The 72,089-nt window shown below is 41.5% G+C and overlaps 2 protein-coding genes and 1 non-coding gene across 4 annotated transcripts; 1 reads left to right on the top strand and 2 right to left on the bottom strand.

Annotated features, from left to right (window-relative positions):
• Nucleotides 1-3,730: 3,730 nt before the first annotated feature.
• Nucleotides 3,731-4,180, bottom strand: LOC137963205 (uncharacterized). The gene has a single exon (XM_068810376.1). The coding sequence runs from the start codon at nt 4,178-4,180 to the stop codon at nt 3,731-3,733; it is 450 nt and encodes a 149-aa protein (XP_068666477.1).
• Nucleotides 4,181-31,031: 26,851 nt separating this feature from the next.
• On the top strand, nt 31,032-31,138 carry LOC137964325 (small nucleolar RNA R71). Its single transcript, XR_011115522.1, has one exon. It is a non-coding gene; the product is annotated as a small nucleolar RNA R71 (small nucleolar RNA).
• Nucleotides 31,139-40,954: 9,816 nt separating this feature from the next.
• On the bottom strand, nt 40,955-68,789 carry LOC137963658 (mitochondrial ATP-independent inner membrane protease subunit 2-like). Of its 2 annotated transcripts, none has more exons than XM_068810815.1 (5): nt 68,598-68,789; nt 42,564-42,736; nt 42,032-42,215; nt 41,685-41,794; nt 40,955-41,576 (listed from the first exon to the last, which is right to left on the bottom strand). In XM_068810815.1, exons 1-4 carry the CDS (start codon nt 68,667-68,669, stop codon nt 41,717-41,719), a joined length of 507 nt encoding a protein of 168 aa, XP_068666916.1. In that variant the 5' UTR covers nt 68,670-68,789; the 3' UTR covers nt 40,955-41,576; nt 41,685-41,716. The 2 variants fall into 2 exon arrangements, with proteins under 2 accessions (XP_068666916.1, XP_068666917.1); XM_068810816.1 differs by having other exon boundaries at nt 40,955-41,573.
• Nucleotides 68,790-72,089: the final 3,300 nt, after the last annotated feature.

The raw sequence follows: 72,089 nt of genomic DNA, 5'->3' as shown, positions 1-72,089 counted from the left end.
CTCTATATCTCATCCCATATGAAATTTTGTGTCTCGTCATCATCTATCCCCTGCATGTTTTCAATTTCTCTCTGCTATTTCCTCCATATCTGTACCATTGTCCTATCAGGAGGCCCTCAAACATCCAGGGTGGAAGGCAGCAATGGATCAAGAAATGTAGGCTTTTTATGAAAATCAAACATGGGCTCTAGTCCAACTTCCATCAGATAAGAAACACGTTGGTTGTAAATTGGTTTATATTGTGAAACACAATCCAAATGGGTTTGTGGCTCGGCTGAAGGCTTGCCTCATGGTTAAAGGATATATACAATGTTATAGAATTGATTATGAAGAAACCTTCTCTCTACTGGCCAAAATGAACTCGGTACGTGTGTTATTATCTCTGCCAGCTAACTTTTCCTAGCAGGTCTATCAATTTGATGTGAAAAATGTCTTTCTGAATGAGGACATCGAAGAAGAAATTTATATGCAACAACAACCTGGGTATGTGGTTGAGGGGAAGTTAGTATGTTGACTAAAAAAATCTTGGTAAGGTCTAAAATAGTCCCCTCGGGCATGGTTTGAGAAATTTAGTCAAGCCCTCATATGGGATAGATTTTATAGATGTTCTAGAGATCACTCAGTATTTATTTAAAAAAAACCTAGAGGCAAGGTAATTTTGGCATTATATGTTGATGATATCATTTTAACTGGTAGTGATTCAGAGGGCATCCAAAAAACAAAACAAAAACTATGTGCTGAATTCAAGACAAAGGATCTTGGACTACTCAAATATTTTATGGGTATTGAAGTACCACAATCCAGACATGGGATTGTGCTATCCCAAAGGAAGTATGCCCTTGATCTACTAGAGGAGACAGGAATGATGGGATGCAAACCAACAGAAACTCCTATGGACTCAAATACAAAATTATGTACTGGTACTGGAGAAGATGTAGATATTAAAAAATATCAAAGACTAGTGGGAAAACACATTTACCTGTGCGTAACAAGGCCAAATATATCATGTGCAGTAAGTGTGGTGAGTCAATAAATGCACAAACAACAACTTAGTCATTGGCAAGCACTAGAAAGGATATTATGATATCTTAAAGGGGCTCCAAGAAGAAGGCTTCTCTATAAAAATCATGGTCACTTCAACATCGAAGGATTCTCAAATGTGAACCGGGCCAGATCCCTAGATGACTGGAAATCTACTTCAGAATTTTGTACGATGGTTGGAAGGAATTTTTTTACATGGAGAAGCAAGAAGCAAAATATAGTAGCACAGTCTAGTGCAGAAGTACAATAAAGAGCCATGGCACCCATTGTTATTGAACTCCTATGGATCAAATCTCTTCATACTGAATTGGGATTCTAAAAAGAGCCGATCACTCACAAGATTATGTCTACCATATACAGCAAGCTAGGCATCTATGATGTTTTCTCACCCCCAGCTTGTGGGGGAGTGTTACAATGTGGGACCCACCATGAGGACATGGGATGCCAAGAAGAGTCCTCATCTAGGCTGGCACCAGTTAGGAGATAAGAAGCACGAACTAGAATAAGTTATAAGATTTGAATATCAAGTGGAACACACAAAGATACCACAAGCTGGTAACCTTATCAACATGAGCTAGAAGATAGTGTGGGACCCCTAAAGATCAAACCACGATCAAGCCTCCTCTCTTATGTCCATGTGATTAAAGAAGAGTTAGATTTCAAGTTATATTAGACCTCTAGTAGATTGTGTTTATCTTTTCATGATCGACTTATCTTAGAGAGTTATATTGGAATAAATTAGGAGACTTACAATTTAATTGAATAAGGACTCTATCACTTCCTCTACTATAAATAAAGGTGTTGTAACTCAGAATTAATTAAACTCCTACAATATTTCTTGAGTAAATCTCTCTCTTTTTGCTTGACTCACACCTTGTTTCTCTTCTCCTCTTCTCTCTACCCGAGAGCCTTCTTCCCCTTTTCTTCTTTTTCTTTCTCTCTTCCCTTGCATGGAATATTAGAAAAGGGGTCCTCAATTCAACATGTTTTGAGAGCATTAAATTTATGATCCCCACGTCAAAAGGAATGCTCTAAGAAGATATGATAAAAACCACTCATAGAAGGCTCCTTGTGAAGGAAGACAAAAAAGTGTAAGATAAGTTCCTTCATTATTTTTTTTCTTCATGTTACTGGTTTTAAAATTTAGAAGATGAGTATGTGAATGTTTTTCATCTTATGAGAATGTGGATATGAATGCCTCTCGATCTAGAAGAAGCTATCAAAGCAGTTTTGTCGATTTGGAATTTCAGTTAACCGAGACCAATCCATGATCAAATTGTTGAAATTTTTTTTTGTGGGAACATGATTCCCCTGATATAGAAGATTGATATTGAGTCTATTATGAGTGGTAATTTATTCAAAAAAAATAGAATAATGATTGTTTAGCGACAATGCTAAATTTCTCTATGCACTAGGTATTTTTGGCCCACAATATGACACTCGTCCTATTGCCATTAGAAAAGAACCCAGATCATGCACCATACCCTCTACTTCTCATCCTATATGAAATTATGTGTCTCATCATCGTCTATCCCCTACATGTTGTCAATTTCTCATCTATTTCCTCCATATCTGTACCATAGTCCTATTAGGAGGCTCTCAAGCATCCAGGGTGGAAGGCAGCAATGGATGAAGAAATGCAGGCATTTTATGAAAATATGACATGGGCTCTAGTCCTGCTTCCATCAAATAAGAAACACGTTGGTTGTAAATGGGTTTTTGCTGTTAAACACAATCTAGATGGTTTGTGGCTCGGCTGAAGGCTTACCTCGTGGTTAAAGGCTATATACCATGATATGGAATTGATTATGAGGAAACCTTCTCTCCAATGGCCAAAATGAACTTGGTACGTGTGTTATTATCTATGACAGCTAACTCTTTTGTTAGGGTTCCGAGACACGGCTCGCATAACATGGCAAGGGACGAATGGATCCATTGCTATGAAGGAGTGGGCCCACTGATCTGATGTGGTCCGGTTCAGGAAAAAGTGCCCTTCGATCTGGACAGGGCTGAACCCTTCCTAGTTCTCGGCCCTTGTATGGACAGCAGCTTACTGCTGCTCCTAATGAAATTTATTTATTTATCATTGTATGTTCCTCAATGGTGGAGGTGTGGTTAGCTGGAGGTTGGCCATATCAGACTGATTCCTTCATGTCGTTATCGGTGAACTGGAATCCACCCTGGTTGTGCTCGGTGGCTAGACTACATGGCACCGCTGGTGGCTCAATGTCTAAACAGTAGTGTTAGGTTCTTCCCTTGCCATGGATCAAGTCACCCTTCTTTCCTCACTTCCTTCCATGGATGCTCTTGACGCTAGAAGAGAATTCTTGTTTCTGGAATGTGGAATGATGGAAATCAAAGAGAATGAAGAAGCTTTGAAGGAAGCTCAACCTGGACCTCAGAGGGAGAATCCGACCTAGACCTCTGAGGGAGAATCTGACCTGTTTAATCTAATTTTCTCAATACTTGATTTCCTCTTCCCTTGACGTCCCCCTAAATAGGGTTGAGGACGGAATTACAAAGGTGACCCATAGGTCAAGTGTTTCACCCCACATTACAACTGCACCAACCCCAAGTAAACCAAACCAAACAAAGTTACCCAAACCAAATGAAATTACATGAAAAGTAAATTGACATAATTTAATTCCTATGCCTATGGATAACTCGTGATGCTATGGAGTCCATAACATCACCCCCCTTCCTGGAGAAAGAGCTTGTCCTCAAGCTCGAAGTATGGGTAGAGGGTACGAAACGCAGGTAATGGCTCCCATGTCGTGTCACTGGGGTCAGCATCTGCCCATTGCACTAGGATCTCACAAACACCCTGAATGAAGCGAGCCTGTAATACCTGTGCGGGAGTAGAAAGGACACATCCCTCATGTAGTGGGGGCAGCAGTGTGTGCAGCAAGGGTGAATCACCTTGGAAGGCCTTCAGTTGAAACCTGGTCTCTGGCAGAAGCTGCAAGAGGTAGGCAACTGTACCAATGCGGTCCATAACCTGAAAGGGACCATAATATTTCGGAGAGAGCTTGTGGAGTTTGGAGGCTATCAGCGACAGCTGCCTGTAGTGTTGGAGACGCAACCAAACATAATCTTCTGGAGAAAAGAAAACTTCCCAATGCTTCTTTTCATAATACATCTTCATAGAATGCTGGGCCTCCTGGAGATGAGTTCTCACCTCAGTGAGGAAGGTGTCTCTTTCGGCTAATGCTTGGTCCAAAGTGGCGTGTTATGCACGCAATAATATTAAATGTTATGCATGTAATAACATTATTATTTTAGTTTTTTCTTTAATTTACTTTACTTTATTTCAATTTTAGGTTACAGGGGTATTTTAAGAATATTTTATTTATAGGGGTATTTTTAGAATATTTTATTTTAAACCTTAACCGGGTGAACCCTATTTAAGGGGTAAGAGTAATGAGAAACACAAGCATTGAGTATTAAAGTTAATTTAGAGTAAGCTTAGAGTAAACAGGTTGGATTCTCCCTTTGAGATCCAGGTCAAGCTTCCTTCAAAGCTCAATCATCCCATTCCTATTCATCGTCATCGTCTTCCTCACGTGTCAGATCCAGGACTGTAACAACTGGTATCAGAGCAAGAACACGATGCCCATCGAAGGCCCATATTTGGCGATGCACAGACAAGTTCGTGAAATGGCTGAAGATGGTGACACGCCGAAAAGTATACAGATGTGGCGTGCTGGCTGGGTGCAATATTGGCTGACGACGGAGTACAGAGAGGCATTCCTTGGAGAAGATATCTTTGATGGAGTAAAATTATGGCGAATGAAGAGGTATAGAGAGGCATCGCATGGAAAAAGTGTCTCTGACGAGAAAAAGGGTAACGCCAAGGCTTCGGCTTCGTTCCGTCTACCGATCAAGACTCCGGCGGAGGATTTGGGGGAAACCTCAAATCCAGATTCATCCCAAATGCCGCAGCACCACCATCCACCCTCACCTCCACCAGCACCGACCACCGGCGTCGATTCCGCGATGACGACATCCGAAATTAGGGACTCAACATGTCCCAAATTGGAAGGATATCACTAAATCCTTTCGGTGACACCCATGAAAGACCGTTTCTAGGTCCCCCCTCAAGTTCGAAAGCTTGTCCTTTCAGAAGAGATTTTTGAAATCCCGAAATCAAACCTCCCCTGCTCACGGCAAACCACACTCCATTCTGAACGGGAGAGGGAAAATTTTCCAGCCATTCTGACCAGGAAATATTTCCACGAGCACCGGAGGGCTGTTCTTCACCGCCGGAGCAGCAGGAGACTCCGTCGGCAAAACTTCCGCACTGTACGGTGTCGTGAGGATGGCATACGACCGTCGCCTGCTTTTATCGGTGTCGTGAGGGAAGGAGCCGAGGTTCCCACAATGTTCGTCAGCCGCTCTGTTCGGGATCGGCATGAGGAAGAGGAAGATTTCCGATTTCCCTAGAAGACCCGTCGGCGAAATTTCCACCGAAGGAGGAAGATGACTCCCAATTCAAATTTTCCTAAGTTAGGAAAATTTGATCAGCGTAGGAACCTGAGTCGCGTGCGGCACCGGGTTTCCAGAACTGAGTCAACCCAGGCCAACTCAGACTGGGTCAACTCAGAAAAAAAAATCTTTCGCTGGCTTGAGGCTCTCCAATACCGCGGTTGACACTTGCGCAGACACTGCTTCCGAGCTTGAGGACAAGCTCGTCTTCCAAGGGGGGTGTAATATTATGCACGCAATAACATTAAATGTTATGCATGCAATAACATTATTATTTTAGTTGTTTTCTTTAATTTACTTTACTTTATTTCAGTTTTAGGTTACAGGGGTATTTTAAGAATATTTTATTTATAGGGGTATTTTTTAATATATTATTTATAGGGGTATTTTTAGAATATTTTATTGTAAACCCTAACCGGGTGAACCCTATTTAAGGGGTAAGAGTAATGAGAAATACAATCATTGAGTAATAAAGTTAATTTAGAGTAAGCTTAGAGTAAACAGTTCGGATTCTCCCTTTGAGATCCAGGTCAAGCTTCCTTCAAAGCTCAATGATCCCATTCCTATTCATTGTCATCGTCATCGTCTTCCTCACATCTGGGATCGTAATATGGCGACTTTAGAGGCCCCTAGTTCATATGATAAAAGGTTGGACGGGTCTCTACCATAGACCACCTTGAAAGGGGTTGGGCCAAGTGCGCTGTGGTAGGAGGTGTTGTAACAGAATTCAGCCCACGCGAGCCACTTAACCCACATTTTAGGTGAGTCTCCCATGAAACAGCGAAGATACATTTCAATTGTTCTATTGACGAGCTCTGTCTGACCATCAGTCTATGGATGGTAGGCTAAAGAGAAGGCTAACGTTGTGCCCTGCAACTTGAAGAGTTCTTTCCAGAAGGTACATGTAAAGATTGCATCCCTATCACTAGTAATGGAATTAGGCATCCCATGTAAGCGGACAATGTTATCCATAAAGAGCTGACCGACCTGAGCGGTAGTGTAAGGATGCGCCAGAAGGATGAAGTGCCCATACTTTGAGAAACGATTCACCACTACAAAGATAACGGATTTGCCTGACGAAGAGGGAACTCCATCTATGAATCCATAGAAATATCATACCAGACCTGTGACGGTAGCTGAAGTGGTTGGAGCAACCCACCTAGACTTAATATTTCAGCTTTATTCCGTTGACAAGTTTAATAAGCTGCCACATAATCGGCTATACTGCGCTTCATGCCCCTCCAATAAAATTCCCTACTGATCCGTAAATATGTTTTATTTCAGCCCTAATGTACTATCATGGAAGGAGGCTAAAATTCTGTGAATCAGGCGAGATGTGTGGTGGAGAAATTTTTTTTTTTGTAGACGACCAGATTGTCCTGAACCATCCAATGGTTTGCCGTTGTCCCCTTCTGGATGTCATGACATAAAGCTATAATTTTAGGGTATTGTTGTGCCACTTCCCATATAGAACCCAATAAGAGAGCTCTGGGCTGACTGATGGCATGTAATTGCGGCTCTGAAATGTCCCGGCGAGATAAAGCATCAGCCCCTACATTCAAACTCCCTAGTTTATACTCTACAGTAAAGTCAAACCCCATAAGTTTACTTAACCAATGCTGCTGCAGTGAGCTAGTGAGGCGTTGTTCAAGCAGATACTTGAGGCTGCAATGATCAGTGCGAATCAAAAATGAAAGTCCCCAGAGATAAGGGCGCCAATGTTGTATAGCTTTAGCCAATCCGATCAATTCCCACTCATAAGCTGCTAACTTGTGGTGGTAGTGTCCAACTTGGCGGCTAAAATAGGCAATCGGGTGGCCCTGTTGGTGTAACACTGCACCAATACCGCCCCCCAAAGCTTCACATTCCACTACAAAGGACTCATCTAAGTCAGGTAGCTACAAAACTGGGGTGGATGATAAGGCCTCTGTCAACTGCTAAAAGGAATGAGCCGCTGTCTTTGACCAGGTAAAGGCATTTTTCTTGAGGAGGTTGTTGAGCGAAGCTGCAATCTGGCCATAGCTACGAATAAATTTTCTATAATACCCAGCTAGGCCCGATAATCACCTTAAAGCTGTAATGGATGTAGGAAGAGGCCAATCTGTGACTGCCTGTATCTTACTCTGGTCTACTTTCACCCCCACTGTTGAAATAACATGGCCCAAGTATGCCACTTCTGAAGGTGCTGAAGATGCTCTTCCCAACTGTTGCTATAGACCAAAATATCGTCGAAAAATGCCAATACATATTTCCTCAAGAGAGAGGAAAATACCTCATTCATGAGGGACTGGAGGTGGAAGACGCATTTGAGAGACCAAATGGCATTACGAGGAACTCGAAATGGCCGTGATGCGTGCGGAACCCTGTTTTCTCCACATCTGATGGGTAAACTCGGATTTGATGATAGCCAGATTTCAAATCAAGTTTAGTAAAAATAGTAGCTCCATGTAGCTCATCTAGCAAATCGTCCACCACTAGGATGGGAAATTTATCTTTAATAGTATGGGCATTGAGTTGCTGGTAATCCACACTAAACCTCCATGACTTATCATGCTTCCAGACCAGTTATACCGATGAGGAAAAAGGAGACCTGCTGGGCTAACATCTTCTGGCACAACCTTTCAATCTCATGCTTCTATAAGTGGGGGTAACAATAAGGACGCACCAATACAGGTTCTGTGCCCGTTTTCAAATGGATACGGTGATCACAGTGCCTAATTGGCGGTAAAGACGTAGGGTCCTGAAAGATATCCTCAAATTCTGAAAGTAAGTGTGATAACTTACAGTTGGACGTGGACTGGACATGAACAATCTGTAGTGCGCAGGGCACTGGTGCTTCTGTGCCATGCAATATAATTTGACGTTGGTCCACTGTAAAAGACATGGTCAGAGCTTGGAAATCCCATAGTATTGGCCCCAATAGTTGTAGCCATTTAATTTCTAGTTCCAAATCAAATCCTGACAGTGTAATCACCAGGAAATCTGCAATAAATGCATGTCCCTCAATATCAAAGTGTGTGGCTGGAGATATGCCCACACAGTAATTTTAGCCCCATTGGCTACAGATACAAAAAGGTCAGTCTGTTGCTGGACTACTAACCCAAGTTGTTCTGCTGCCGGCTGACTGATGAAATTATGTGTACTGCCAAAGTCAACTAAAGCCAGTCACTGTAGATGATGTAACTGGGCTTTAACCTGCATTGTGCTAGAACTGCGTAGACCAGTCATGGCATGAAGGGAAATCTCTGGACCGTCTTGGTCTGTCTCCCCAATCTCCTCCTCAGGTAGTATGTCGTCACCATCCTCCCACAGACAAATACTGAATAATCTTTTGCAGTGGTGACCAATGAAATATTGTTCATCACAGTTAAAATAGAGGCCCTTGGCCTTTCTCTGATCCATTTCCTGTCTGTTGAGTTTTTTGAAGTAAGGAGCAGGTGGAGCCGAATTAGAGATGTCTGGGCATGGGGTTGCACTATCTCTAGAACGTGGAGGTCCATAATAAGGGGTTGGCGCTAAGGCATTGCGCCTTCCTGGCCAAGCTGGTTTTCTGACCAGTCAATCCTTTAGAACACGCTGTTGGTGCTCAATTGACCTGGCTAAATTCATAGTATGGTCCAAATCTATAGGACCATGTAATTCAACTTGCAGTCTCAGAGCTTCAGTCAAACCAGCAATAAAAAATATAAACATACTCTGTGTGACTGACAAACTGGTTTGATCGGGCTAACCTTTCCTGGAAGGTCTTTTGGTACACCTCTAGTGATCCAGTTTGGTTGTAATTGATTAATTCACCCAATGGATTGCTACTAGCTGGAGGACCAAATCTCATCATGCAAGACTGCCTAAAGGTTGCCCAATCCTGAACCAATTGGTCATTTCGGAATTGGTGGTACCATAGAAGCACTTCATCGAGCATGTGGTAGGCGGCCAAATAAACTTTCTCATCCGTAGGTGTTTTTTTATGATAAAAGAACTTATCACACTTGGCTAACCAAATCAAAGGGTCCTTAGACCCATCATATGTAGGAAAGTCAAGTTTTAAATACCTGGGAACAATATTTGGTCCTTGAACGATGGGCCCCAGATGGGGATGGTGTTGACGCATTGGTGGTTGTGGGGGAGGTGGTGGATGGAATTGATGGTGGTCGGCTGGTGGAGAGTAGGCAGGCGGTGGTTTTGCTCGTGTACCATTGTCTTCTTATCGCCGGAGGAGAGCTTGGATGGCAGCATCCATTGATTTTTTGGCTTCACGTAAGTCAGTGGTTGTCTGATGCACCTCTTCTAGGGATTGAGCATGGTGGTTTGTCCTCTGCCTATTATCTTCCAATAATTGCCTCAAATCCTCAGGGGAAGAGGAATCCCCAAGGGTGGACCTGTCTGATACCAAGATGTTAGGTTCTTCCCTTGCCATGGATCGAGTCACCCTTCTTTCCTCTCTTCCCTCCATGGATGCTCTTGTCGCTGGAAGAGAATTCTTGTTTCTGAAACGTGGAATGATGGAAATCAAAAAGAACGAAGAAGCTTTGAAGGAAGCTCAACCTAGACCTCAAAGGGAGAATCCGACCTAGACCTCTGAGGGAGAATCTGACCTGTTTAATCTAATTTTCTCAATACTTGATTTCTCCTTCCCTTGACGTCCCCCTAAATAGGGTTGAGGACGGAATACAAAGGTGACCCACAGGTCAAGTGGTTCACACCACATTACAACTGGACCAACCCAAAGTAAACCAAACCAAAAAAAGTTACCCAAACCAAATGAAATTACATGAAAAGTAAATTGACATAATTTAATTCCTATGCCTGTGGATAACTCATGATTGTATGGAGTCCATAACAAGTAGCCCCCTATTGTTCTGGTGGAAATTTTACTGCACCTCCCTGTTGTCGTCATGCTAAAGAATAATCCACAGCACTCACTGTTATGGACTCCATAGCATCTAGATTAACTAGTCGATGAAGAGGGTGGATTATGTAATTTGCACTTTTAATTCATTAGTGGGTTTTCTTGTAATTTTGTTGAAACTTATGGCCTCTTGCTTGGGCCCTTGTTGGTGTCATTCCCTAATTCCGTTTATAGGGATGTGTGATTAATGAAAGACCAAGCATTGATCATAGTTGTAAATGAGATCGGGTTCTCTCTCTCACGAGGCCTAAGGTGCAAGCTTCCTTTGAAAGCTTGGTTATCCTCACGTCTTCCAATTCGAAACCAGGAAGAGATCGTCTGGTGGAAGATCCATGGAAATGGGGCATATCAACTTGGTATTAGAGCTGACCACCGTCGATGATTAATCTTCTCTAAATGATTGCCGCACTCTAGTGAAGGAATTTCTGATCGAAACACAGAACCACAACGCCGCACTGCACACTGGTCTTAAGGAAACCCATGAGCTTATTCGTCAACTCACTCTTTGATTTGATGCAAATATTGCTCGGACTTCTGCTATTCCGGGTAGTGCCACAGAAACAAAATTAGATAAATCAACGACGCCAGAAATCAGAGTACCCTCTATTTCTCCAACGGCGGCGACGGCCGAAATTGGGAACTCCACATGTCCAAAATCGGAAGTATCCTCCCCACAAACTTCCTCATAAAAAATGGAAGGGGGTTTGTTGTCAAACCCTTTCTCCATGGACGCCATACGTCCTCCTAAACAGAAGACGCCAAAAATTCGAGAGCTCGTTGTCTTGGCCAAACTCCTCGAGAGTCCAAAATCAGATGGTGAGGTGACCTCCTAATCGAAGACCTGCTCTGCCGTTGCGGAACCTCAACACATGTTCGTCAAGAAGCAGAAATGTTCTCAATTTAGGCCACTCTTTCATCTTGTTCACCATCCACAACATCTTAAGCTCGATGGGCTAGCAGTTGGCACGGGGCTTGAAAATTATAGACAAGCACCATTGCCAGATTCTACGAACCAATGCCCACCAAAACCCAAAGATTTCAATTTAGAAGTTGAAATCATGGCCCTGGCGGAAGAAGAGAGGTCTAGCATAGAAGATTTTGAATTGAAATGGCTTCAACAAGATGAGGCCCCTATTCGGGGTGCTGTAAATTGCCTTCCATTCGTAGTTGCTAGGCACAAAATCAGGTCTGCAATTACCGTTCCACCCTTTCTTACAGTGGAGCATGCATCCCTCTCTTTCTATGTACCTATTTTTCCATGCTTCAATGAGACTCCTAATGCTGGGGAGCTATTTGAAGTAATGCCTCTACGTGATGTTGTTGGCTGGTTGGCAAAGCCAACGTGGTTAATTAATCCTTCTTGAATCATGCCCATCTTCCAATTCAAGCAACCGAGGGCCTTACCTATGTTTGCCCTCAAAAATATTTTTTTCACAATAGCAGGGGAGAGATTCTATTCTGATGAATGCCTACAGCAACCAGGTGGCTTTTTTGGGTCATTTCGCCAACGGTAATAGTTCATGTCAACATGTTGTGTTAATTTTTTTGGGTGATATGGATGCTACTCATTCTTTGAGTAGTGTTCTAGTGACAGCTTTGTTCTTTGACATCAGTTCTCGGGTTCTTGTTTCTAGAGATCAGCGTGGAATGATCCGCAATTTCACATTCAAACCTGAGCAAGAAAGTACAAAGCAAGGATGCAGCAGCAACATTCATGACATCAAGCTTCTAAAGGTTATAGGAGCTGTAATGTCCATCCACATGAACTCCATTTCAATAGGATCCAAATGGCATCAAGCTTGTATCAACTTGTCTCTGAAGTCCATTTCTTCCTAAGAGTCCTGAGAAACACAAAAATCGTTTAAGTGCCCCAACTCCTACTCAAAGTACTAATGTTGCTTCACTACCGACGTTGACGATGTTCCTTTGATAGCAAAATTAGAATCCAAGTCAACAACTTCATTTGCATCCTTAGCCAACTCGCCAATGAAGAAGCCAATACATGCTCCAAGCTCCAAAACAGATTTTAGTCTAGTATCAAGAAACCACTCTTAGTCATTCAGGGACAACGAACCAAGCAGATCAACAGAATCAGGGCTTGTGACCTGAAGTAAACGAAGAACTTTCATGGCTTTTGCAACTTTCTTCTTCAAAACATCAAGAGAAATAAGACCAGGTGAAGGATGCTTTGAATTTGTCATCTTTCTAAACCTCGAGCAAATTAGAAATACTCGAAAATGGAAGTTGATAGTGATAGAGATAGAGATAAACATAGTAATAAATATAAAGATAATGATAGAGATAAAGATAACTAGTGTTTGAATTAGAGATAGACTCAGATTGTAGAGTCCTAATCACCTACAATCTCTCTGTGTAATTCTATAAATAGTTTACACCTGATCAATAATAATTACGGTAATATTATTCATCATTCCTATATTCTATATGGTATCAGAGCTTCCGATCGATTAATCAGAACCAGTTTTTTGTCGCTGGAAATAGTTATCGGAAGTAGTCTCCGTACCTGCAGCCCACTGCCGCCGCGTATGCCTAATATTTTCTCATCCCTTTCTCCGAGCAATCTCACCAGAGGTGTTTTTTTTAAAAAAAAAAAAAGCTTCCACCACCGTTTCACCTAACATCCTCATCGCCGTCACCCTGCTGCCACTGCCGTTCGCTCTGTCGTCAACTCCCTCCCCAGCACCGCACGTCGTAGCCGCAAGCCACTGCCACTCACCACCGCACACCACAACTGCCACTACAGCGAGCCAGTGGTATTTTCTTTTCGATTTTTTTTTCTTCGCTGCACGTCACCGCAATTCACCCCGATGGCCACAGTGCCGACCATCTAGAGTTTCCCGCTCCTCCTTCTCTCTTCTCTCGTCATCGATTTATCACCGAAATCGGTCGACCATGCAGCCTCCTGCCACTCGTCGTCGCCGTTGTTCTCCCCTCCAGCCACATCACCGATCGCCCCCAACCTGCTGGCGTTGTCCCCCCGCCACCCATCTCGGCAGCACCGAGATGACCTAAGTTAAGGGGGAAAAATTATTTCCCCCCATTGGACGTGTCATCCAGTGCACGTACATGTGAAGCGTGCGAACTCGCACGAGGGCTTTCACATGTGTGAGTTTCGCACGTGCAGTACTTTTTTTTAATAAAAAAAACTCTTCATCCTATCCTGTAGATGCGATTATGCCCGCTCCAGCCACCTCCTGTGCCACTGCTCTTCCATCAGACAATGCAATTTCGTCTGCACCAGTTGCCTCCTGTGTCGCTGATCTGCCACCTGACGATGAAATTTTGTCCACACCAGCCGCCTCCAGTGCAACTTCTCTTCCACCAGACGATGTGATTCCGTCCACCCCAGCCGCCTCAAGTGGCGCTGCTCTTCCACTTGATAATGAAATTCCGTCCACACCAGCCGCCTCTAGTGCCGCTGCTCTGTCACCTGACGATGAAATTTCGTCCACACCAGTCGCCTCCAGTGCCACTACTCTCTCCAAACCACTTCCAAGAACATTCTTTTTGAAGATCAAGATTGGACTCTCCTGTCGGAGCTCCATCTTGCAAGAGCATGATAGAGATAGAGATAAATATAGTGATAAATATAAAGATAATGATAGAGATAATGATAACTAGTGTTCGAATTAGAGATAGACTCAGATTGTATAGTCCTAATCACCTACAATCTCTCTGTGTAATTCTATAAATAGTTTACACCTGATCAATAATAATTACGGCAATATTATTCTTCATTCCTATATTCTATAGATAGTAGAGTCATTGCAAAAGAGACTTAATGGGTGGATCAGTGGGATTACGGGGCGAGTCTGTTTTTGGATGGGCATGATCTTCATAACCTCATCCTTGAGCTTAGGACCAAGAAAGGCCTCCACAATCTGACCTTCTTTCACTGAGAAATTGCTCACTCTCCTCATAAAAAATTTAGAATCCACGCCAACCTGTGGCTCTAAACGGCTACATGCAAGAAACTAAAGTATGAATGATCTTTCTTCTAGAAACTGAAGGAGTTCTCCACCAATCGCTCAATGACTTTATGTTTCAAGTTCATATTTTTTTCTTTTTGGCTTTCTATCACCAAGCTACTCACTATGACTACAGTTTCTCAGTCCCTAACACCTAGGATAGTTCAGTAATGGGTTAGTAATGAAGCAAGCATCGGATCAAGAAGAAATTTTGAGATCTAGAGGGTAGGTAATCGAGAAAAGAGATACCTGGGGAGCCCTACAATCGATTACAATGACTTGCTAAATAGAGTAAAAGAAAAAAAGAAAAACTAGGGTAACAAAAAAATGCATTAAAACCTGATTGGAAGAGAGAAACGCATCATCTTTGTTGTGTCAATTTACAAACCTTGTTCTAATACCATGTTGAATTTTTAGAAAAGAAAAATAATTCAGCTATAATAGAGAAAACAAGTAAAATCATATTACATTTAAACTACCTTTATCCCAGTTACATCCAAAGTCAAACTCAAGAAAATAAGTCCTAAAATAATTAAACAACTGAACAGAAATTGAAGACTAAAAAACTAAAACCTTTAAATAAAATCTCTTTGGTGCGACTTCTTTCGCATGAGACTCGTCTTAGACTCCGTTATATTAATGGGTTCTGTGAGACTTTTTACTGTGAGAGTCATGTAAGACTCTTTCATACATTTTTTCCCAATAAAAGACAAATGTAACATGACAATATTTAGTGATTTAGGAAATAGACAGATGACAATATGAAAAGATGGGACATAGAAGACTTCTTTGAGTTGTAAAGGCCCATTATAGGTGTGTGATATAATTTTACCAATATGAGTGATATAATGAAGGGTTACCATCACCTATGATGACTCTAGCATTACTAAAATAAGGAATAAGATTTGAGAACTTACCCAATCATTATGGGAATGATGAACAACACCACTATCTATGATCAAGTCTTCTCAATTAGGCTAGCAATAATGACCTCATTCATATAAACTGTAAAAGTTGAGTTATCTAAGCTTTCTTGATCTTGTTTACACTTTCCATAGTAGTTTTTTGTAATATGATTGAAGCCACAATTAGATTTTGGCACTGAAATTTGTTAGAATTATTTGTCGATGATTTTATATCTCAAGTCTTCTACCATTATTGCATCCTCTATTGCCTTTGCCAAGGCTGACTGGACTTCTTCTAGCCTAGTTTTTTGAATTTTGAACATTAGAAGTCAAAAAATTTAGAGGGGGGGGGGGGGTTGGAGGTTTTTAGGCCCAAATGAATCAAACATGAATTACTCTCGCATTACTCAGTTCATTTGATTAGGCCATTAGTCCAAAATGATCTCCACTTCATTTGAATCATGTTAGGTAATGTGCTTAGGCAAAAACAGGGGAATTAGGTTTCATACCTATTTTGCGAATCATCCACTTGAATCGCGCGTGGGACGCATTTCTCCCTCTTCCTGAAGGAAAAAATTTCCCACATTTGCTTCCTCTCTCGAAATTGTTCTCTCCCGCTCGGCGTTTCTCCCTTCTCAGCCTTCCTCCCCCGAACTTTTTTCCCTCTATCTTCTCCCTCTCAGCCTCCCTCTCTTCCCTCTCTTCTCCCTCTTGGCCTCCATCGCAGAGCCACCATCATAGAGCACGGGAGGCCGAGCCTCTATCGCAGAGCCTCTCGACTTCCCTCTCTTCTCCCTCTCGGCATACTGTCAAAGTCCCACCATCGTCATCGTTTCCTACTGGCCCGCTATTACCGGCGCTATGAGGAAAATGACGCATCCGGGTGCCGTTGTTATGCACGCAATAACATTATTATTTTAATTTTTTATTTAATTTAATTTAATTTATTTCAGTTTTAAGCCACAAGGGTATTTTTGTAATATTTCATTTATAGGGGTATTTTTGTAATATTTTATCTTAAACCTTGTAAGGGTGAACCCTATTTAAGGGGTAAGAGTAACGAGAAAGACAAGCATTGATTTAGGTTAAACAGGGTTTTGAGTTCTCCTCAACAAGCTCAGGGGTGTGTGTTCTCCATAACGAACCAAGGGTTTTCAAGCTTCCCTTTGGCTTGATTTATGTTTTTCTTTTCCTCCTCCCTACAAATCCATGTGTTAGCGAGACCATAACTACAGATATCAGAGCGGGAACACAATGAGCCATTCTTCATCCCAAGAAAAATGGATTGCCATACTCGATTCATTGGAAAAAATACGCAAAGAATTGGGAGAAATACGTGCATGGAGTAGAGCATGTGACGAAAGATAGTGTGGATCTGCCATTAAATTTTCTACATGGGATCAACTCGTTGCCACAAAAAAGAAGGTCATACGACCTCAAATCTCTAAGCACGACAAATTCACAAAAGGAGAGTCAACAGACGCGGTGTTGGACGGGCAAAAAGGCCAGGGCCAGAAAATGTCACCGTCTCCGAGCACGAAATAAGCACTGAATGAGAGGCAACAGAAGTTGTCTGTTAAGCACCTAGCCAATACATCCCAAAAGACAGGCCTGTTAGGAGCGAAAGGCATAGGTACTTAACCCTAAGACCATAACAGTAAACCCACCTTCACGAGCCAACGACCACGGCGGTCGGGATTAACACACACAGCCGCCGGTCGGGAATAATCACACGCATCTATCAGGACGCTCGGGATTAACACACACAGATGCCCCGTGTGGGAGTCGAACTCGGGATGTAGCGCCAACTCTGATACCAAATGTTAAGCACCTAGTCAATACTACCCAAAAGACCGGCCTTTTAGGAGCGAAAGGTATAGGTACATAACCCCAGAACCATAATAGTACACCCACCCTCCCGAGCGGATGCCCACGGTGGCCAGGATTAACACAAGTAGCCACTGGCCAGGATTAATCACACGCAGCTATGAAGACACCCAGGATTAACATACACAAATGCCCCACGCGGGAGTCAAACTTGGGACGTAGCGCCAACTCTGATACCAAATGTTAAGCACCTAGCCAATACTACCCAAAAGACCGGCCTTTAGGAGCGAAAGGCATAGTTACTTAACCCTAGGACAACAACAGTACACCCACCATCCTGAGTCAACACCCACGGTGGCCGGGATTAATCACACGCAGCTATCGAGATGCCCGGGATTAACACACAGACGCCCCTCGCGGGAGTTGAACTTGGGATGTAGCCCCAACTCTGATACCAATTGTTAAGCACCTAGCCAATACATCCCAAAAGACCGGCTGTTAGGTTCTTCCCTTGCCATGGATCGAATCACCCTGCTTTCCTCTCTTCCCTCCATGGATGCTTTTGACGCTGGAAGAGAATTCTTGTTCCTGGAACGTGGAATGATGGAAATCAAAGAGAATGAAGGAGCTTTGAAGGAAGCTCAACCTGGACCTCAGAGGGAGAATCCGACCTAGACCTCTGAGGGAGAATCTGACCTGTTAATATAATTTTCTTAATACCTACTTTCTCCTTCCCTTGACGTCCCCCTAAATAGGGTTGAGGACGGAATTACAAAGGTGACCCATAGGTCAAGTGGTTCACGCCACATTACAACTGAACCAACCCAAAGTAAACCAAACCAAACAAAGTAAACCCAACCAAATGAAATTACATGAAAAGTAAATTGACATAATTTAATTCATATGCCTATGGATAACTCATGATGCTATGGAGTCCATAACATCACCCCCCTCCTAGAGAAAGAATTTGTCCTCAAGCTTGAAGTATGGGTAGAGGGTGCGAAACGCAGCTAATGGCTCCATGTCGTGTCACTGGGGTCAGCATTTGCCCATTGCACGAGGATCTCCCAATCACCCTGAATGTGACGAGCTTGTAATACCTGTGCGGGAGTAGAATGGACATGTCCCTCATGTAGTGGAGGCAGCGGTGTGTACAGCAAAGGAGAATCACCTTGAAAGACCTTCAGTTGGGAGACATGAAACACGTTGTGAATCCAGGCCTCTAGCGGAAGCTGCAAGCGGTAAGAAACTGTACCAATGTGGTCCATAACCTGAAAGGGACCATAATATTTCGGAGAGAGCTTGTGGCGTTTGGAGGCTGTCAGTGACAGCTGCCTATAGTGTTGGAGACGCAACCAAACATAATCTCTTGGAGAAAAGAAGACTTCCTGGTGCTTCTTGTCATAATACATCTTCATAGAATGTTGTGCCTCCTAGAGATGAGTTCGCACCTCAGTGAGGAAGGTGTCCCTTTCGGCTAATGCTTGGTCCAAAGTGGCGACTTTAGAGGCCCCTGGTTCATATGATAAAAGGTTGGGCGGTTCTCTACCATATACCACCTTGAATGGGGTTGTGCCTAGTGCATTGTGGTAGGAGGTGTTGTAACAGAATTCAGCCCAGACGAGCCACTTAACCCACCTTTTAGGTGAGTCTCCCACGAAACAGCGAAGATACATTTCAATTGTTCTGTTGATGACCTCTGTCTGACCAACAGTCTACGAATAAAAATGAAGTCCCCAGAGATAAGGGCGCCAATCCTGTATAGCTTTCGCCAATCCAATCAATTCCCTCTCCTCAGCTGCTAACTTGTTGTGGTGTTGTCCAAGTTGGCGGCTAAAATAAGCAATCGAGTGGCCCTGTTGGTGTAACACTGCACCAATACCTCCCCCCGAAGCATCACATTCCACTACAAAGGACTCATGAAAGTTGGGTAGCTGCAAAACTGGGGCGGATGATAAGGCATCTTTCAACTGCTAAAAGGAATGAGCCGCTGTCTCTGACCAGGTAAAGCCATTTTTCTTGAGGAGGTTGTTGAACGGAGCTGCAATCTGGCCATAGCTACGAATAAATTTTCTATAATACCCAGTTAGGCCCAAAATTCCCCTTAACGCTGTAATGGATGTAGGAGGAGGCCAATCTGTGACCACCTGTATCTTACTCTGGTCTACTTTCACCCCCACTGCTGAAATAATGTAGCCCAAGTATGCCACTTCTGACGTTCCCATAGAACATTTGGACCGATTTAAAACCAAATGATGTGAACGAATAAGAGAAAATAGTTGGTGAAGGTACTGAAGATGCTCTTCCCAACTGTTGCTATAGACCAAAATATCGTCAAAAAATACCAATACGTATTTCCTCAAGAGAGAGGAAAATACCTCATTCATGAGGGCTTGGAAAGTGGAAGGCGTATTTGAGAGACCAAACGGCATTACGAGGAACTCGAAATGGCCGTGATGAGTGTGGAATGCTGTTTTCTCCATATCTGATGGGTGAACTCGGATTTGATGATAGCCAGATTTCAAATCGAGTTTAGCAAAAATAGTAGCTCCATGTAGCTCATCTAGTAACTTGTCCACCACTGCGAAGGGAAATTTATCTTTAATAGTATGGGCATTGAGTTGCCAGTAATCCGCACAAAACCTCCATGACTTATCATGCTTGCAGACCAATAATACTAGTGAGGAAAAAGGAGACCTGCTGGGTGGGTTAGCACCTTCTGGCACTGCCTTTCAATCTCGTCCTTCTGTAAGTGGGGGTAACGATAAGGACGCACCACTACATGCTCAGTGCCCATTTTCAAACGGATACGGTGATCACAGTGCCTAACTGGCGGTAAAGCAATAGGGTCCTGAAAGATATCCTCAAATTTGTAAGTAAGTGAGATAACATAAAGTTGGCCGTGGACTGGACCTGAACAACCTATAGTGCATAGGGCACTGGAGCTTGTGTGCCATGCAATATGATCTGACATTGGTCCTCTATAAAAGACATGGTCAGACCTTGGAAATCCCAAAGTATTGGCCCCAACAGTTGTAGCCATTTAATTCCTAGTACCAAAAAGAATCCTGACAGTGGAATCACCAAGAAATCTACAATAAATGCATGTCCCTCAATATCAAAGTGTGTGGTTGGAGATATGCCCACCCTAGTAATTTTAGCCCCATTGGCTACTGATACAGAAAGGCCAGTTTGTTGCTGGACTACTAACCCAAGTTGTTCTGTCGCCGGCTGACTAATGAAGAATCAACTAAAGCCAGTAATTGTAGATGATGAAACTGGGCTTTAACCTGCATTGTGCTAGAACTGCGTAGACCAATCATGGCATGAAGGGAAATCTTTGGACCCTCTTAGTCTGTCTCCCCAATCTCCTTCTCAGGTAGTATGTCGTCACCATTTTTCCCATCAAACATATACTGAATAATCTTTTGCAGTGGTGACCAATGACATATTGTTCATCACAGTTAAAACAAAGGCCCCTGGCCTTTCTCTGATCCATTTCCTGTCTGTTGAGTTTTTTGAAGTAAGGAGCAGGTGGAGCCGAATTAGAGATGTCTGGGCGTGGAGCTGCAATGTCTCTAGAACATGGAGGTCCATAATAAGGGGTTGGCACTGAGGCATTGTGCCTTCCTAGCCAAGCTGGTTTTCTAACGAGTGACTCCTTTAGAACACTTTGTTGTGCTCAATTGACCTGGCTAAATTCATAGCGTGGTCCAAATCTGTAGGACCATGTAATTCAACTTCCAATCTCAGAGCTTCAGCCAAACCTGCAGTAAAAATATGAACATACAGTGTGTGACTGACAAACTGGTTTGCTCAAGCTAACCTTTCCTGGAAGGTCTTTTGGTACACCTCTAGTGATCCAATTTGTTTGTAATTAATTAATTCACCCAATGGATTGCTACTAGCTGGAGGACCAAAACTCATCATGCAAGACTGCCTAAAGGTTGCCCAGTCCTGAACCAATTGGTCATTTCAGAATTGGTGGTACCATAGAAGCGTTTCATCGAGTATGTGGTAGGCGGCCAAATAAACTTTCTCATCCGCAGGTGTTTTTTGATGATAAAAGAATTGATCACACTTTGCTAACCAAATCAAAGGGTCCTTATACCCATCATACGTAGGAAAGTCAAGTTTTAAATACCTGGGAATAGTATTTGGTCCTTCAACGGCAAGCCCCAGATGGGGATGGTTTAGGTTCTTCCCTTGTCATGGATCGAATCACCCTTCTTTCCTCTCTTCCCTCCATGGATGCTCTTGACACTGAAAGAGAATTCTTGTTCCTAGAACGTGGAATGATGGAAATCAAAGAGAATGAAGGAGCTTTGAAGGAAGCTCAACCTGGACCTCAGAGGGAGAATCCGACCTAGACCTCTGAGGGAGAATCTGACCGGTTTAATCTAATTTTCTCAATACTTGTTTTTTCCTTCCCATGACGTCCCCCTAAATAGAGTTGAGGACAGAATTACAAAGGTGACCCATAGGTCAAGTGGTTCACACCACATTACAACTGAACCAACCCACAGTAAACCAAACTAAAAAAAGTAAACCCAACCAAATGAAATTACATGAAAAGTAAATTGACATAATTTAATACCTATGCCTATGGATAACTCATGATTCTATGGAGTCCATAACACTGGCATGTTAGGAGCGGAAGGCATATGTACTTAACCCCAGGACCACAACATTATCTCGGACTCAGATGGGCAGAAAGGCCAAGGGCTAGGAAATTTCTATATTTCTGAAAAGGGAAGTTCAGTGACGGGCCAGACAAAATTAATTTCCCGATCATGGAAATCACATGACAGGGACCCTGCACATCAGAAATCGGAGTCGACATCAAATTCGAAATCGGCCTCAAAACTTCCAAAATCAGACGGCGAGGACCCAGATTTTAGGAAATCAAAAGGGTATTTTGCCAAAACCTCGTCGATAAAGGCTGATGTGGGTTCGACCTCAAAAAAATCCTCCTCACGGCCAGCAGAATGTCTCCCAGAACAGCAGAGGGAAGCATTCCGATCTGACTTTGTCTCAGCAAATCAGTTCGGTCATCCCTCCTCTGTCTAAAACAATCTCCATGCAACGACGGCCCAAGGGGCTATTATTTGCCACAAAAAAAGGAGGAAGCGCCGATGGAAATAAATCCAATGGGCTTTGGCTTCTGGATTCTCACTCTCAATCTCAATCTCGCTCCCGGCAGTCCAGTGGGGAACCAACATCAACGTATTTTGGGCTAAGCTTTTGACATGCCCTCAATTGATATATATAAACCATTTTTCCATGGGTTGAAGGGGCTCCAAGGGGCTGAGCAGCAGCAACGCTGCTTGAATTTTTGGACTGGTGGTTATCTGTACCGTGAAGTAGAGAACCAGTGCCCAATTGCCGGAATTCCGACATGGGTGTACGAATTTCGAGATGAAATTTTTTTGGCAATGTCGGGATTCATAGAAAAAATTTAATGGGGACAGCAGAAAAAAAATTTGGGGGGGCTTTGTTTTTCTATTGATCTGCACAATACATGTAAGTATGTTCGTTGTCAAATTGAAAATGTGGGGCTTATTTTTTTGGGTTCCATATTTTCTGCTCAAGCACTATTAGTGGAAATGTTTCATTTCAGTGGGAGTTCAGCATATGTGAAGGGAGCCAATGTGGTAAGAAATAGAGATAATGTTTTTTTGGGGTAGTGAAGATGCTTGGTTGGTTATATCAACTAGATGACAAAGTTTCGGAAGAATCTCTTGGTGACTTGATGTGAAATTTTGTTTACATCGGCTTTTATAGCTCGCAAGCGTACGAATCGTTCATGTAATATAGCGGTAAGCAAGGGTCATATCCACAGGGAGGACTGAATTTTGTATATTTTTCAGTCAACTAGCCTAACCAAATATGATGAATTAATCTAAACTAAACACTAATTATATCCTAAATTATCAAGCAATAATCTAATTAACTACTTGCACAACAGGAAACGTCAACTCTAGATTTTACCGTGATTCGTGCCTCTCTCGATCGCCACGTAATCACGAATCTGGTTTCCCAATCCTTGCGTCTAGCCCCTCTCGGGCGCCTAGAGTTAATGACAGAAATCGGATTAAAATACCAGAATCCAACCTAAATTACAATCCTACCCTAACTAGCTAATTTAATCAAATATTAGGAAAACAAATATTCGATAAACATTAATTCTTAAATCAAATTTAATAAACATTCAAAACCTAAGTTCAAAATATAGAAAAATTAAATTATAGAATGACGGATTACACCCCTTCTCCTTCCTCTCGCTCTGGCAGCAAAGGCTCGTTCTCAAGGGTGCTGAAATTTCCAGAAATTGATGGCTTCGGATTGCAAGAGCAAGTGGCTGGAGGTAGAGACGACGCCGGCGATGAAGGATAGAAACCCACGGAAGGAGGTGGTGCGGCGGACAATGGAATGGAGCCGAAGTCCTCTGACCGGCTCTCTTGAGTCTCGGTAGGAGTCGGAATGCCTCCGGAAATGGTCAGAAATGGGTAATCGATGCCGGAGGATTGTCGGAATGCGGAAGCGATGCCTGAGGAGCCCTCTCAGATCACCTCTCGGTCTGGCGAGCAAATACTGGTAGTGTCGAACTCACTGGGACGGAGACTCTCTCAAGCTCTCCTCGGGTCTGTTCTCGGTTGCCGGACGGTGGTGGACAACGGTGGCACGGCGAAAGATGGCTGGAAATCTTCTCTGGTCTCCCTTCTTTCGGTCGGTGGCCTCCCCTTTTCTCCCCTCTCGAGCTCCCTTTTTATTGATCGAATTTTCCCTAAAAATCCCTCTCTTTCACTAATGGCATTTTTGTAAATTTCTCCTTCTCCACCAAAATTCTCCTCAAATTCCATAACTTAATCCATAAAAGTCATTTCAGGAAGAAATAAACCTTAAAAGCAATGAAATATAATTTAGGAGAGATAAATATGCAATATACGCAGTGATTAATGCCAAATTCAATAAATGCACGTTTCATTTGAAAATCGATAAATACCCACCTATAACACAATTATAAGGGTTATTCTATTTTAATTAACTTAGTTCTCATGTCAGAATCTGGCATTTATCACACCCCCAAACCTAAATCTTTGCTAGTCCCTAGCAAAACAACAACATAACCAAAATTAAGCCTAAGAAACAAAATGCCACTTTCGTAGGGAACACGATTGCATTTAGCGTTTGCAACAAGCCATTAAACCCCTACTTTATGGTAGTGGACGAGTTGTGTCTTGTGAGGGTTTGCATGGAATTTTCCCACAAAATTCATCTAAATCAAAAATATATAAAGAAAACTGAAGAAAATTTACTCCTCATTAGTATATGACTAACACTTAGTATCGTAAAGTATCTGAAAATCATTTGAAACCCTGCTCAATTTGAAAACCTGTGTAAAATATAGCACATTATCAATCCAAATACATTCATTGTTACTCCACCTGAACCAATGTGACCCATAAGCAATTACTTCAACAGAACAAAGAGGCAACAAATAACAATAAAATCTTGGTCACATCACAATTAAGAGAAAATAATAGAGTAAGCATGTTGTCTGACAATCTCACAAAAGAAGTATACAAATTTCAATCTTGACCTGCAACTTCTTTCAACTTACAATTCATCATCAAAATTAAGGAAACTCATTGCTTCCAGATTTAAACCCATTTTTCGCTATTACCAGCGCATTTTTACTATTACCAGCGTAATTTTTGTTTCACTGAATACTTTTGGTATTACTACCATTTTGTATTCATCTTCACTGCACATGCACTTATTTTTAAGTAACTAATTGTTCCAGTGCATGTCCCTGGGTTTGCCCAGGCTTTTTCTTAGGTTATCTATCTTTTGCAAGCAAGAACATTTCCATTTGCATTCATACATTACAACAAGAAATTTCATTGAGATAAAAAAAAAAAAAAAAGATCAAATAGGCATACAAGACTATTCAGACTAACATAGATCAACACTAGATTTACATGTTCTCTTTTTCAACTAAGTTCCTAGTCTAATGCAATAGTAAGTTATCCCACTGAATTCTCATGGATCACAACAAATGATATCGGATTACTAATAGGCATATTCTACACAGTTTTAAAAAAATTTTGAAACACATTTGAGCAACTTATTTTAACTCTACTAAAGTTAACCACATACTAAGAGTAATTTGAAAACCATGAAAAAAAATCAAAAGAAAATCATTGCTAAGACATTAAAGAGCCATTTTCTCCACCCCCCCCCCCCAAACCTAAACATGACATTGTCCTCAATGGGGAAAAGTTAAAACACCAAAACGACTACAAAAAGGGAATAACAGCTAAAGAATAATAAAACTCATGGAAACCACATGCTCCATTGGCACACAAGAAGTAAAGCAAAGCCAAAACAGTGCAAGGAAAAGAGATCTCAGCAAACAGACCCAAACCTATAGCATGACACATCATCAAACAAACCAACTAACAATCACTAAAATATCTGATTTACTAGACGATTTATTGTTGGCCTTAATGTCGGTTCTGGTGCCAGTCTTCTCGTCTAGTAGCTACTACTCCAGTTGACTCACAACTTAGCTAGTTATACTCCAGCAGAGTAAGGGTTAAGCTCCCTCAGGGATCCTCAATCCATAGGTGGGACCATATGTGTTTGGTCATCAACAATAATATCGAAGAGTCAATAAAGACCCCCAAGAATGATACATAGTCTCCCTTGAAGAAGGTTTACTCGTATCAGTCGTACTTGTAGGTAATCATCCGTAGATGAAACCGCTATCCCACATCACACTTTGAAGAAATCTTTGTGTGACTGGCCACTGAAGGCAGCAGGAATCACGCGCAGAACACATGTCCTTGAGTTACACATGATAAGGTTTTCATTCAATACTTCAAGATCGAACTGGTCAATCCCAGACCGGTTGTTTGAGTACAGACCTCTCAAACTAGGGACCAAAAGTTTGGTCATCGACTACCAGAACCATTATGCTCTCAGCCGACAAGAGAGTACCCCGAGTCCATGACGGGGCCGGCATCGTCGGGGGACCTCCAATCAATCAAGACCAGAGTACACCAAAGGTTATCCCAATAAGAATGAATAAACAAAAAATAAAAACTGTAATGTACAAAGGGATAGAAATGTGGGGATTGCCCACAATGTGCTAAGTTTATAGTCATAAGCAAGACTCTGACGCAGTCTAGATGAAAGGACAGGTTCCTCCAAGAAAAACTCCATCACCTCCTTTGGTGTGGGGACATTTTCACGATATGGTTTGAGCCTCTGACCGTTAACTTTGAAGACCGACCCGTCTCCGTGATTGCGGATCTCAATAGCTCCATGAGGAAACACCTGTGTAACCTCAAATGGACCGGACCACCTGGATCTCAGTTTCCCTGGAAACAAATGCAATCGTGAGTTATAAAATAAAACATTCTGCCCAACAGTAAAAGACTTACGAAAAATAGATTTATCATGTAAAATCTTTGTTCACTCCTTATACAGTTTGGCATTCTCATAAGCATCATGATGTATCTCCTCCAACTCATTCAATTGCAATTTTCCCTCCTCACCTGTTTGAGTCAAATCAAAATTCAAAGCCTTAATGGCCCAATAAGCTCTATGCTCAAGCTCAACAAGTAGATGACATGCTTTGCCGAATTCTAGGCGAAATGGAGACATCCCAATAGGAGTCTTATAAGTGGTTCGATAGACCCATAAAGCATCGTCCAATTGAGTGGACCAATCTTTCCTATCAAAGCGAACTGACTTCTCCAAAATCCCTTTGAGTGATGGAGTATTTCTTCAACAAGGTCTCAAATGCTCTGTTACAAAAATGAGTACCCCCATCACTGATGATCGCTCTTGGGGTACCAAACCGATTAAAGATGTTTTCTTTTAAAAACTTTACCACCACTTTGTGATCATTTGTCTTACATGCAATAGCTTCAATCCATCTAGACACATATTCAACAGCAACAAGGATGTATTGATAGCCGAACGAGACAGGAAAAGGACCCATGAAGTCAATACCCCACATCAAACAATTCAACAATAAGAATGGGGTTAAGAGGCATCCTGTTCTTCCTAGACAAACAACCAGTTCATTGGCATCTATCACAAACACGACAAAACTCGTGGGCATCTCTAAATAATGAAGGCCAATAGAAACCACATTGCAAGACTTTAGCCGCGGTCTTTCTAGCACCAAATGTCCACCACATGCGTGGGAATGACAAAATTCAAGAATGTTGGCAAAGTCTTGCTCAGGTACACAACGCCTAATGACTTGGCCAGGACACACCTTGAACAAATAAGGGTCATCCCAAAAAAAATGTTTGACTTGGGAAAAGAATTTCAACCGATCTTGTTTACTCCAGTAATCAGGAATCTTACGAGTTACAAGATAGTTGACTATGTCAGCAAACCAAGGCAACTGGGATACTTGGAGAAGTTGTTCATCAGGGAAGGAATCATTTAAAGGAAGGGATCCTTCCTGAGGTGCTACATAGATCCTAGATAGATGATCAGCAACAACATTCTCCCAACCCTTCTTATCTCGAATCTCAAGGTCAAATTCTTGCAATTGCAAGATCCATCTAATCAAATGGGGTTTAGTGTCCTTGATGGATAATAAGTACTTCAAACCAAAATGATCAGTGAACACTATAACCTTTGACCCTAATAGATATGATTTGAATTTGTTCAAGGCAAACACAACAGCTAGCAACTCCTTCTCAGTGGTAATGTAATTCAATTGAGCATCATGAAGAGTGTGGCTAGCATACTAAATGACACATGGAATTTTATCCGTCTTTTGCCCCAAAATAGTCCCCAATGCATAATCAGAGGCATCACACATCAACTCAAAAGGCAAAGACCAAGTAGGGGGTTGGACAATGGGTACAGTGGACAAACATTTCTTCAGTGTCTCAAAAGCATGAATACAGGCATCATCAAAGGCAAAAACAACATCTTGAGCAAGCAAATTCGTTAAAGGACGAGAAATTTTGCTAAAGTCCTTAATGAAGGGCCTATAGAACCCAGCATGGCCAAGGAAAGAATGCACCCCCTTCACAAAAGTAGGTGGTGGCAGATTGGCAATTAGGTCAACCTTGGCTATGTCCACTTCTACACCCCGCTCAGACACTACATGTCCTAAAACAATTCCTTCTTTTACCATGAAGTGGCATTTCTCCCAATTCAAGACTAAATTGGACTTAATGCAACGGGACAATATGAGTGAAAGATTGTGCAGAGATGTCTCAATACTTGAGCCAAACACAGAAAAGTCATCCATAAAGACCTCTAAAAAGTCACCAATCATGTCAGAAAAAATACTCATCATGCACCATTGGAAAGTGGCGGGCGCATTGCATAAACCAAAAGGCATGCGTCTGTAAGCATAGGTGCCAAACGGACACGTGAATGTGGTCTTTTCCTGGTCTTCTGAAGCAATGGGAATTTGATTGTAGCCGGAGTATCCATCTAAGAAGCCATAAAAAATGTGGCCAGTCACTCTCTTTTGCACCTGATCAATGAAAGGTAGTGGGAAGTGATCCTTCCTAGTGGCGGAATTAAGTTTTCTATAATCAATGCAGACACGCAACTTGCTGGTAGTTCTTGTGGGAATCAATTCACCACTTTCATTTTTCATTATCGTTATCCCCCCTTTCTTAGGTATAACTTGAATTGGACTCACCCAGGTGCTATTAGAAATAGGGTAAATGATTCCTGTCACAAGCAACCTGATGACTTCTTCTCTCACAACCTCCAGCATATGGGGATTTAACCTACGTTGCATCTCACGTGAGGCTTTAGTCCCCTCCTCCAAATGAATACGATGCATGCATATGGAGGGGCTAATCCCTTTTAAGGCATCAAGAGTCCACCCCAATGCTTCTCTGTGTGCTTGTAAAATTTCAGTCAATTGTTCCTCTTGCTCAGTACTCAAATCAGAGACAATAATGACTGGCAATGAGTTCATGGGTCCCAAGAATGCATACTTCAACGTGGGAGGAAGTGGCCTAAGATCTAGCTTGGAAGTTTCAAGAGGTTTGTCCAAGTCAAGATGAAGATCATGTGGATGATTAGTTGTGACAACCTCATAAGCTTCCTCCAACAGAGGGACAGAACTAAGTAAAGAGTCAACCTCTCGGAAATATGTTTCCTCATCAAAATAGTCCATGTCTAAAGATGTTATGTAAGACTCAAAATATTCAAGAGTGGATTCGTCATTAAGCATAATAATCTCTATCTTAAATGCAGGACTCATATCATCAGACTCAAGTGGATGGTGCCCGACATTAAACACATTCAACGAGACCTTAAAATTTGCAAAAGACAACTCCAACTCACCACTTTTACAATGAATGATAGCATTAGATGTGGCTAAGAAGGGACGTCTTAGGATGACAGAAATTTGGTTGGTCACATTGACTAGTGGTTCTATATCAAGAACAATGAAATCAACCGGGAACAGAAATTTGTCTACTTTTATCAAAACATATTCAACTACTCCTCGTGGTATCTTGATAGAACGATCAGCTAGTTGAAGTGTGATGAGGGTAGGCTTCAATTCCCCCAAACCTAATTTCTGGTACACAAAGAAAGGAAGCAAATTCACACTTGCCCCAAAGTCAAGAAAAGCTCTCTGGATGGTATGTTCACCAATGACACATGAAATTGTGGGGCATCCAGGATCTTTAACTTTAGGAGGAGTGTTGTGCTTCAGAATTGAGCTTACATTCTCAGTAAGAAAGACCTTTTTGTTAACATGTTGTTTGCTCTTCTGTGTACAAAGGTCTTTCAAAAATCGGGCATAAGCAGGGACTTGCCTAATATCATCAAGAAGTGGAATGTTAATGTGAACCTTACTAAACAATTCCAATGTTTCATGTATGCTATCTCCTTTCCTAGGTGGGCCCGATAACCTCTGCGGATAAGGAGCTGGTGGGACTTGGTTAGGGATCTACCTCACTGTTGGTGGAGAACTTGGAGGTTCTTCACTCAATGATGTGTCCCCATTGTCATCCTTTGACTCCTTAGACTTAGTGGTCCCTACCCCATTATTCAACTCATGACCACTCCTAAGGGTGGTTATGGCTTTGGCTTGCTCATGGTGGGGATTGGAATTCGACCCACTCTCATATGTGCTTTTGGGTTAATGGTTTGACTCGGGAGTCTATTTTGTGCCTATTCACTCATTTGGCTGGCCAACTGACTCACTTGCATTTCAAGTTTAGTAATGGAGGACTATGTATTCTGCATGAATAATTGAAGTGTATCCTCAAGTGAAGGTTTTTGAGGAATCAATGGTTGTTGAGTGAAGTGTGAGCGCGGAGCTTGGGGTTGATTAAACCCTGGAGGACCCCAACCTGTGGGCCCTTGGACCATGAGAAATTTGGGTGCCTAGGCCAACCCGAATTATATCTTTCCGAAAAAGGATCGTTCCGGTTTGGTCTATGAAAATTCTGGACTGCATTCAAGTCCTCAATGAGCTCCAGGTAGGATGAACTAGATGGACACATTTGTGTGGGATGAGATGAACCAGAGCATATGGCACAGACAGTAGATGGGTTAGGAGTAGGTGAACTCTTGGACACCATAAGGGCATCGATTTTTCTAGTCAACCCCTCAATCTTGGCCATGAGCATGGGTGTTTCACTAACCTCGTAGAGACCCCCTCTTTTGGCTTCGTGGGATCTCCTATCAACATTAAATGACGAACCCCAGTGCTGAGATTGATCACTCAACGTTTCAAAGAAGTCCCATGCCACACTAGCACTCTTACCCATCAAACTCCCACCACTCGTTGCATCTTCCATGGATCTAACCTGGGGTGTAAGACCTTGATAAAAGTATTGCACTAAATGCCATTTCTCAAACCCATGATGTGGACACCTACGGATCAAATCCTTCCATTTCTCCCAAGCCTCATAAAAGTGTTCACCCTCCTGCTACATAAAGTTGGAGATTTCTCTCCTGAGGATTGTAGTTCTCAGAATGGGAAAGTACTTGGACAAAAATTTTGTCACTAATGTGTCCCATGAAGTAATGCTGCCCACCTCCAAGGAATTAAGCCAAGACTTGGCCTTATCCTTAAGCGAAAATGGAAAAAGTCTTAACCGGATAGAGTCATTTGAGAAATTCTGGAATTTGAAAGTCGTACAGATATATAAGAATTCCTTGATGTGGTAATAAGGGTCCTCCTTCTCAACCCCATAGAATGTAGGGAAGAGTTGGATCACACCTGGTTTCAACTCATAATTTACGGCAGTAGTGGGTGGCAATATAATGCAAGAAGGTGATGTGAAGTGGGATGAGATAGAATAATCCCTCAGCGCTCTATGGTCACCTACTGCAGGTAACTGTAATCGTTCACCCTGATTGGCCATGGTAGCTTCTAACTTGACTTCTGGTGTTTTCCTACAAATATGTTCTACCTCTTCAACAAAGGGAGCTAATGGTTCACCTAGGGAGCAGCGCCCGTGCATAAAAACACAAAAAGAAACAAAACTAACTATCAATTTATGCTAACACACTAACTACTGAAAATACAAACAAACTAGAAGAAATAACAATAACTCCATACAAAATCATCAAGATAAAATTATTAAAGAAAAAAAAAATCTAACCTAAGACCATGGAGAACAAAGAAATACACTTAATATGTGCCTCCCCGGCAACAGCGCCAAAAACTTGATATGAAATTTTGTTTACATCAGCTTTTATACCTCACAAGCGTACGAATCGTTCATGTAATCTAGCGGTAAGCGAGGGTCATATCCACAGGGAGGACTGAATTTTGTGTATTTTTCAGTCAACTAGCCTAACGAAATATGATGAATTAATCTGAACTAAACACTAATTATATCCTAAATTATCAAGCAATAATCTAATTAACTACTTGCATAACAGGAAACGTCAACTCTGGATTTTACCGTGATTCGTGCCTCTCTCGAGCGCCACATAATCACGAATCCGGTTTCTCAATCCTTGTGTCTAGCCCCTCTCGGGCGCCTAGAGTTAATGACAGAAATCGGATTAAAATACCAGAGTCCAACCTAAATTACAATCCTACCCTAACTAGCTAATTTGATCAAATATTCGAAAAAAAAATATTCGATAAACATTAATTCTTAAATAAAATTTAATAAACATTCAAAACCTAAGTTCAAACTATAGGAAAATTAAATTATAGAATGATGGATTACTCCCCTTCTCCTTCCTCTCGCTTGGGCAGCAAAGGCTCGTTCTCATGGGTGCTGCAATTTCTAGAAATTGATGGCTTCGGGTTGCAAGAGTGAGTGGCCGGAGGTAGAGACGACACCGGCGATGAAGGATAGAAACCCACGGAAGGAGGTGGTGTGGCAGACGACGGAATGGAGCCGAAGTCCTCTAACCGGCTCTCTCGAGTCTCGATCGGAGTCGGAATGGCTCCAGAAATGGTCAAAAATGGGTAATCGACACCGGAGGATTGTCGGAATGTGGAATCGATTCCTGAGGAGCCCTCTCAGATCACCTCTCGGCCCGGCGAGCAGAAACAGGCAGTGTCAAAATCACTGGGATGGAGACTCTCTCGAGCTCTCCTCGGGTCTGTTCTCGGTTTCCGGACGGCAGTGGACGACGGTGGCACAGTGAACGACGGCTGGAAATCCTCTCGGGTCTCCCTTATTTCGGTCGGCGGCCTCCCCCGTTTCTCCCCCCTCGAGCTCCCTTTTCATTGATCGGTTTTGCCCTAAAAATCCCTCTCTTTCACTATTGGCATTTTTGTAAATATCTCCTTCTCGACCAAAATTCTCCTGAAATTCCATAATTTAATCCATAAAAATCATTTCAGGAAGAAATAAACCTTAAAGGCAATTAAATATAATTAAGGAGAGATAAATATGCAATATACGCAATGATTAATGCCAAATTCAATAAATGCACGTTTCATTTGAAAACCGATAAATACCCACCTATAACACAATTATAAGGGTTATTCTATTATAATTAACTTAGTTCTCATGTCAGAATCTAGCATCTATCATGACTCTATAAAAGATGTCCAGGACATGTCTTTACGGCTCTTTGTGGATGTGAAATCTTCATTAAATGGATCAAGATTTGCTCTTTCTATTGCAATGTCAATGTTAGAAACAATTAATTTTCTGTAGTCTCGTAAAATCCAGACAACAAATTTTGATGCAATTATCTTTAGTAGTGGGAGTGAAGTGTCTTATCCAGGTATTAATCAGCCTGATTATGCTTCCCATATTGTTTACTGTTGGGGTTGTGATGGTTTGAAGAAAAATATTTACCCATTACTGAGTACACAAGATAGATTACGGGATAAATCCGAGGACACTTCACATGCCATTGAGAAAGATGCAACCTCAAATACCAGTCATTGTATTTCATACTTCATAAAACAATCTCCTAAGGCAACGAAAGCGGATGACTTGATGTATGACTTTTTTGTGGTTGGGTTGAACTATAGGACAAAGTGTCCACTGGTTGCTGCTATTACAGTGCAGATATGGGCTCCAGTAGATAGTCCGGTTGGAGCTACTTCAGCGATGATAAGAAAATTGGAAGAGGACGGGCAGTGGTATGGTCATATGCCTGGCAGACAGGGCAAATACTTCAATTTACTTTTGGGTTTTCTGGAGTTGGTCACTGAGGATATAGATTATGCAAAATTAGATAGTGAGGTTTCAGACTCTGCTACTATTAGAGAATTGGTCACGGTTGTTACAAGTTTGAAAACCAACAATACAATTGACTCCCTTGAGTGTGTGGAGACAGTTGTTGATGTAAACAGGAGTGGTTATGTTACAAGTGAGGCACAAATTGGCAATCGCAAAATGTTTTGTCAAAAGTGGGGAATTGACTTCTTTGGATGCGACAATATTTGTATGTGAAACTTCAGATGCTTCTATTATGGAGGCATTGCAAACAAATACTAGAAAAGTTTTTGTCGTAGAAGAAAGATTAGATTCTGCTATAAGTTCTGAAACTACTGATGGGTCTGCTATCTTTGTTGATGGTTTTGGTTAAGAGGCCAAATTTCAAAAAGACTGTGTGGAAAGTAGTGAGTATATGCCTCTTGCACTTGGTGACGATGTGAAGGTGGAATCTAACAGTACTGCTACCAGTGTGTTTGGTAATGAAGATATCTTGACCAACAGAAATGGCGATGAAAAACTTATTTTTTATGTTGTTGGAGGGCTTCAAGAAGATTCTACCGCTGCTTCTTTGGTTGCACAGCGGACATGAATGTGCTGGACAGCAATCACATTGGGACACTGGATTCGGGGATATCTTGCAGCATTTGGGTTCTTCCACAAATCGTTTTGTGCTGCTGCTGTGGCACTACAACAACCAGTGCTGCCAACCAGCCAAGCAAACAATGCTGTTGTGGGAGTCCAGCATACATTGCTGCTAGGCAGCCAAGCCAAGGTGTTTCTTGAGGATGCAGATGGTTATTTTCATGCAATCAAGGCACTAAACCAGAGTGTTGGGAAAGGGAAGTATGATTCAGGACCTCTTACATTAGCAGGTGCTGAAGTTGATCAATCTGTTGAAGATGTTCCTTGTGGAAAAACAGTTGCTTTGGTTGGATTGGATCAATTCATTACCCGAAATGCTACTTTGATTGATGAGAAAGACGTTGATGCTCACCCAATTCGAGCCATGAAGTTCTTTGTGTCCCTGAAGGTTTGAAACGGCTGGCCAAGTCAGATTCTATGGTTGTTTCTACAATTGAAGAGAGTGGTGAACATAGTGTAGCACGAGTTGGAGAACTCCATCTTGAGATCTACCTTAAGGATTTGCTAGATGACTTCATGGGTGGAGCTGAAATCATTGTTTCTCCTCTAGTTGTTTCATTCCGTGAGACTGTTCTCGAGAAGTCATGTCGTACTGTAATGAGCAAGTCTTCTAACACACACAATCGACTTTATATGGAAGCTAGGCCATTGGAGCTTTGCACTCCTCCTTTAAATCAGAATATTGGAAAAATGCTTCTCTTGGGATGTATTTTCCAGGCATTGATCCTGCATTGACAATTTTTGCTGCCATGTTGGAAAAGTTGGGGCAGTGCCTCCTTGCAAAAAAAAAAAGTTTTTTTACCTCTGGTTGGATGCTCCAGTTTTGTAGTCCAGAGGGCTGACACAGATACCATGGTTGATACTTGAGAACGGATGGAGACGTCGGCAGGGGCAAGCAGACTTACCTTCGAGTTTGAGGACAAGCTCTTTCTTCCAGGGGGTGTAATGTTATGCACGTAATAACATTTTTTTTTTATTTTTTTTTTTTAATTTACTTTATTTTATTTCAGTTTTAAGCTACATGGGTATTTTCAGAATATTTTATTTTTAGGGGTATTTTTGTAATATTTTATTTTAAACCTTGTAAGGGTGAACCCTATTTAAGGGGTAAGAGTAATGAGAAAGACAAACATTGATTTAGGTTAAAAAGGGTTTTGAGTTCTCCTCAACGAGCTCATGGGTGTACGTTCTCCTTAACGAACCTAGGGTTTTTAAGTTTCCCTTTGGCTTGATTTTTTGTCTTTCTCTTCTTTCTCCCTACGAATCCATGTGTCAGATTCGAGACCATAACAGCCGTGAGGAAGATGAAGCTAGTTTAATTTTTCCTTACTTAGGAAAAATTAAACTAGCATCATAAAAATAATAATCCATATTTTTTATTTATAAAATAATTATTTTTGTTTATTCAATATATTCATTTTGTAATTACTGTATTAAATTAGTGATTTAAGTCATAATTAAAATATTTTTAAAATAAACATTTGATAAATTGTTTTGGTTTAATTATCCCATTGCTACAATTAATTAAACCAATGGTTTTAAATTTTGTGGCAATATATTATTATGTTATTGATAAAATAATTATATATTTTTTTTATTATTATTATATTTATTATATTTATTTTTTATTACTGTATTAAATTAGTGATTTTTAATATTAAAATATTTCTTATGTTATTCAAAAATAATTTATTTTTTTATTATATTCGTTTCTGTTATTTTTTACTTTTTTTATTTTTTTTATAATTCATTCTAGTCTCACGTAATTATTATATTAATTTATAATAAACTGTAATCATTAAGTAATATATTATTAATTTATTAATATATTTTAATAGTACACATTAAATCACTTATAAGTGTAGCAACCATATTTATTTTCGTTAATTATCTGTTTAAATATACATTCTATTTAAATATATTACAAAAAATTACTCATTCTCTTGTCTATATCGTATTTTTCATTTTTGAACATCAACATTGGAATCTATTTTCCAGTGTACTTGAACTCGTCTATTCTAACACCCAAAGATGCATTGAAGTTGAATCAATTCATTTAAGATGAATTGAAATTTTCACTTCATTTCAAGTTCATTATAGACTAACCCCTCTTAAGCTTGCCATTAGGTAGACACTATAGGGGGGGTTAGTCAAACTTAAAGGACGAGATGATCTTCAACCACATAACGCCCTTCAACACTTGAAGTCGTTAGTGGAGCGTAGATGAAGCTTCATCTCGATGCAGGGGATGAAGGGGTCCTTCATCTCCACGGTTTAATTTCAATCATGGGGAAGAAGGCCCTTTTTTTATCTTCTTCGAATTGAAGGACGGGCGACGCTCAAATTTTTCCCTCTCTCTCCTCGCACCCCCCCCCCCCCCCATCGTGCGTCATCATTTTTCTTTTTTCTTCCTCTCTCCCGCACTCCCTTCCCTCTCTCGTCTCCCTGCGCCCCCGATGTTGATCCCGTCCTTCGTCTTCAGCCACCATCTCAGTTCCCTCTCGTCTCCGGCCCCAACACTCGGTCTTCTTTCGGCCTCGCCCTCTCTCTCGCACCCCCTCTCTCGTCTCGGTGACTCCCTCTCTTCTCTCGGACTCGCTCTCTCTCGCTTCTCTCTCTCTATTCCCTCCCGACCTCCCTTTCTTCTCTGTCTTCTCCCTCTCTTCTCCCTTTCAGCCTCCCACTCCCTTCTCTCTCTGGCTAGTCTCCTTTCCCCCGAAAATACCTTCCAATTTCGGTCGATTTCCCCATTTCCATTTCGATTTTCTTCGATTTTGGACATTTGGGTATCGATTGCTTAATATCTACTTCGATTAGGCATCGATTTCACCCTTCGGCTTCGGATTTCCCCAAATTTCAGAAGGTATGCCTAAACCCTAATTTTTTTTCATTAAATTAGTGTTTTATTTGATTTAAATTTATTTTCAGTGCGTAATTGGGGGTTATTTGTGCATTATTTTGGGATATAGGATTACGGTTTATAGTCTAAATTCTTGATTCGTGTATGTATTTTTTTTAGGGTTTGCTGCTCAGTATTTAAGGGTCCAGTAATTAGGGTTTAGGGTTTATGGCTAAGGATTTAGGGTATTTTAGGGATTAGGGTTTTTAAGGTTTTGGGGGTTTAGGGTTTTTAAGCTATAAGGTTTTTTGGGTTTAGGGTTTGGGGTTTAGGGTTTAGGGCTTTTAATGTTTTAAGTCCTGGAATTAGTGTTTAGGGTTTAGAGTTTAGTTTAGGGTTTAGGGTTTGATGGTTTAGTTTTTTTTTTTATGGTTTGTGTTTCGGGTTTAGGGTTTAGGGTATTTTAGGGATTAGGATTTTTAAGGGGGTTTATGGTTTTTAAGGTTTTGGGGGTTTTGTGTTTTTAAGCTCTAGGGTTTTTTAGGTTTTGGGGGGGGGGGGGGGGTTAGGGTTTAGGGTTTTGGGCTTTTAAGGTATTAAGTTCTGGAATTAGTGTTTAGGGGTTTTTAGTCCAATTCAAACAAGGTTGAGTCGCTTACACGGGCGTCCATTAGCCAACGAAACCCGACCCCCATCACTGACGAAGTACAGTTCATAGTGACTGCGAAGTTATATGGGGCTCTACCAGGGGTCTTCGGTGAATTTGGATTTGATGTGTGTGTGTGTTCATTGTTTAGTGCGTATGCATTAGTGAAAATAATTTAATTAATTTTGAAATGTGTGAGAATGTTGTTGAGAATTTTTGAAGTGCTATGAAATGTTTTTGCCATGTGGTGAGGAGATTCGGGTTTTATACATATCCACCACAAGGTATTTTTTTTATGGTTTGTGTTTCGGGTTTAGGGTTTAGGCTAAGGGTTTAGGGTAGTTTAGGGATTTGGATTTTTAAGGTTTAGGGGGTTTATGGTTTTTAAGGTTTTGGGGGTTTTGTGTTTTTAAGCTCTGGGGTTTTTTAGGTTTTGGGTTTAGAATTAGGGTTTAGGGTTTTGTGCTTTTAAGGTATTAAGTTTTGGAATTAGTGTTTAGGGGTTTTTAGTCCAATTCAAACAAGGCTGAGTCGCCTACACGGGCGTCCATTAGCCAACGAAACCCGACCCCCATCATTGACGAGGTACAGTTCGTAGTGACTGCGAAGTTATATGGGGCTCTACCAGGGGTGTTCGGTGAATTTGGACTTGATGTGTGTGTTTTCTCATTGTTTAGTGCGTATGCAGTAGTAAAATAGTTTAATTAATTTTGAAATGTTTTAGAATGTTGTTGATGATTTTTGAAGTGCTATGGAATGTTTTTGCATTGTGGTGAGGAGATTCGGGTGTTATACATATCCACCACATAGTATTTTTTTTTTATGGTTTCGATTTAACCCTTCGGCTTTGATTTTTCTCAAATTTCATAAGGTAAGTCTAAACTCTATTTTTTTTTATTAATTTAGTGTTGTATTAGATTTACCTTATAGACAGCTACTTGTGATTGATATATCCTACTTTTGATATTGTTGAGAACTTGTTGACCAATGCCATTTCAACCATTGTTCTAAGATTTTGTTTTCCAATCTTTTTCTTTTGGAGTAGGAGACTTTCGAGTCCAAAGGCTTGCTTGAGAATGTCTCATCAGGGCAATATTTATATCCCTATTCAGAATTTTTAGATTGTTAAAAGTAAACTAGTAAAGAATTGGCCCTTTTTTTTTACCATAATCATAGATTTATTTTGGATGTTCTTACTTGCATGACAGGGCAATGCGGATGATGTAACATTTGCAGTATTGAAGGAGTTGCCTCCTCTACAAGAGAAAGATCAATCAAGGAGAAGATGTGGAGATCAGTTAATAGGGGGAAATGGGCGAGGAACAACTAGCATGAAGAGAAACAATTATAGTTTGTAAATTTATAATAGATTTATAGTTTTTATTTGGGCGATTGTCAATTGATAGTGATATTTCATTTAATTTTGTTGTGTTTGATTATTGTATGAAGTTTATTTATAATATTATGTAGTGTATGGAGCATTTAGACTATTTTATGGAGTATATATAAACAATTCCATAGAGTGTTTATGGAATGTATAGACAATTTTATGGAGTATTTATGGAGTGTTTATGCAGGTATTATGTATATTGATTATGCCCAATTTTAAGTAGAAGTCATGCCGAATTTTATACAGGTATTATATACATAGATTATGCTCAATTTTAAGAAGAGGTTATGCCCAATCTTATACATGTATTATATATATAGGTTATGCCTAATTTTATCTAGAGGTCATATCCAATTTTATGTAAAATGTATACAGACAGCGACGATTGCGATGGTCTTGAGGATGTGGGTAGCCAAGTAACATGCTTTCGGAGGCAGAGTGTATTAGAATTCACAAGAACAACACAATTTTGAGATGCCATATCGACTTCCATGTGGAACGATAAATGATGGTTGTATCTTATTACTTTTGAACATGCGTCGTTTATATGTACTAAACTTGTAATTTGATGATTTTAATATTAAAGACACGAACTCGTTATTAGAATAATCTTTTTTTAGGTTATTAATAAAGTTGTATATGTATTTATTTATTATTTTTGTTCAATTATATTACTTTATTAAACTTCATATTTAAGTCTCTGGTAAATAAAATATAACTAAAGTATGCATTTGATTAATTAATTACATTTAACTTTGTCAAAATATATTATTAATTAATACCATGTAAAAAATCTATCTTATGTTATTAATATAATATTTTTTATTCATTAATCATACTTTTTTTTATTTACTCTATTGTATTAGTGATTTAATAGTGGTAATTAAAATATTGTTAACTCAAACACTTGGTTTAATTAAATTATTTTTATAATTAATAAAATCAATGGTTTTAAATTTCTAAGATGAAGATGAAGATGAAATTGTCCACACTAACACCCTATTTCGAAGATTTCGAAGATGAAGTTGTCCACACTAACACCCATTTCGAATATGAAGATCATACAGATGCATAAGATGAAGATGAAGATGAAGATCGAATTTTTATTTTGTTGACTAACCCCCCCATAGTTGCTTCTCAACTCCTGAGTAATAAGATAAAAAGTCCTCAAAATGGGGTAAAATACCTTCAACCTCAACTTGGAGGTTGAATTTCCCAAACTTAATAATTGCAATTAAAACAACCGATCGGGAAAAGCATATTGACATGAACAAATTTCACAGAGAGGACCATAACATTGCAGAGGGAATTGAGGAACCAGAGAAGTCCAAAGAAACATTCTTTTCCCAACAGCTCTCTGGTTACATGGCTCAAGAAGGTAGATAATAAAGCAAAGAATTGTCAGCAGAAGGCGACAGATGACGAAACAAGAGGGGCTGATTGCTGAAAAGAGGGATTGAGGCTCCGTCATATTGTTGAGATGAATCCCCAGATATTTATCATTCAATGGAGAAAAAGAAGCCTTTATTGGAAAGGAAAGCTGAATGTGATTTCCAACTGTTATTCTTCTTCTACAGCACATTCAGAGATTAAACCAGACAAATTGCAGAGCAGTTGTAGCTGTACAGCAGGGGATTCTAACAAAAGATTTAAGCCATTTGTTGATTTAAGCGATACCTTTCAGAGCAATTTGAGAGAGATCTCTCAGGACGGCAGGTTCTGAAAATTGACATAAACAGTGACAAAGAAAGAGGCAACGGCGGAAATTTTTACATGAGCAATAGGTTAATTCTCACGGTAAGTAACTCTTCAATCTATCTGCATTTTACAGTAACCATAAGGAACTCTTCATTATCTCCACCTGCCATAGACTGGATAAAAGAGAAGTGTTCACAGCTTCGTTCCAGGAATCTACCGGCCTGATGCTACAATAACTATAACGGCACGTATTCTCTCAATAATGTGGGTAGATATGCTTCAAAGTACAACCACATCTTCAGTCACAGATTCAAAGAAAAACTCCAAACCCGACTGTCCTCATTTACCAAAACCCACAAAGAAAAACGTAATATCAAAATGCCATTTATTTTCACCAAATGCATGGTGACCTCCATACCCCTTCTCTTGTTTCTTTTTTTGCTTGTCTTAAAAATCCTATGCTTTGTGATTCTTTGCCATCTCATCAACATCCAACTCCACCGCCAACACTGGTGAATCCTTGTACATCCCAAAACGACTGCTGCATACATGTGCATGAAGTAAAAGGCAGCACAATTCAGAAATTCAGATGAGGAAACAAAAAACTGACAGGAGTTGTAGAACAAATAAGTGCGCTGTATCAAATTACCTGTTTTGTATAGGACCATGATCCACAGCTGATCATAATGAATATATGACTCTACCAACAATATCTTCCAGATGCATGGGCCCAAATGTTCGGCTATCCCTAGCTTCCAGCTAAAAAAATAATAAAAAGGTCTTGTAATATGCAGAAAACAGTTTAGGCTCAACCACATTTGTAATTAAACATATTCCAATTGAAACTGACTGGGAACAACACAAGGAAGAGGGCAAGGAAAAACATTTGGACAACTAAACATAATGAACCTCATTTTTATGTCGACTAGAAATGTACTAACGAACCAGTTAAATAAAACAATCACATATTTATGAACATGTGAGCAGAAGAGATACCTTCGGTTTCAATGATTCATTGTCTGATGACACCCAACATTCGTCCTTCCGAAGAACAAAAGGCTCATCTTTTTCATCATTAGATACCATTTCATACCCTTCAACAGCAGCCAACCTTCTAACAAGATAATCATCTGGCTTCTCAGGGTCCTTCATAACAACAAGGTCTCCAACAAAAACTTTCCTGTCACAGACTGCAACAATAAGCACCCACCAGACTAGCAAAAGAACGAAAGTGAAGATAAAACTTAGAAAAATCGCTACCAAATGGATTGACCATAATGTCAGATATGACGTCCAGTGAACCTTTTTCTTTCATTTCTCTTTTTGTGATGAATTACGGTCCATGAACTGTCTTGACAATCAAATTGCGACCCAATCACATCGTTATGAAACTTTTAAGTATTTTTATTGTGTCAACAATCTCCTTCTACCACAACCAAAGAAATACAATATTGCAAGACAACCAGATGAACCAATATAATATTTTTTTTCAAATAATGAAACAACATAATTGGAAAGGTGACAATACGTTGGATCCACGTAAGGCAATTTTCGAACAAGAAGAGTCCCGCCCTGGGCTGCTATTGTTGGTGCCATCTCTTCACCTCTGTTCCAATGCAGGTATGTCAATTTGCCTTGAAATACATTTCTCCAGATGGTGTCCCCAACTTCTCTTTCAGTAATTTGACCTATTTTACAATGCTGCAACATTATGCAAATTTCACTAAGACTTAGAAAGCGAATTACAGAATAAAACTTTTACAGTTACTAAGAGGAAAAACAGTCATACCACTCAGATATGTTCAGTCTCCATGGTGTAATTTTTCTATGTTTCAATCATTTAAATTTGAAGAATATCTTTTCATCATCAAAAAAACTGTAAGAACGAACAGACATGGAATCACAAAAATAAAGCAGAATATGGATCCATTGCTCTCCAATAGCAAAAAATGGAAGGCACTATATAGCTAAGTAACAGGGAGGAGAAAAGGCAATGCATCCAACAGAAAGACCCTTGTCAGTTTACCAATGGTAGGTGCAACAGATTGTGTGCATTGGATACAGGTTTTTTTCAGCCTGTCGATGAAAAGATAGTGAAAGAGTCTGGTGATTTTTATGCTTCATGGTTGCTGCAAAGGATGATCATCCAGCAAGTTGCATATACATTAATGATACAAAATCAATGAGACTTTTAGTATGAGATACTAAATTTTTCTTCAAGCGATGGAGACAGAATGGTTCTGATAGAGAGAAAGAGGGTAAAGCCTCTGTCTGGGGTTTCCCCACAACTAATTTATCCAATGATAACAGAAGAAACAAATAGCTTGATCCACCAAAGCAGTTCGACTCTGCCAAAAGCTTGCTACAATAGTGAATTGCCTCGTTTAATGTTAAAACTTAGAATCATAGAGGCTACTACTTTGGAAGAGCTGAAAAATTACCAACTCATGTTTCAGATGGTTCCAGTTTCAAAGGACTTCGCCTTACACCTTCAGAGGCCCACACAAAGATGCATGTAGACGAGTAAGTCTATCCTCTCCAGTCTTTCTTCAACAGTATGCATACCCAAATAAATTATTTATTTGCTTATGGTTTTCAAAAACTGTACTAGGTAAGACTTTCCAAGTCATAAATCCACAGGGCCCACAAGTTTACAGGCCATCCTATATTTTAAAGAAGATATCAGATTTACAATATTATTGTACATTAGGGGTATGTTAGCTCTGCCTGGAATAATTTTCCTCGTGGTGCTTTTGTTGGAAGTTGAGAATTTGGTAAATTCTCAACCTTCTGAAAGCTTAGGCCATTGAAGAGCCAAAATATAACTCCCATGAAGAGCTCAGATGTTGAGCAATCAAAGAAGTCAACCAGTCACACAATTTAGACGTGGAAGATATATATGCATAGAATTTGGAGCAAAAATTAAAATGAGTAGCAAATTTTGTTCAACACAATTAAAGAAAACATTTGTTTCAAACTCCATAGAATAGAAGCAACACAAAGGAATTTACTGCTCAGTCAACTTTACTATTGTTGAATTTCTGGAGAAGTGAAAAACTTCATTAACTTGTTGTAATTTGAATATAATGAACCTCTATTTATAATAGAGGAAACAAGTGAACTCAATTACAATTAAAATGACCTTATCCCAGTTAGAACCGACATTACAAGATAAGTCCTAGAACAATTTAAGAACTGTAAATAAATAGAAGATTAACATAACTAAAACACCTCTAACTGGACTCTTCTGTGAGATATCCTCTTGTGACTCCTACAAGACTCCATATTAATTCTAGCTTTGTGAGACTTCATACTATGAGAGTCATGTAAGACTCCTCCATACCTGCTCTTTAACACTCTCCCTCCAGTTGGAGTTTATAACTTCAGCTTGCAATGAAAAAAATTCTTGGTCTTTAATCTTGGTCTTCAGTCTCTAAGTTTTTCATAGATGTTAAATCTTCACCATTTATTCTCCCCCTTTCTTGAATATTTTGGTCACATAAAAATTACCACAATATGAGGAACAAAATACCTCTTTCGTATACTTCTTTTTCTACTTCTCCACCTCAAGTAGGAGATAAAAAGGACATAGTGACCCAACTTGGGCAAAACACAATGTAGGAGAAGAAAATCACTCCTAGTCATACGACAAATATCCATACACTAGTCAAATCGGTCATAATATGAAAACACTCCACTCAATTTCAAAGGCAAAAAAGGGCCAACTTTACGGCTTAACAAATAGACTACTCACTTTTTAAGGGTAACTCAAACAAAAATCACCTCTTGGGTGAAGAATTAAAGACTTTATTAAAGCAAGATGTTGGGCACACTCCTAACTTTTTAGGCAGTGAGTCTAGGCATTGCTTTGAAGTGATGAAAACACAAGAAAATAAACTGAAGAAATATTAGAGGAAAACATATTTAACCGGAATGAAGAGACTATGCAACATTCATACTTCCAAACGAATATAAAATATGAACCTTTAAAAAAAAAACTAGGAGAGACTATAATAGTAGAACTTAATAAATTTGCCCAAATATAACTTTTGTTTCGGGGGACCACAATTTTTGGAGTTGATGATGCAAAAGATTCACAACCAAGTAAGAAAAAATCAAAACTTGAAAACAACATCGAAGCAAGAAAATTTTGCATACCTTGAACGATCACATCATGGAGTGATTAAGTTTGACCAAAACTCTCTGATTAAATGAGAAATTGGTTAAAAAACTAGGATTCTAGGAGAAAAGGAAACTCAATTTACACCAATGCATGGAGAGATAATAGGAAAAACAATAGGAAAAAGGAGAGAATTTTTTTACAAAACTGACCTTTAGTACTTTTTTTGAAATAGGACTTTTAGTACTTATGAAATCAATATCTCCCACTATATAGATCAGAATCACAAACCGTTTATTTCTTAAGAAAATAGACTCAAAGAGCTTTAATTTGATACCTAATTTGACATAAAAAAAAACTTCATTTTTGAATCTTCTATGACCTCTTTATTTTCTATTGAATTTCTGGAAAAGATAAATATTTTACTATCTTAATATAATTTGAGTACAATGAGCCTCTATTTATTTTTTTAATGAAAAATGTGACTTTATTAAGACAAGAAAACGGAAAGAAAATTCAACCTAGAAAGGGGGAGCTTCCAACACATCAAAGGCTTCAAGGGATGTGCTTCGTCTAGCTTGAGAATCTGCAAGGTGGTTGGCTAATCTAGGCACATGTGCCCAAGTCCAATTGAAGAAGGAGGTAATGCTACAAATAGCTAAAAAGACATCCCAATGCCTCCATGGGGGTGTTATGGAATTGTCACACCAATCAATGATCACCTTGGAGTCCCTCTCAACAATAAGGGGACCAAAGAACCAGTCCCAAAACATGGTAAGGTCGCCCACAAGCTCAGCCGAGGTAGAGTCTGAGATGCCCAAGGGGCTTGCGAACGAGAGCAAGAGGGTGCCATTGCCTTCATGGGTGACACCACCAAAGCTCGTAGAGCCTGACAACCAATGGTGCTGCCGTCTTTTTTTTATTTTTTATGAAGATGTATTTTTATTAAAAGAAAAGGAAAAATAAAAATTACAAAGGCGGAGGGAGCAAATCCCTTACAAAAAGAGATTGCAGGAAAGCTCCCTCCTTGGCAAGCATATCTGTTGCCGAATTTGCAGATCTCGGAATGTGAGACCAAATACAAGAAAAAGAAGATACAATATCCAAAATCTCCTGGAATACATCCCAGTGCGTCCATGGGGGAGAAGTATTGCACTGGCACCAACCAATCACCACCTTGGAATCCCCTTCAATGTGAATAGGCCCACTACATTTGTCTATGAACACCCGCAGTCCATTAAGAAGGCCATGTAACTCAGCCGACGCTGAGTCGGATATGCCTAAAGGACCAACATAAGAAAAACATTGATTCCCAGATGAGTCTGAAATGATGCCCCCAAATCCCACGATCCCGGGATTGCCAAGAGAAGATCCATCAAAGTTAAGTTTTAGGTAGCCAGTTTCCGGAGGGGTCCATTCCTGCATAACTGTGATTTTGGCTCCAATGTGCATCCTCACCAAATTGCTCCAGTTGTCTCGAATGCCGGTGCCTTTGAAAGAGGAGAGGGGTTTTTTTTGTCAATAGCCAGGTTGATATTTGCCCTGTCACTCTGTCAACAACTCTAGCCTCAAATTCGCTTGTAGCATCAAACCGCCTTCTATTCCGTTCGTTTCAAAGCCCCCCTGGAACAAAACAAGCACAAGCTGAGATAATCAATTTGTCGAGGCCAGGAAGGGGATATCCCAAGATTGACTTGCAAAAGCTTATCAGATTGACAACAATACAAAATTGAATCTCCAATTTGCTTAAAACAGAGGTCCACACAATCCATGAGAACTGGCACTGAAGAAGAGTATGACTATTGGATTCATCTTCATTGTGGCAGAAAGGGCATAGTGGATCTATAGATGTGTGACCTCTTCTTCTGAGCACATCAGCCATGAGAATTTTACTTTGACAAGCACTCCACATAAAAAAATTTACCTTAGGGAGGGCACATAGTTTCCAGACGAAGTTGATGTCATGCTCCCTTTGCGTCGGATCCCAACCGTTAATGTATCCATATGCCGAAGCAACTGAGAATTTTCCACTTTTGTCAGGCCACTAAATGAGCTTGTCTTCATTGGAAGGCCAAATTCTGACATGATTCAAAGCATCTAAAAGGTTGTTGGCTTCCATGGCCTCCGTGTCTGATAAACCCCTTTGGGGGTGTAGGTTCACATTCCCTCCCTCAAAAGCATCTGCAACTGTAATTTCCTTGTGAGTGGAGAGAAGGAAAAGAATGCTGAAAGAGTTTCGTAAAGGTGCCTGTCCTATCCACCAGTCATCCCAGAATTTAAGAGATTTGCCATTACCCACAAAGAACCTACAAGCTGATGAGAAAATCTGAAGAAGCAAAAAAATAGATCTCCATATTGAGGATAGTCCTCTCCGATTTCCTCTAGCCATCCACCATGGCATATTCCAGCCCAACTTGACTTGAACCATATCCTTCCAAAGATTGGAGGAATTTGTGTTGTACTTCCAAATCCATTTAAGCAGTAAGGCTTTGTTCATTTCTTTTGATTTCCGAATCCCTGATCCTCCCAATCTTTTAGGTAAGCAGACTTCATTCCATTTGACCAAATGATATTTGAAAGAGTCACTTGATCCTCTCCATAGGAATCTTCTTTTCATTTTATCTATGGTTTTGCAAACTGATGATGGGCAAGGCATAAAAGATAGAGCATAGTTAGGAATGCCAACAATACAATATTTAAGGAGAATTAGTCTGCCTGCCTTACTAAGTAAACGCCCCTTCCAACTGGCTAACCTGGATTCAATCTTTTCAACCACTGGGATCCACAGACTTTGGGAAATTCCCCCATGAAACAGAGGAAGACCAAGATACTTCGCTGGAAGCGTACCCGTAGAGCATCCAAATAAATTTGCCATCTCTTCAAGGTCTTCTGGGCTCACATTAAAACCTATGAGAGAGGTCTTCCTCCAATTAACTTTTTGACCTGATGTATTTTCAAAGAGCCCTAATACTGTTTTTATCCTCCTAGCAGTATCCATATCACCGGTACCAAATATTATGGTATCATCCGCATATTGCAAAATCGGTATATTGAAAGCCTGCTGAGAGTTGGTTGGGGAGAGCCATCCAAGGTCAACCGCCAAATAGAACATAGCTGAGAGAAATTCCGCTACTATGTTAAATAAAAGTGGGGATAGAGGGTCACCTTGTCTTATCCCCCTCGCACCTTTAAAATAACCGCATACCAAACCATTGAGGATCAAGGAGTAGGTTGCTGAGCCCACACAGCTTCTTATCCAAAAAGGCCATTTTTCTCCAAATCCCATTTTTCCATTGTTTCATCAAGCAGGGTCCAGTTAACGCGGTTAAAGGCTTTTTCGAGGTCGATCTTGAGGGCAATTCTCGGCTCTTGGTTACGCTTGAAGTGATCCATAAGCTCGTGCGCAGCCATTGCGGAGTCTAAAATTTCTCTTCCCTTGAGGAAAGCGCCCTACCCTTTGTGGATGACAAGAGGAAGCAAAATCTTTAAACTATGCGCTAGGAGTCTTGCAATAATTTTGTATGCACTCGAAACCAAACTGATAGGGCGGAAATCTTCTAGTTTTTCCACAGTTGTTTTCTTTGGGACCAGAGTGACAAAAAATGCACCGATGCTGCGGAATGTTATGCCATTTCTGTAAAAGCCTTCGATCATAGCATTGATATCTTTCTTAATCTTGGGCCAAAACTTTTTCAAAAAATCTCCATTAAATCCATCAGGACCCGGGGCTCTGTCGCTTTCCATGCCCAATACTGCCTGCTCAATTTCTTCAGACGAGAAAGGGGATTCAAGAAGTGAGGCGGCTGCTGTGGAGATTCGGGAGAAATTGATGTGCTGAAACCTCGGCCTGTTGGTACACTCCTCCAAATATAAACCTGTAAAAAACTGAACCAACTCGTTAGTAATTGAGGTCCGACACGATGTTACCTCATTGTTGATGCATAATGAGGTAATTCGGTTGGACCTCCTTTTTGCCGAGGCAATGGCATGAAAAAATTTTGTATTTGCATCTCCCTCCTTTAACAATCTAAACCTGGCGTGTTGCTTCCACCGGACTTCTCTTGGTGCAAGATGGTATTTAGCTTATTGTTTAAATAGCTTCGGCGTGAGACTTCATCAGAATTTAAGATCCTCTATTCCTCCACCAAGACTAGTGCCTCAATCTGAGAGATAAGAGATCCTTTCTCAGCTAACAAAGAAGTATGTCTACTCTTGGCCCACTCTTTAATTTTCTCTTTTAAGTACCGCAACTTTAGAGGGAACGCCAACTCCATTCTACCAAGGTTTGGCCCCGCATCCCACCAATCATTGATAAGATTTTCAAAATTTTCCTCCATTAGCCAAGAGTTTTCAAATCGGAAAGGCGAGGGTGGGTCCCCATTTTTCAAATGTGGTAGTCAGCAGAATAGGCCAATGATCAGATCCCACCTTATTGAGGACTCTACCTGTGACGTTCTCAAACATCTACATCTAGTCATGACAAGCCAAGAATTGGTCTAGTTTGGATAAAATTGGTTGTTGTTGTCCATTTGACCACGTGTAGTTCTTCCCAGATAAGGGAATCTCGTCCAGCCCACACCCCCCAATAAAATCTGAGAAGCCTCGCATAGAGGCCGAAATTCGGACTGCCGAAGGCTTTTTTACATGACAATATCTGATAGCGTTGAAATCACCTGCAAAGATCCACGGGAGATTCCAATTCTGCTTAAGAGTATTAAGCTCCTCCCAAAAAGAGTTCCGATCCCTGTATCTGGTCAGACCATATACTCCTCCCACACACCAAAGTTTCCCTGAGGAGAGATCTCGAAATTGAATACCCAGTGAATACTACCCCTTAATGATGTTGATAGAGTCAAAGAGAGTCGAGTCCCATGCTAGAAGAATACCTCCTGAGTGTCCAATAGCATCCACAACTTCCCACTTAATTAAGGGACACGACCAGAGCTCTTTTGCGATGGCATCAGTCATTTCTTGGCATTTGGTTTCTTGGAGGATTATTATAGAAGACTTGAATTGAGCGAGGAAGCTTGATATCATGTCACGCTTCCAGGCGGCACCAATACCTCTGACATTCCAAGAGAGCAGAATCATTTACTACCTCAGTTTTGTACTCCTGATGTGATTGTCTCCCGGTAACTGACCCTTGTAGACAACCCCCAATATGTTTGCCAATCTCATCATATTTTGCCATGTTTCTTCGTCATATTTATGACTTTGAACTTGGAGGGCCTTCACCAAACGAGCAGATCTATCATTTGGAGTGGGAGATGTTTTAACCATGTTCTTCTTCTTAGCAAGTCTGTTAGATTGTCTCCTCTGTAGGACGGTTTCCACTTGCCTTCTTCTTCTTCTATTTTTGGTCAGGATAGGCGGAGAGGGTGGAGTGGAGGGTATTTCTGAAATTAAGTTGGAAAAGTTCACATTGGCGGCCTCCATGTGAGTGTTCAGAGTTTGGGTGGATTCCATCAGCCTCTCTGTTCTTATAGATTCAAAGTCCATATCAGGCTCAATTCCCGAGAGAGTATTTGGGTCCTTAGTTTGACTTGAGGAGCTATCTTCAAGACTGATATTAGAGTCCTTTCGGTTTTTTGTATTCCGGGATTTACTACCCTGCTTGTATCTACCGAGCTCAACATACTGCGTGTCAGGGCCATTGGGATGGTCTTTCTGGGGGGAAGGGTATCTCTGGAAATGGGAATCAAGTACCAGATCTTTGGCGGGTTCGGGGAAGGGTGAGAAAAAAGAGGTGGAGAAAAGAGAGGATATTTTCGGAATTTTCAAAATCAGCCATACCACTGCCGGTATTAGAAGAACAGCCATAATCAGAGCACTGTTCAAGAGAAGCAGGGACAGACTGAATCTCGTTCTGCGTACCCTGCGCACTCGAGGAGTGGGTAGGCTTGATTTCCGAGGCAAAATCTGGTCTCGGAATTGCTTCCTAGTTCATCAAATTTGAAGTTGAAAGAGGGGTGTGGTATGTTGGAATGTATATTCGATAAGCTTTATGTTAATATTTGTTGTATAATTAAATTGTTTCTATGGCTGGACGAGGGGTCGGTCAAGGAGTAATTTCCTCCACCAACCATCTGGGGAACGAAGTAACTCCCACTCAACGACCACTCTCTCTGATCCAGCACCTCTAGTAGGACAGCACCCAGGAAGAGGCGAAGATCGAACCAGTCTGGGGAAGCAGCACCAGCAGCAGCAGCAACGAAAAGGTAAACAACCGAAAGAAGAAGAAAAGAGGGAAAAAGGAAGTTATTGACTCTGAAGATAGTTCAGGCGAGAGATGGCAAACTGTAATCTCAAAATCCTCACGCCGAAGGATCCTTGTGGAGGATCCGACCAGATACGAATTCCGGAATGGAAAAGCAAAGCTGACTTTTCGAAAGAGGAAGGAGAAGAGTGGGGAGGCCATCCAGATTCATGCACAAGAGGGGCGAAAAAAATCATACATCTCCCTCCCGATCTCCGCAGTCAGTTTTTTCCTAGACATTTTCAGGAAAGTCCAATTAGGAAACACGGGAAGAAAATACAGCAGATCACTCCTCACCGGCGATCTGGAATTCCAAGTACACAGCTAGTATCATGGAGGACTTCTTCAATGCGTCATCCACCAAAGACGTGGCCAAATGATAATGGGTATGATTTTTCTCCCACAACCCTCTACTTCTGGAATGGGTTGGAAACGCTTTGATCAAATTCTCCAGCAGCTAGCCACCCCACCAAAAATCCACTCACAACCCAGCGCTTCACACCAGTCAATTCTGTCGCTCCCACCGGATCCTCCACCAGAGAAGATTCAGGTCTGCGAAACCAATTGTCCAACACCACCACCAATACCACTCCCCCAATTCTCACCCCAGAAAAACCAATTCTCTATATCCCTGCCAGCCCACATTGAAATTGAGGGCAAGCGCAAAATGTCCCTGGCAGTGCTTTTGGAAGATCCGGAAAATGTTTTCACCAGAAGACAACTCCAAGAATGGCTGCAAAAACGAAATATCATGTCCACAGCCATCATCAAAGCTCATGAGAGGAGCTGGATCATCAACTGCCATTCGGAGGAGGACCACAAGAGACTACATTCACTGAAGACAGAGACTATTTCAATGATCCTCCACATGACCAATTGGAGCCCAGAACTCACAGCCCCCATCTCGGGGCAATGGGTGATCGTCAAAGGTCTTCCGGTGGAAATCCGATGTCGGCATACTCTGGAATGCCTCACAAAAGAATTCGGAGAGATTATTTGGGCCGAAAGCCAGCCAACGCAGCTTCACAAAGAAAATATTTTCATCCGGCCAAAATCACCGGTAAGTGGATTACAGTTTTTTCATATCTCCTGTGGAAAAACCACGATCTGGGTCTCCATGGAATTCGGAGATCTGGAAACCCTCCCGGCAGCCAACTCGGAAGAAACCTCACGAAACACAACCCAGACTGAGCCGATCCGCCAGTTGCTGACTCGGAAGCATCACTCGGAGTTCAATCAGACATGGGTTCCGAAAAAAAAAAAAAAAAAAGTCCAACCTCACAAAATCAATCCCCATATCCCGAAACAGTCCAATCAACACCAGTTCACAGTAACCCTCTTAATGCCTCCGTCGAAAAAAATTCAATCCACATAAATGCCTCCGCCGAAAAAATCCCATCTTTGAAATCGCCCTTGGCCACAGTGCCAATCCCCAATCCCAAAACATCTGCAATACACCAGTCCCCAAATCCAAAATCTGACAGGATCTCTCAACCTGATCTACAGACACATCCTGACAAGGGGATTATTACTTCCCCATGCTCACATCCATCACTGTCAAACTCTACCTCACCTCGAAGCAAAAACCAAAAAAAGAAACACTTTCCCCCACATACCTACCTCTCCATTTACCAAAAACCATCACCACCCTCTCAAACCAATGACATTTCCAATGCCCCTCCGATCTGGCAACCTCGAGCCCCGCACCATACTTTTACACATAAAAAAACACCTTTTCAACCATCAAATCCACAGCCGCTGACCACATCAACTTCCAAAGGCCCTCAGTCCACATCACACCGTCGCCCGGTCCTTTCTTTTCTACACCAACCCCTTCCCCACTGTCGCTCCTCGATTCCCGAAGCAGTACCACTCGGCTGCCATACATCAACCTCCAAAACCCTTCAGTCCACATCACGCCATCGCCCCGTCCTTTCCTTTCTACATCAACCCCTTTCGCTCCGCCGCTCCTAGATTCCCGAACCATTACCACTCGCCTGCCATACGTCAACTTCCAAAACCCCTCAGTCTACATCACGCCGTCGCCCCGTCCTTTCCTTTCTACATCAACCTTTTCACCTCCGCCGCTCCTCGATTCCCGAAGCAGTACCACTCGCCTGCCATACGTCAACCTCTCAGTCCACATCACACCACCCTCCCATCTTTTCACTTTTAAATCCCTCCCCTCCCCTCCGCCGCCTAAATCTTACTTTTCCCGAAACCGTACCCCTCGCCTGACATTCCCGTCCCGCAGCTTCTCTAACTCGATAAATCCCCTTTCCCCCCCACTTTCACCCACATTCTTGGCTCCTTATCGAGGATTACCCTCTGCGACTCCCCCCCCCCCCCCCCGACCTCAAACCTTCCACATCATCCTTCCCAGTATCCCACACATCATCCATCCCAGTATCCCGCTCCTCTTGCCGTCCCATCAGACCCTCCCTCTCTGACTCAAATCTCCCCTTATACGGCCACCCCTCGAGCCCCGCTAAGCCCATCCCTCCTCTCTAATGAATCCACTAGGGATTTCGAACCCCCCTTTTACTCCCCTCCCCCCTTATATATTCACTCTCCCACTATCCTCTGCCCCACCCCCCTTCGTATTATCTTCCCCCACTCGGACACCACGGAAAACCCAAACCCCAAAACTTTCACCCCTCCCTTGCACACCAATACTGGAAAACAAATCGCCAACACCCCTTTCCGGTATACCTATTCCAGAAAAAAAGAAGCAGGGAAAAATAAAGCCAAATTCGGCAACCCTGCACCTTCCGAAAAAAACACTGACAAAGATAAAATCAAAGACACTACCCCCCCCCCCCCCCCCCCCCCCCCCCTCCAAACCCCCCTCCTGTCCTTCCATTGGAATTTACCCATGATTGGTACGATCTCCCCCCTGCTTTCCCTTCTAGAATCCCTCCAATTTGGTCCGACCTCCCCCCAAGTATAACCTCTGAATCTACCCTAGCCAAGACCTTCACTCCCAATCCGCGGGATGAGCTCCTCCTGTTCCTGTTGGAATAGGAACAAGACTTTCCTCGAGAAGAATTTTCAGAAATGACGGAGCTTGCCAACATCTTTTGTGTGGGATACTCTGAAGCTGGCGCTGTGGAGCGAAATATCAACTCCCACCGTTCCCCATGATCGTTCTATCATGGAATGTAAGAGGTCTCGGCTCTCTGGCCAAGCGTGCCCTCGTCAGAGCAGCGCTTTTTGATATTAAACCAAAAATTGCTATACTTCTTGAAACGAAGATACAGTCTTTTGATTACTCAATTGTGTGTAATTTATGGTATGACTCCAACCCAGTGTGGGCGCATGTGGGTGCAATTGGCCATTCTGGGGGCATAATTGTCATCTGGGATCCAACTGCTTTTGATGCTATTTCCGTCATTCCGGGGCGATACTCAATCGGCCTCCAGCTCCGGGATCACAACCTCGGTACTTCTTGGGCTCTACCTAGCATATATATGGGCCTACTCGTTACCGTGACCGAGCATCTTTCTGGGAGGAAATCTTTCAGCTTGTCCAATTGTGGGACCTCCCTTGGCTCATTGGAGGAGACTTCAATGCGACATTACTTTGCTCTGACAAAAGTCCTCCTGCCTCCCGAACCTCATCAACCATGAGAGCTTTTTCTGACTTTATCAATAGTGTTGCTCTCTCGGAGGCTCCTCTATCGGGGAAAAAATTCACCTGGACAAATTGTCAAAACCCCCCCATTTTGTCTAAATTGGACAGATTTTTTGCCAATATAGAATGGAACCTCCTATTTCCCAACACCTCTGGCCAAGTCCTAAACGAAATAGGATCTGACCATTGGCCTATCCAACTCAATTCTCGGCCTGTTGCATGGGAAAGATCTCCCTTTCGGTTTGAGAATGCCTGGTTATTAACCGAGGCTTTCATCCCTTCTTTGAAATCGTGGTGGCTCGAATTGGAAAATCATTCGAACCCGGGCTGGCCCTCCCTCGGAAACTCAAAGCCCTCAAGACAAAGATCAGAATGTGGGATAAAATTCACCAAATTTCTGCTGCGTCCCAGAAAGATTCGATTCGCCGCCGCATTTCTGAGCTGGATCTACTGGAGGAACAGAGGTTAATCTCTCCTACTGATTTTTTTATTAGAAATAATTTAAATGCTGAATACCTTACCTTACGTTTCTTCATTCTGAATCTGTCCGTTGGAAACAACGTTCAAGATTTCGTTGGATGGCTGAGGGTGATGGAAATACAAAGTTTTTCCATTCCATCGCCTCGGCCAGGAGGACTAACCGTATCACTGCTCTCTGTAACGGAGACCAAGTGGTAACGGATAGTGCCTCCATTTCTAACCTTTTGGTGAAGTATTTCTCAGAGCTATATTCAGAAGTCTGTTTCAGAAGACCAAAAATCCATCAACTCGACTTCGAGCGCATCTCAACTGAAGACGCTGTTGATCTTGAAAAACCATTCTCCTCAGAAGAAATTGAACGGGTTGTGCTTGGCCTTCCTAAAGATAAAGCCCCCGGACCAGATGGCTTTAATGGTGAGTTTTATCACTGTTTTTGGGACCTGTTAAAAAATGATGTTTGTGCCTTCGTTCAATATTTTCACCAAGTGGGAATTACTCACTCTGGAATCGGCGCATCTTTTATTGCACTTATTCCTAAAAAAACAAATTCGGAGGAGCCTAAAGATTTTCGCCCTATTAGTCTCACTTCCAGTTCATATAAAATTATTGGGCGTCTATTGGCTAATCGGCTAAAAGTTGTCCTTTACAAGGTAATTAATCCTTGTCAAAGTGCTTTTATCCGAGACAGAAACATCCTGGACTCTTCTCTAACAGCTCATGAACTTCTTGATTCGTTCAAAAAATCTTCCCTTCCTAGGTTTGTTCTGAAAATTGATTTTGAGAAAGCCTTTGATCGGGTTGATTAGAAACTGGTGGATTATCTTTTGGACCGTATGGGTTTTGGTACAAGATGGAAATTTTGGATGAGGAGCTGTATTTCCTCTCCTTCTTATTCTGTTTTGGTAAATGGGAAACCCCAAGGATATTTCAAAGCTTCTAGGGGGATCAGACAAGGCGACCCCCTTTCTCCATTTATTTTTACTCACATTGGAGAATACCTTACCTCTATGATCCGGTTTGCTAAACGTTCAGGTTGGCTCAGTCCTATTTTTTCTAATCCAATCCAAGACGTTCCCATTCTTCAGTTTGCAAATGATTCTATTTTTTTTGGAGAAGGGTCCATGAGACAAATAAAACACATGAAAGCAATCTTGAACATCATTGAAATGGCATCTGGTCAAAAGATAAGCTAGGAAAAAACAACAATCTTTGGATTTAATATTGATGCCTCTATTCTCAACTCAATGGCGAACTATCTGGGTTGTAAGGTAGCATCAGTTCCAAGTACATATCTGGTCTTACCTTTGACTCCGTTCCTGCCTTCGAAAAATTCCTGGTTTCCGGTCGTTGAGAGGCTTGAGAAGCGTCTGGCTTCTTGGAAAGGAAAATTTTTATCCAAAGCTGGTAAATTGGTTCTAATTAAATCATGCCTTCATGGAATTCCATCCTATTTTTTATCTTTGTACCATTGTCCAGCTTCTATTCGGGATAGAATTGATTTTTTGAAAAGAAGATTTTTATGGGATGGGCCAAATGGGGAAAAAAAGTTTAATCTTGTAAAATGGGTAGATGTTTGTAAACCAATTGTAATGGGGGGCCTCCGGATTCGCGACGTTGCTACCACAAACAAGTCTCTGCTCTTAAAGTGGATTTGGAAGTTCAACATGTAACCCAATCTATTGTGACGCCGAATGGTTGCAATTAAATCCAGAAAAGAGAATGGCTGGTGGACGGAAAGGGGAAGATTTTACAAGTTATCCCCCGTTTGGAAGAAAATTGCCAAACTCTTACCTACCTTCAAATCTGCCGTCAAATGCTATATTGGGAGTGGTACAAATACTCTATTCTGGTCGGATTGGTGGATAGGGGCTAGTTGTTTAAAGGAAAGTTATCCTCTTTTATTCCAACTGTCAAGATCTCGTAACTCAATGATTTCTGACCATTGGCAGTCTACGGGTGGTTGGAATCTTCATCTCAGGCGAGCATTAAATGACTCTGAAGCTGTTGAAGCCACCGGTCTGATCAATTTAATTTCTGGTGTGGCCTTAAAAAACTCTGCCGATACACTCATCTGGACGCCCAACAAACAAGGTATGTTCTCTACAGCTTCAACGTACCATCATATGATTTCATACCCGCCTCTCCACGCAGAACATCCTGCTGCTTTTGCATGGTCGCTCCCGATTCCTCCTCGCATCAAGTTTTTCATCTGGACGGTATGTCGTAAGAAAATCTTAACTTCTGACGCTTTGCAAAGACGAGGCATTAATACTCCCAATCTAGAATGCCCATTTTGCAACACATCTCCTGAAACAGCAGATCACACGCTTCTACATTGCGAATATGCTCATAAGATTTGGACCAAATTAATGGACAAAATCAGTTTATTATATTGCCCTTCGTCAGATTTGCAAAACACTATTTTAACTTTGGTTAGCTCTCGTCTTCTGAAGTTAGGGAAAATCTTAATATCTTGTTGTGTTGGACACATTGCGTGGAATTTATGGAAAGAAAGAAACAATCGCAAATTCAATCAGAAAGCTATTCCTCGGAATATTCTTTGTGATCAGATAGTCGGTCAAGTTAGTTCTTGGGTTCTCCTTCGCAAAGAATTCTGTGATCTAAGAGCAACAAATATGAGGGAAAATTGGCGAAATGTTGCGAATATGTCTCTTACTTCGAAGGTTCCTATTATGGTATAATGGACTAGACCTCCTCCTGGACACTTTAAATTAAATTTTGATGGAAATGCTTTCGGGTGTCCGGGCCTAGCTGGATTTGGCGGAGTAATTCACAATGATCAAGCAAATCTTCTCTTCACTTACGCGGGTCCAATTGGAGTGTCAGACTCTACTTGTGCGGAATTACATGGCTTGCTCAACGGGTTGAAGCTCTTCAAACAAAAAAAAAGACGGTGCTCTCTTGGTTGAAGGGGATTCTCAAGTTATTATAAACTGGTGCTCCAAGCCATCAAAACCTCTTTGGCGTCATTGGAAGATTTTTGATGAAATTTGTAATTTAACTTCTGTTTTATTATGCACTTGGAAACATGTTCCAAGATCCGCTAATTATTTAGCCGATGTTCAAGCGAAAAAAGGCGTTACCCTCCAACATCTTGTTGTGGAGGAAATGTCTTTTTAGTCTCTAGGTTTGTAATTTTTCTTTTTGAATACATTTACAACTCTTCTCAAAAAAAAAAAAAAAAAGTGGGGTGTGGTTTTTAAAATTTCCGAAAGGATACTGATCTGAAATCAATGGTGCTGCCGTCAAAGTTCAATTTGAAGCTACCGGGTGGAGGAGAATTCCAGACTTCCATAGCGGGGGGAACAAGTGGGGCCAAACATGGCTACAACAAGATGCCAGTTTCCACAAACATGAAAGTTATGCAAGTGGAGGAATTCCTTCTTCATAAGGATGTAGAAACCTGGTCAGCAATAGAATCAACAAGAGAAGAGGCCTGGAGGCCTTAAGTTGAAATTTCCTTTTGTTTCTCTCCTTCCAGAGTACCCAGGAGATATGACCCGTAGAGTTGAAGACAAGCATTCTACCAAGCTTCAGAAGCCGAGAGCCCGTGAGAGAGCGCATCATAGACGGGAGGTCACAAGAGACGCAATATTGGATGCCAATTCGGTTCGGAAGGCTGGCCCAAATTTCCTAGGCGAAATGGCAGTTGAGAAGCACATGTGTGGTTGATTCCGGAGAGGTGTGGCAAAAGGCACAAGAGGGGTCTGGTATTTGCGCTCCTCGCCTAAGTAAGACATCTGATCTAAGGATTTTATTATTGCAAGCACACCGGAAGAAAAAATTGGGGCGAGAAGGCACAGAGAGGGACCAAACCGAAGTTGCTGGGTGGCTAGAGCGAGGAGTAGTGACTCCATGAATAATGTTGTAGGCTTATGCGACCGAGGAGCCCTTTGGGCAAGGGGTCCAGATGAGCTGATCCGGAATACAAGAGAGAAGACTTGAGGCCTCCATTGCCTCAGCATCCGTGAGTCCCCTCCGAAATTGCAAGTTCCAATTTCGCGACTACTGCCAAATATCAGCAACCAAGGCCATGGGGTATTAGCGAGGCCCAGGAGAGAGCTAAAGGTAGCATCTGACGGTTTATCACCCAACCACCAATCAGACCAGAATTTAGTCCAAAGACCATTGACGGCAAAACATTTGACAAAGGCAGAGAACTGGAGGAGGAGAAAGATCTTCCTCCAGATTGGCAAGAGTATGCTGGCTGCCACACTCCAACCACCAGCCCTCACACTGACCAACTTTGGCAGCAACCAGAGAGCACAAAATCAGTGAAGGAGAAGTGTTGAATCTCCACAACCACTTGAGCAGGAAGGCATAATTAGTGCCCGAGATAAGTGTTGGCAAGGTCGGCGATTTTAAAGCCAAGATATGCAGAAATCATACCTGAGGCAGTGGTGACAGCAGCAGTAGTTGAAGATGCAGGAGAAGATGGAAGGGATTTCATCAGAGTTTTCATCCTCTGCAAGAGTTCAGCATCATCATCGGTGATAGTCTTTTTGCCTCTTTGCGACTCAGATCAGTCTGCATTTTTCTCATTTTGAACCAAGGCTTGATTGGCAGTGACCCAGTCTGGTTGGCCATGAAGCTTCCAATAAGTATCTACCAGATAGTTCAATCCACCGCAGAGAGTGCAAACCCGATTTTCTGACCGTGACGAACCAAAGCCAGTTCTACCACCTCTTTTTTTTTAATAATGATGTATAAACTATTAAAAAAGAGGAAGAAGAATACAAACTTAACTAAGTGGGTCTTCCTCCACAACAAGGTGTTGGAGTGAAACACAACTTAGCCTAAGTGTCTGCCATATGATTGACATACCTAGGGATGTATTTCCAATTACAATTCAGAAGAGAAATTAAATTACATATATCAAAATACATATCCCAATGTCGCCAGAGAGAAAAGGTTAACTTTACACACCAGTGTATGACAATTTTAGAGTTGCCTTCCATAAGGAGGGGGCCCACGAGATGGCTTTGGAAGATCTGAAGCCCATTGAGCAGTCCAAAGAGTTTTGTAGTGGTAGAGTCGGAGACTCCAGCAAAAGAGAAAAGGAGACAACCATTTTCATCATGGATTACTCCGCCAAAACCCGCAGGACCGAGACACCAAAAACGCTGCCATCAAAGTTTAGTTTGTAGTGGCCCACTGGTGGGGAAGCACAAATTGCCATAATCAGAGAACGAGAATGATGCATCATACCAGCTACCAACTACCAGTTCCCTCTAAGATTGGAGTCGTTGAGGCTACTAACTCCTTTCGAGTCAAGAGCCAGGTTGTTAGAATGCCAACAATATTATCTATCAACATTTCAATATGGGTAGATTTAAAATTGGATTCCCGGCTATTTCTTTCCTTCCATAAGGCCCAAAGGATATAACCAACACAACATGAAATGAGCAATTTCCCAAGTTTTAGGAGTACAAGCTTACCGTGGCAGGGGATACCATGAAGGCAGGATTTTATGAGTACAAGTTTACCTACTTTGGAGAGAAATTTTCCTCCAAGAAGCCAAACGACCCTTCAAACGTTCAATAACAGGGTCAGGAACATTTAGACAGTAATCCAGAGGTCAATGGGAGGCCCAAATAGGTGCAAGGAGTAGTTGCGGTTTTGCATTCCATATAGCTAGTCATAGAGTTCAACAAATTTTGTTCAATATTGAAGCCTGTGATGGAGGACTTTGTCCAACTGACTTTTTGGCCAAAGGAAATTTCATATAAATTGAACAAAGCTTTATATGAGAGATTTGGTTCATAGTGCCTTCACAAAAGAAGATTGTATCGTCTACATACTATAGGAGGGCGATATCCTGAGCAGGGTCAGCAAAGATGGGGCTAAGCCAGCCAAAGCTTTTGGCAAAGGTGGACCATAGATGACAAATGTTCAGAAATAAGAGTGAAAAGAAAAGGCAATAGAGGGTCCCCTTGTCAGATTCCCCTTGATCCGTTAAAGAAACCATAGGGTTTGTCGTTGATTAGAATAGAATATGACGTAGTTGAAATATAGCTTCTCATCCAGAATCTCCAACGGGTGCCAAAGCCCATTTGGTCAAAAAGATGGTCAATCAACTTCCAGTTGACACGGTCAAAGGCTTTTTCGAAGTCAAGTTTCAATACAATTCTAGGTAGATTGGATTTTTTTAAGGAGTCGAGTAGTTCATGGGCAGCCATTGCTGAATCTAGGATATTTCGTCCTCTGATGAAGGGACTTTGGCAAAGGTTAATTATTTGAGGGAGGGTGGATATGAGGCAATTAGAGAGAATGTGACCTATGATTTTGTATGAGCTAGAGGTGAGGCTGATAAGTCTGAAATCTTGAGGGAGGGCTGAGTTGATTTTTTTTTGGAATTAGAGCTATGAAAGAGGCCGGATAGATTTATGGGTGATGCCAACATGATGGAAGTTCTTTACAAAGACATGCACATCATTTCTGATTGTTCCCCAAAATTTGTGGTAGGTTCTCCATTGAAGCCGTTTGGCACTGAGGCGCGGTCCTTATGCAGGCCAAGGGCATCCAAATCGATTTCTTCATAAGAGAAGGGATGCTCCAGGTATTCAGCGTCCAAAATGGAGATACAACTAAACTCGAGCTGATGAAGGATATGTCGGTTGAAAGACTCCTCTGAATAAAGATATGTAAAAAACTTCACAAGAAGGTTAGATATAGAGAGGGTATCCATGATCACTTGATCTCCATGACAGAGAGGTGAATTTAGGAATTTTACTCTTGCATTACGGTTGCCCTAATTTTCTCTTTATAATTGAGGGACGCCACTATTAGGGTTTTTTATCATCACCGAGAAAGAGCTGGAGCAGTAGCCAGAGAGAGGTTTGAGAAAACACCTGTAAGCTTGTGCGATTTCTGTTGTAAACTATTTCATCTTTATAGTGAATTACTGCAGCGGTGAAAGACATGACGTATTCTCACCTTGAGGCGAATATATCGTGAACCGGGCGGGGGCTCTGTCCCCTTCCAACCCCAACAGTGACCTTACCGAGAAGGTCAATCCGCATACGGACTCAGCATAGAGCGTTTATAAGGCTCCCCAACTTAATAGCTCAAATATGCGGTAGTGGACAGAATCTTTCCGAAAGGCAACAACAGTGCGGTGATTTAAGGACCAGGAGCGGATCTTGGACTTCGGGGCTTTGAGCTTGATGGGGAAAGACTAACGAGTTGGGGGTGATGGGCAAGACCTTGCCACCAGAGGGCAAGTTGAGAAACAAAAGATCCGTCAAGGAGCCAGGAGTTCTCAAAGCGGAACGGAGATCGACCCCAAGCTGGGGGTGAGGGTTGATTTGTATTGGCCAGTGGTTAGAGCCAATTTTGTTAAGGACTTGACCCAATGTATTTGCAAAAAACTGAAGCTAGTCATTATTTGCAAGGAATCTATCGAGTTTGGAGAGGATTGGGGGGCTTTGGCCATTGGACCAAGCCAGAGAGAGGGATTTCAGAGACTTCGAGGATGCCAATGAGATCCGAAAGGCTCTCATTGTGGAAGAAATTTTATTGGCGGGAGGGCTTTTTTCGGAGTAGCGAAGGGTAGCATTGAAGTCTCTCGGCAAGGAGCCAAGGCAAATAACAGAGCTGGACGAGGAGGAGAATTTCATCCTAGAAAGAAGCTTGGTTGCAGTGACAAGTTGGGCCATATATGCCTGCAAGGGCCCAGAGAGTCCCCAAAGACCGGTCATGAAAATGGATGCCAATAGAGAATAGGACAGTCGCCCACATAAGTCGCAATAGAGGGTTTCATGGCTTGCCAATAAAAATCAGCTCGAATTCTGTGCAAGGTCTTCTGGATCCCCTCGTGTGTACTATCATGGTAAGCCGAGAGAATAGCTAGAATACTCTCGGACTTAGGTAGAAGGAAAATCCGCTGCTTGTAATAAATAAGTGAATCCTGGATGGACCACTTCACATTCATTGTCCCTTCTGAGATCTGCTGATGCAGTTCCTGCAGTGCAGGGTTAGTGGCATGTGCTTCTCGCACCAAGTCCATGATGAGAAATCTCGGCTGGCTGATAGCATAGACCGACTGTTGATCTTCAAAACACCGTGATAAGGCATCTGCCGCCTTATTTAATCTCCCCGCACAATACTCCACCGAGAAGTCAAACCCCAACAACTTACTAATCCAGTGCTGCTGTGGCGACGTCGTCAAACGTTGTTCTAGTAGTAATTTAAGGCTGTAGTGATCCATGCGTATGAGAAAAGCCCGGCCCTAGAGATAAGGCCTCCAATGTTGGACCGCTTTGGCCAACCCAATCAATTCGCGCTCATAGGCTGCCAGCTTGTGATGGCGGACTGCCAACTGTCTGCTAAAATACGCAATAGGAAGGCCCAACTGCTGTAAAACGGCCCCCATGCCCACGCCCGAAGCGTCGCACTCGACCACGAACAATTCGTCGAAGTTGGAAGTTGTAATACTGGCGCGGATGCGAGGGCAGCTTTGAGTGCCACAAACGACGTGGTGGCCCCCTCATTCCAAATAAAGGAATTTTTCTTGAGTAAACTCGTCAATGGTGCTGCCACTGGCCCATAGTTCTGAATAAATTTGCGGTAGTAGCCCGCAAGACCCAGAAAACCCCGTAATGCAGAACACGATTGTGGTTGCGGCCACTCGCGAATAGCTCGGATCTTCTCGGGATCCACCGTAACCCCCTCATGTGAGATAATGTGTCCCAGATACCCCACATGTGAAGCCGCAAAAGAACACTTGGAATGTTTCAAATAGAGCTGATGTGCTCTTAACAAGTCGAAAACAATCCTCAAGTGTGCCAAGTGCTCCTCAACCGACTTGCTAAATATCAAAATATCATCGAAAAATACAAGAACAAATTTTCGAAGATAGGGGGTAAATACCTCGTTCATCAAAGCTTGAAAAGTGGAGGGTGCATTGGATAACCTAAATGGCATGACGACAAACTCAAAGTGGCCATGGTGCGTGCGGAACGCCATCTTCTCGACATCAGAGGGGTGCATCCGGACCTAATGGTATCCCGAACGGAGGTCGAGTTTAGTGAATAACCACGACCCATATAACTCATCCAAAAGCTCATTCACTACCGGAATCGGGAACTTGTCTTTTACTGTCTGCACGTTCAACTCCCAATGATCCACGCAGAACCTCCATGTCCCATCATGTTTCTTCACAAGTAAGACGGGTGAAGAGAATGGGGAGCGACTGGGACGAATAAGACCCTGTTTCAACATCTCATGGCACTGACGCTCTATCTCGTCCTTCTGAAGGTGTGGGTAACGGCATGGTCACACGACCACTACCTCAGAACCTGGTTTCAGACAGATCCTGTGGTCACAGTGCCTCATGGGAGGCAACCCCGAAGGCTCCTAGAAGAGGTCAGAGAACTCCTCAACCAGACCATCACTAGTACTGTCAGGCTGATCCTGTGTCTGCAAAGTGTGTATGCGGTGGGCCCTGTCCACCTAACAACCCTGTAAGAGCACCCGACTTCCGGCCCAATCAAAGCTCATGGTTAAAGCCGAAAAGTCCCACAGAATGGGCCCCAACATTTGTAACCATTTAATGCCTAAAACCATATCAAATCCCGCCAGGGGAGTAACAAAAAATCCCGCATTAAATGAAGTAAATAAAATGGAAAAAGTTACCGCCTTACTAATCCCATAGCTAGGGACCTTCTCGCCATTGGCCACTGAGACGGTGGCTGTCGGATGAGTGTGTATCTGGAACTGGAGATGCTGTGCGGCTGTCAAACTCAGAAAATTGTGTACTCCCCGAGTCGACTAGTCCCACCAGTTCGCGGTCGATGACATGAGCTCGAACTTGCATTGTAGTAGGCGATTTCTGCACAATAATAGCATGCAAGGATATCTCTGGTGGTTCCTCCTCGATAATATCCTCTGGTTCCTCTGGATCCTCTGACTCCTCCACCTCAAGCCAAAACAATCGTTTACATTGATGTCCGACCCGATACTGCTCATCGCAGTTATAACAGAGATTTTTGGACCGCCTTTCTGCCATCTCCGCACTCGTCAATTTTTTTATAAAGCTAGGTAGGGAATTACCAGGGCGGGGATCGGCTACCCGAGTCATAGTCGAAGTGTGTTTGAATGGTGCTGTTGTAGATGCTCCCTGAGATGAATTATAGCGGCGCGCTTGCCACGTGGAGGAAGTGTTCCTCTCACTCGACCAACCCGGCTTACGTTGCTACAGCTGTTGTCGTTGTTCCATTGCTCAGGCCATATTCATGGCATGAGCTAGATCCGTGGGCATAAGGAGTTCTACCTCTAGCCGTAAATACTCATTGAGACCTGCTGTGAATAAGGAGACCTGCTGGTCAACCAATACCCTCTCCCCAACATGAGCCAACTTTTCCTGGAATAGTTTTTTATATTGTTCCACCGAACCCGTTTGTCTCAATAGGACTAACTCTCCTAGGGGGTTGCTGTTGGCGGGAGGCCCAAATCTAACTGTGCATAGATTTTTAAATTCTCCCCAAGTCATTCCCGGTCTCTCTTTCTCTACTTGAGTCACCCATAACATGGCTTCATCTGTCATATGGAAAGAGGCTAGTTGCACCTTATCTCATTCAGTAGTCCCTTGGTTCAAAAAACAATTTTCACATCTATGCAACCAAATTACGGGATCCACAAAACCATTGAGAGAGGGAAACTCTAACTTGGTGTACCTTGGGATTGTGCCTCCATGCTGAGGTGCTTGGATAGCAGTGCGCCCAGGCCACTGCTCCCCTCTTTTGTGATATGGTTGAGCAACCTCTCTCACCTCTGGACTCTGATGTCTCTCTATCCTCAACTCCTGTAGCATGCTAATGATTCGGCTCATCTCTTCTTCCAAACCACAAACCTTTCCCAACACTGGTTGTGCTGTTTCAAGGCTATCTTCTATCTTTTATATCCTGATTTGGATTTCTTCATTGCTGATATTATCCCTCATGTTACCCTGCTCTGATACCAAGTTGTTACGGTCCCGGGTCATGGATCGAGTAACACGGTGTGGGAGTTGTGAATCCAGCACTGGTACTGAGTTGCTAGATTCGGTGAGGGTTAAAGGTCCCTTCTTTGGGTACTCTTCCACCAGTGATCAATCTCCCTTTTTATGATCTCATTCTAGTGCTAAAGTTATAGCTAGAATGGAAGTAATTCAGGTGGAGAAAGAATGGAGAAATGCCTGTTTTGCTCACGTTAATCAGGGTTTCAATCTTGATTTGATGCAACTCGTTCTAGGACTTGAAGACCTAGCTTGATGGGGCAGCCTTGGCTCACATTGATGGTTGTCCTTGCTCTATTTTCATGATGAATTCCCAGCAAGAAGAGTGGCTCTAATCCCTCACGTGAAAGAACCAGAATTACTCCTCCTTTGCTGCTCGTCAAGAGGGGATTGAACCCAACTTCTTGTTGACGTTGGTGATGAGAGAAGATCCTCTCTTTGGGCTCGGAAAAGGGGTAGGAAGCTCCTTTTCTTAGTATGGATGATGAGGGATGAATTTGGGTGAAGATGGATGGCAATGGATGGTGAAGGATAGGTTGGATTTTTGGAGTAAACCCTAAACTCGAGATCAAGAGATGATCTCGACCTATTTAGACTAGGTTATTCTAAAATCTCAAAGCTTGCCTATTTCATTCATACCTTTCCTTTAAATAGGTCACGTCAAGGAGTTTTAGGGTTAGGGTTACAATAATTCCCCATAATGCCCTTACATAAAAAGTAATTAGAAATAACTCCTACTTAAAACAATATAAGAAATAACTCCTACTTAAAACAATATAAGAAATAAATCCTACTCAAAGAAATATAAGAATTAAATCCTATTGATTGAGTTGTTGTTGTCTTCTTCGTTGTGTGACTCGGTGTGCTATTGAGTCCACAACACTTAACTCATAATAAACTTGGATGCCAATAATAGATATAGTGAACCTTGATTCATACAAAAATTCCAGCCACAAACATCAGCATAATATGCAAGAGAGAAATAACACTATCGGTCTTGCATGGGGATAAAAATTGAGCATAATTACCATGGACGAGCCAATTTCCAAACGAAGAATATAATCACCAGTTTCTTTTTCAGATTAGATGAGAAAACCATCCATAAATCATCTTATAGAGATAAAGAACTATCAACAATAATTTCATAAGAAAAAACTTATCTTGGTACAGCTTCAAGAGAAAACTACTTCATCAACAAGAAGAACTCTACGTGAAGCTTGATCAATGGAGCCTTCCAAATTTTCATCTTGAAGTGTGGATCCTAAATCCATTGCTCTGATACCATGTTGAATTTAGGATCCCACGACAAGGTCCTCGACCAAGGTAGTGAAAGATGAGAGGAAAAAAAGGAAGAGAAGAAAGAAGAAGAGAGAAAGAAGAGAGAACTTAGCTAGAGAGATGGAGAGAGAGAGTTTGGGAGAGGAGACAATTCTAAGGACGAATTTGAGAGAAGAGAGGGGAGACTTAATGATCTACCCCATGCCTTGAGCTTCTATTTATAGCTATGGAAGGAAGTATACAATGACTACAATGCTCTTAGGGTTACAAACTTTGAAAAGGAAAAGGCATAAGTATATTTACATTTTCTTAGATAATTATACCCTTGTGTCGTCCTTATGAGAAAACTTTTAAATTACCCCACTTGCCACCTCCTTGACGTGGAGAAGGTAATTATATTGATGCCCCTTCGAGGTGTCTTCCAACAAGAAGCCATGGAATGAAGGGTGTTCGGCTCAATGTTGTATCCAGTGATTGAGGGCTTGGCCCAGGTGACTTTCTGGCCATTTTAACAGCAAAAAATAAATATAAACAAAATCGCACGACTCCTGGTAAAGCCACAATCAACAAAACCCTCCGCTGAACAAGAAAAGAAATGTTTTTTCGTCGATAGAGGACAGCACGGAAAGCAAGCAAAATTGAACAAAAAGAAGAATCAAACTCAGTAAAATAAAACACTCCTATCTTCCAAAACCTTCACCAACTGAACCAAAGGCACAATATTCAGCAAAAAAACACGAAAATAGTAAACATTGAAAAGGGCAAAGAGAGAAATAACCTTCCAGCTTAAAGTAACAGAGTACTCGAGTTTGTGTGCTATGTATCGAAACCAAGTCGACAGCGAAACCATCTCACTCGCTATTGTGATCCAACCCAACTCCGCATTCCCTTCTCTTATAGCGTGAGAGATTAGTATTAACTAGACAGTTCACGCTAGTATGCAAACGTATCCGACGAACGAAGCTGAAAAACACCAAGTCCACCCAAATAGTTACTTCAATGAGATCTCAAGCTGTAAAAATCTCGTAGATGCAGAACATTTTACCAGAACAAGAAAGCCACCAGGCCAATACCGTCAGAAAGGGTTGGAATATTAAAAATGGCAGCTTTTCCGAAAACTGCCGTAAATTTTTTAGTTACTGTAGAAATATCCACCAGTGTGCGTCATTTCTTAAGAAAAAATTGGTACTGAGAACTTTCTCAGAAAAATGAAAAAAGTTTTATTATTTTGTTATAGAGGTTTAATAAGGCAGCATTAGTGACTTCTGCCATGCCAAGAACAGGTTTGTTTTTTTATCACTGTTTTCTTTATAACATTTATTCATTATTCTCTTTAATCCATTTTGTGGCATTTGTTCCACAGTATGAAATAGATAAAAAAAATATTTACAGTATTTATGTCTGCCCTTTAAACAAAATAATAGAAATAATTTAGTGAATTATGATCAATCTTAAGATTTCAGATCTTGGCTTTGTGTAAAGGTAAGGTGAGGTGAGGTGAAAAGGTGAGTGATATATTACATAATACCCTTTAAATTAGGGGTTGAAATAAAGACTAAAGAAAATAACAAAATTACATATAAACCATTATCCTTCTTGTATTCTAATAATACTCTCCCTAAAGTTGGTGGTACAAAGATATCATATTTCCAACTTGGAACATGTAGTGGTCAATATGTTTGAAGTAACATACTTTGTACATATGTCAGTTACTTGACCTTGAGATGAGACATGTTCAAGGCTTATGATACCAGCTTGTAGTTTTTCTCTGATAAAGTAGTAGTTATCTTTAATATGCTTTGTCCTATCATGGAAGACCAGATTGGAGGTAATATAAATGGTTGTTTGATTATCACAATGAAGTTTCATTTAAGTGCCTTTGTTGAATTCCAGTTCTGTGAGGAGAGACGATCCATATTAGATTCACCACAGTGTCAAGGTTTTGTATTCTACTTCTACACTAGATCGAACTATTATATTTTATTTCTTGTTTTTTCAAGACACTAAATTTTCTCCAAGCTAGAGGTAAATTTTCAATTATCGGAGGAGCCGACCAAATTAACATCTACAAAACTTTCAACGTTAATATGGCCATGGCATATGTATAAGAGTCATGTCCAAGGATTTCTTTAGGTATTGGAGGATCTGTTCTAGAGCTTACCAATGAGAGCCTTGAGGTTGATACATGTATTGGCTAACAACACTTACTGCCGAGGAGATATTTGGTCTAGTTACAATGAGATATATTAATTGCTCTACTAGCCTTTGGTACTTTACCACATTAACATCATCTCCAAAACCAACACAAAATTTAACATTAGTAACCTTGGGAGTGTCTACAAGGCAACATCCCAACATTCTTGTCTCACTAAGAAGATCAACTATTTATTTCCTTTGTGACAAAACAATGTTATACTTGGATTTCAATACATCAATCCCAAAGAAATATTTGAGGAGCCCCAAGTCTTTCATTTTGGATTCCCTACATAGATTTTCTTTCACTTGGTTGACACTTTCAAAGTCACTCCTTGTTATAATAATATCATCAACATACATGCAAGGAGAACAACCCTCTTGTTAGTATGTTTAACAAAGACTGAGTGATCCATCATATATTGGATAAAGTCAAACTGAAGTATTGTTTGGCTAAACTTATCAAACCATGCTCTAGGTGACTATTAGAGCCCATATAGAGATTTATGTAATTTACGTACTAACTCCCCCTCAACCACAAAACTAGGTGGTTGATCCATATAAATCTCCTCTTTGATATCACTATCAAGAAAAACATTCTTTAGATCAAGTTCATATAATGTGTTATGCACGCAATAACATTATTATTTTAGTTGTTCTTTAATTTACTTTATTTTATTTTAGTTTTAGGTCGCAGGGGTATTTTTGGAATTATGTATTCATAGGGATTTTTTTGGAATATTTTATTAAACCCTAACAGGGTGAATCCTATTTAAGGGGTAAGAGTAATGAGAAGGACAAGCTTTGAGAATTAAGTTAAATCTAGCGTAAACAGGCTTGAGATCACCTTCTTGATCTCGAGGTTAGGGTTTTCCTAAAAAAACCATGTATTCTCTCATCCTCCATTGATCTTCGTCTTCCCCGTGTCTTCCTACTATTCCTACAGTAATGCATGGCAGACCCGTAACTCGTGGATCCAAGATCCTCCCAACGAATCCTTATGTCAGATCTGGGATCGTAACATAATGACTATTGAAAATTTGTAGCAAGAGATAGTAGAATCAGTACCAAGTTTAATTTGGCCTCAAGAGAATGTCTCATCGTAATCAATACCATAGTGTTTAGTGTATCATTTAGCTACAATACGAGTTTTAAACCTTACTATTCTACCATCAAGTTTATGTTTAATTGTGAACATCCATTTGCATCCTACCGACCTTTTATTTGGAACAAGGGGCACCAATTTCGAAGTTTGCTTCTCATATAAAATTGTTATTTCTTCTTCCATGGCTGCCCGCCATCCTGGTGTTGGGATCTTCCCGGGCCATGGATCTCGTCACCCTTCTTCTCTCTCTTTCCTCCAGATTGGCTGTTGACGAAGAGAACTCCTGTTCTTGGAACGTGTAACGGTGGAAATGGATTGAGCCTTGAGGAGGCTCAACCTGGACCTCTGAGGGAGAATCCGAACTGGGAAAAACTAAATGATTCAATGCTTAATCTTCATTCAGCTCTTTGTCCCAATAAATAGGTTTGGGGACAAAATTATAACTCAGACCCATGGTCACATGGTTCACGCAAAATTACATTCAAACCAAACCAAACCAAATTCAACATATACGAAAAGGGAAATAGCATAATTTAATTCCTACATCTGTTGATAACTCGAGATGCTATGGAGTCCATAACATCACCCCTTCCTGGAGAAAGAGCTTATCCTCAAGCTCGAAAGAGGGGTAGAGAGCCCTGAAAGCGGCTAAGGGCTCCCATGTAGTGTCAATGGGGTCAGTATCAGCCCATTGCACTAGAATTTCCCAATCACCCTAAATGCGGCGAGCCTACAACACCTACACTGAAATAGAAAGGACCCGACCCTCATGCAGCGGTGGCAGAGGTGTGTGTAGGAATGGGGAGTCTCCCTGGAAGGTCTTCAATTGGGAGACGTGAAACACATTATGGATCTTGGCTTCTGGTGGAAGCTACAAGCGGTATGCAACTGTGGCAATGCGGTCCAGCACCTAAAAGGGCCCATAATTTTTCGGGGAGAGTTTGTGACATTTGGAGGCTGTCAGTGAAAGTT

Source organism: Aristolochia californica, unplaced genomic scaffold (assembly GCF_029961685.1).
Source record: "Aristolochia californica isolate CCGP_79_NKW_82.1479 unplaced genomic scaffold, dmAriCali1.0.hap1 SCAF_4, whole genome shotgun sequence".
In the NCBI taxonomy this organism is placed as follows: Eukaryota; Viridiplantae; Streptophyta; class Magnoliopsida; order Piperales; family Aristolochiaceae; genus Aristolochia; species Aristolochia californica.
This window is presented reverse-complemented; position numbering and strand designations above follow the sequence as displayed.

Bases quoted from the DNA above. Each gene is read 5' to 3' on its own strand.
- LOC137963205 (XM_068810376.1), bottom strand. From the start codon at position 4,180: ATGTATTATGAAAAGAAGCATTGGGAAGTTTTCTTTTCTCCAGAAGAT.
- LOC137963658 (XM_068810815.1), bottom strand. From the start codon at position 68,669: ATGGTTTCGCTGTCGACTTGGTTTCGATACATAGCACACAAACTCGAG. The intron at 42,216-42,563 runs GTATTGTCACCT...AGTCTGTGACAG, and splicing joins TTGCCTTACGTGGATCCAAC to GAAAGTTTTTGTTGGAGACC. The intron at 41,795-42,031 runs GTATCTCTTCTG...TTATTTTTTTAG, and splicing joins ATGAATCATTGAAACCGAAG to CTGGAAGCTAGGGATAGCCG.